At 40.3% G+C, this 72,089-nt stretch overlaps 1 protein-coding gene across 1 annotated transcript; it reads right to left on the bottom strand.

The window, feature by feature from the left end:
• Window positions 1-20,765: 20,765 nt before the first annotated feature.
• On the bottom strand, window positions 20,766-70,619 carry TBX20 (T-box transcription factor 20). The gene is made up of 8 exons (XM_038391417.2): window positions 70,201-70,619; window positions 66,300-66,534; window positions 63,623-63,787; window positions 56,747-56,855; window positions 51,966-52,124; window positions 46,532-46,608; window positions 32,444-32,556; window positions 20,766-26,611 (listed from the first exon to the last, which is right to left on the bottom strand). Exons 1-8 carry the CDS (start codon window positions 70,325-70,327, stop codon window positions 26,271-26,273), a joined length of 1,326 nt encoding a protein of 441 aa, XP_038247345.1. The 5' UTR covers window positions 70,328-70,619; the 3' UTR covers window positions 20,766-26,270.
• Window positions 70,620-72,089: the final 1,470 nt, after the last annotated feature.

Here is a 72,089-nt window from a genome sequence, read left to right as displayed (position 1 = left end):
GTTGTGAAGTGAAAGAGTGAAGAAGGCCAAACATTTTAACCATCTGAAAAGTCTAATAATCTCAAAATTCACTGCTTGGAGTGACTACATAAATGGGAATGAGTAAATAGTCAGGCCCATGTATCTCCTCAGTATTACTAATATGTGAGTTGTAAAAGGGGTACCTCAAAAATTACAAATCAATGGGGGGAAAGAATTTTTAAACAAACCTTTAAGCAGATTGTTAAAGCAGCATGATGTTCACCATTTTGTTATAATGAAGTCAAGGTGAGGGTTGTGGAGCGATTTAACATAACTTTAAAATCTAGGCAATGGAGATATTTCACATCGCACAACACCTTTCACTATGTTGATGTGCTACCTGAACTTATAAAGAGTTACCACCAGAGCTTTCAGAGAACTACATGTACCAGACCTGCAGATTTTAACCCCTCAAATTCTCTGAAGGTACGTGTGAGTCAGCGCAACGGTGCCCCTCCTGGCCAAACAGGGCTCCAACTCACTCAACTCAGCGAGGCTGCCAGTCCATACCTCATGTCCAGAGAAACACTGTTCTCAAGTCCATCAGGGGGTTAATAGGGGAACTCAGGCCTGCCCACTTCAGTTCAGGGCTCTCAAGCTAGACAAGGAGAGTCAGGGTTTGTCAACTCTGACAGTGCCCTGAGCTCCTTCCTACTTTCCCTCAGGCCTCTGCAGGCACTTCAGTCTGTTGGCCTGGGATATTACGCCTTGTTGTGACAGTTGTAAAAATACATGGGCAGGGGTAGCCGTAACGTTTTAAATTCCATCCTCAATCGTCAAAATGTCCATAAAAAGAGACAGTATTTAGTAGACCTGCCTTACACCAGTACTAATCTGTATTTTGCAGGCGGGCTCTTGGTCGTCATGTCCGACTCTAAACTTACAGACACAGAATTGTTAGATGGGGCGAGAAAGCTGCATGAGAAACTGGGATGGTCAGATCAAAAAAAAGATTATGCTCAGTGACATAGCCGTGTTTGAACAGCATTTACAAGTCAACATACAGGTGGTGCTTTATGTGAAAAATGGGGATCTTTTTTTTAAACAGGGGACCCAGTGTACCCCAAAACTTTTTTCACCCTGCTTACACAGTGAGCACTATTATGGGGTTCTGGATGTGAAAAAAAAATTGTTTGGTGTGAGAAATTGTTGTGAGTTTTGCCACACAGTGTACAGTGAGTTTGCCACAACCACTCATGCCGATATTGTTGCTGCTTCTGCTTGAGCACAATTGTGCAGACAGTATGGGGGTGCAGCTGAGATGTCCTAGCTGTGGGCTGTATTGCTGGTCCAAAAAGAGTGCTTTGTCAGACATGCAGATTTTTCATAAAAAAAAAAGTTGAATGTCTGTCTAAAACTTTATGTGCTAAGTAGCAGTTTTATGTGGACAAGGGACACAAATGCAAAAGGGAGCACTTTAAGCATGTCAGGGTGTGCTCACCGATGCTGTAGACAACCACCTGTGTTTTATGGACAACATTAGAAAGCTTGAATCATCAGAAAAGCATATTTTTTACAATTTTGAATGCATGCCAGAGGGCATGTATGTGCCAAATTACATTTTTTGCTATGTCCCTAAAGCCAGAAAAATCCTGGGAATTTAAGGATGAAAAGTGTCTTTCTACCATTAAGATCTTTATTGCCAAAAAGTTCCAGGACTACACATTCATAGCAATTCCACAGTTACTGAAGGAAAAGATGTGCATAGAACTGATAACTCAGGGTAGTAAACTAATGTATGTGGAAGTTAGGGTCCTGGGCATTCGTTTTATAGACTCTTTAAATTTCTTGTCTTCGAAGCTTAACAAGCTCCCACAGGCAATGGGTTTAAAGGTCATAAAGGGTATTTATTTACCACATTTTTTAACACTTTAGGAAAATAAAATTATGTGGGGCCTATGCGAGGGGTGGAGCACTATGGAGTTGACAGTATAATGCCTAGTGAGAAAGTAGAATTTCTAGACTGGTATTGGGATACCCATATAAGACGTTTGACTTGCAGAAAGAGCTCATGTATTATCGTCAGCAGGATGTCAAAATTTTGAGACAGGCCTGTATCCTGTACAGAGAAGAGATCCTGCAAATGACAGAGAATTGGAGATATTGTAGAGAAAGGTCCTAATAAATTCATAGAGGTAAAATTGCGTATAGCTCCTTTCCAGTACATAACACTAGCATGTCTGCATGGCTATGTACAGGTTTATGTTTTTACAGTCTAACACCGTAGCTCTTCTCCCTCCAGACAATTATCAGAGGCAGAAGAAGAGATGTTTGACCCTGGCCATTCAGTGACTATTGGATACGGCTCACAAAGAAAACATACAGATATGGCATGCATTACAGAAGGGTGGGGAATTACAGGTAGGACCCTACTTTCTAGACTATTCTGCTGTCGTTGACTGGGAACACATGGCCTTTGAGTTTAACCAGTGTTTTTTCCACAGCTGTGTCACCTGTTATCATGAAAAAGCACAGAACCCTATGACAGGGACAACTTTCAGGTTTCTTTATTATAAGACACAACTCAAGACTGATTATCTGTAAAGACATGGGTATGTCTAGGAGCATGAGTGGGAGGTGATGATAGAAACAGCTAGGGAGCTTGCAGTTTTCTTAAGCAAAGCCCAATTGCCCCAACCTCTGGTGCATAGGGACGCTCTTTTTGAGGGGAAGACTAATACTATCTGCCTGTATTACAAACCTAACCCTGGTGAAGAAATCCACTATTATGATTTTACCAACCTGTACCCTTTTGTAAACAAAGCCAGAGAATACTTGGACACCCCAATATCATTCCTGACAACTTTGGCCTCCTCGCAAATTATATTGGAATTGCAAAAGTTAAAGTGTACCCACCACGAGGCCTCTTTTCCCCATTGTTACCTGTCACAGTGGGCGGCAAACTTATGTTTCCACTATGCCAAACCTGTGCAGAAACTGAGCAGCAGAAGACATGCACTCATACTGATGAGAAGAGATCTATCCTGGGGACTTAGTGCAGAGTGGAATTGAATGTGGCATGGGGTTGCAAAAATCTATGAAATCTGGCATTTTGAAGAAAAATCTTAAACTTTTTCCTGAGTACATAAAATTATATCTCCATGAGAAACAAAGGGCTTCAGAGTATCCCAGCTAGTGCATGGATGAAGAAAAACAAACTAAAAATGTTAATGGATTTCTACCAGAAAGAAGGCATGCATTTACGCCAACATGAGATCACGTTGAACTCTGCAAAGCGCCAAATTGCTAAATTCTCTGTGGGGTAACTCGGTGGTCTTACTTACCGCTAAAATTCAGCCAAAGAACAAACCTACCCAATACTAGCATCATGCCAGCCCCTTACAAATGGTTTCAGTACCTATTTCCCCCCAATTATGAGGTTTCATCTTACAAGCCTTACATCTTATCGATGATGAAACAGCTTGTGTATCTTGGAAGCACTCAAAATATGACACGGTAGATGACAATACCAACATCTTCATAGCCTGTTTACCCACATTTATGCCTGCTTAGAACTATATAACACGCTAGACAGGTTGCCAGAGCAGTGCCTGTACCAGAATCATAGGACTGGAAGGGACCTTGAGAGGTCTTCCAGTCTAGTCCCACTGCAGTCGAGGCAGGAATAAGTATTCCATCCCTGACAGATATTTGTCTAACCTACTCTTAACAATCTCCAGTGATGGAGATTCCACAACCTCCCTAGGAAATTTATTCCACTGCTTAACCTCCCTGACAGTTAAGAAGTGTTTCCTAATGTCCAACCTAAACGTCTCTTGTTGCAATTTAAGCCAATTGCTTCTTGTCCTAGCCTCAGAGGTTAAGGAGAATAATTTACCTCTCTCCTCCTTATAACAACTTTTTATGTACTTGAAAACTGTTATCATATCCCCTCTCAGTCTTCTCTTTTCCAGATTAAACAAACCCAATTTTTTCAATCTTCCCTCAGAGGACATATTTTCTAGACCTTTAATCATTTTGGTTGCTCTTTTCTGGACTTTCCTCAATTTGTCCACCCCTTTCCTGAAATATGCTGCCCAGAACTGGACACAATACTCCAGGCCTAATCAGTTCAGAGTAGAGCAGCAGCATTACTTCTTGTGTCTTGCTTACAACACTCCTGCTAATGCAGCCAAGAATGTTTGCTTTTTTTGAAAGAGTGTTACACTGTTGAGTCATATTTAGCTTGTGATCCACTACAACCCACAGATCCTTTTCTGCAGTACTCCTTCCTTGGCAATCATTTCCCATTTTGTATGTGTGCAACTGATTGTTCCTTCCTAAGTGGAGTACTTTGCATTTGTTCTTATTGAATTTTATCCTATTTACTTCAGACCATTTCTCCAGTTTGTCCAGATCATTCTGAATTTTAATTCTGTTCTCCAAAGCACTTGAAACCCTTCCCAGCTTGGTATCATCCACAAACTTTATAAGTCTACTCTCTATGCCATTATCTAACTCATTTATGAAGATATTGAACAGAACCAGACTCAGCATTGATCTCTGTGAGATCCCATTCAACATGCCCTTCCAACTTGACTGTGAACCACTGATAACTGCTCTCTGGGAATAGTTTTCCAGCCAGTTATGCACTCACCTTATAGTAGCTTCATCTAGGTTGTATTTCTTTAGTTTGTTTATGAGAAACTCATGCAAGACAGTATCAAAAATCTTACTAAAATCAAGATAAACCACATCTACCACTTCCCTCTATTCACAAGGCTTATTACCCCATCAAAGAAAACTATTTGGTTGGTTTGACATGATTTGATCTTGAGAAATCCATGCTGACTTGTTATTTATCACCTTATTATCTCCTAGGTGTCTGCAAATTGATTGTTTAATTATCTGATCCATTATCTTTCCGGATACTGAAGTTAAACTGACTGGTCTGTAATACCCTTGGTTGTTCTTATTCCCCTTTTTATAGATTGGCACTATATTTGCCCTTTTCCAGTCCTCTGGAATCTCACTGTTTTCCAGGACTTTTCAAAGATAATCACTAATGGCTCAGCTATCTCCACAGTCAAGCTCCTTGAGTATTCAAGGATGTATTTCATCAGGCCCTGAGGACTTCAAAACATCAAACTTGACTAAGTAATTTTTAACTTGTTCTTTCCCTATTTTAGCCTCTGATCCTACCTCCTTTTCACTGGCATTCATTAAGTTAGGTGTCCAATTGCTACTAAACTTTTTAGTGAAAACTGAAACAAAAAAGTCATTTAGCATTTCTGCCATTTCCACATTTTCTATTAGAGCTTCCCCCCTCTTCCCCGCCCCCGAGAGTAACAGCCCTACCCTGTCTTTGGTCTTCTTCTTGTTTCTAATGTATTTGTAGAACGTTTTCTGGTTACCCTTTATGTCTCTAGCTAGTTTAATCTCATTTTGTGCCTTGGCCTTTCTAATTCTGTTCCTATATACTTGTGTTATTTGTTTATGTTCATCCTTGGTAATTTGTCCTAGTTTCCACTTTTTGTAGGATTCTTTTTTGAATTTCAGATATTGAAGATCTCATTGGTAAGCCAGCATGAGCTCTTGCCATACTTCCTATCTTTCCTACGCAGTGGGATAGTTTGCTCTTGTGCCCTTAATAATGTCTCTTTGAAAAAACTACCAACACTCTTGAACTGTTTTTTCCCTTAGACTTGCTTCCTAAGGGATCTTAGCTATCATCTCCCTGAGTTTGCTAAAATCTGCCTTCTTGAAATCCATTTTCTTTATTGTGCTGTTTTCCCTCCTACCATTCCTTAGAATCGTGAACTCTATCATGACACAGGTTAGGTGCTATATGTGAAAAGGCAGAGTGACTAGAACTCCCCCTTTGGAGATTATTTAAGGGAACCTCACAAGTCAGATCCCACCATTTCAACACATTAGAGTTTGTGTCAACCGGTTCAAAAACATACGGGTACAGGCTGTCAGGAGGAAAGGCCTGCGTGAAAGTCAAAGGGATTACCTTGAACATAGCAAACGGTGAAAAGATCAACTTTGACAGTTTGAAAGATCTAGTCCTGGACTATAATGTAGACCCCAGGAGAGAACTAAAAAAAAAAAAAAGTTAGAGGTGCAGCAGCCCTATATTGTAAGGAACAAAAATAAGTGACAAATTGCGACAAAGACCCTTAAGAAAACACAGAAAGTAGTTAACCACAAGAGGATCACCAGAGAAGGCTTTAAAATCCTTTAAAATCCTACAGCTTTTAAAAATGGATACGTGGTGAAAACAACCATTTTTCAGTAATTCTTGCAGGGCCTAGCACCTGTGGGAAAAGTTACTTTATAAAAAATGTGTTGGATAATGCGGAGTGACCATTGACAGTTGGGCCTAAGAATAGTGTGTTGTGTTGCAGTTGCGGGCAACCTTTGTATAAAGAATTGCTTTGTAAATTTCATCCTTTCATCAGTTTTGTGGATGGGTAGCCTGATGCTTTTAACAATAATGGTTTGTTTTCTATCAATAAAGTAAATATGATTATTGCAGACGATTTGATGAACTCTGCTTGTGAAAGTGATGTAGAGGAGAATCAAGTATGTGCGTCACAGGAACCTGAAAATTATGTATCTAGTTCAGAACTTATTTTGTCTGGGGAAAAAGTCATACAGTTAACCTAAACACAAAGTGCCTGGTTCTGTTCACAAAACTCCAGGGAAAAATTACAAATCGCTACACTTGCTCAGCAAATGTACCCAAACAAGGCATAATTCTTCCTGGAAGCTTTTGAGGATCCTACCAAAAGATCTTATAGGTACATAGTGGTGGATTTATATGCTACTACACCAGAGGCTTATAGATTAAGAACTGGTCTTTCTCCTACAGACTGGCCAGCCATTCTTTTCAAAGTATAAACAACAGCTGAATATAAAAAGAGATGAATTATCAGCAGCTCCTTTTTAATATCCAACCAAAAATATCTCTAGCTGTGTGAAGAGAAATCTGGTCCTTTTAAAATTACTTAGCAAATCACCCCCACAGCAAAGGAAGGCTAAACTGTGTTTGGGCCTCTGACGATTTAGTAGCAGCCATCTCAGAAATAACACTCAATACCTTAAAAGGATACATACTTTTGACACAGAATCAAGTGTGTGTGTGCTGAAAAATATGAAAATTTATAAGAACTCTGTGTAATAGAAGGATCTCACTTAAAAGAAAGAAGCATCTGATGAAGCAGACTAGGGGGTTTATCGCACCACTGTTAAGGTTTGCTATCCCCCTGATAAAGGGGCTTTTAACTAATCAATAATGAGGCATGCCTTAAAAATGTACTTGGCATCCAGCAGGTTGGAGCAGTTAAGGGCTTCTCCTCCAACAGAGGAAAACATCAGAATGACTGCAACTCACTGGACACTGAAATGAAGTCTATGCTTCAAAGGACTGATTTAGCTGAATATGAAAAGGCTAAACTTTACTCCCCCATGCTTCAGAGATAACTAATGCACATGAGACAGGGTGATGTGAATAAAGCAAAGATAATTCTGTTTCTACCGGAACATGAATAGAGCATGACTACAAAACTCCCAGAAACACCAAAGAACGCTGCCTCTGTTGCTCAGGAGACGTCGATACCATGACTAGGCGTTACAAAAATAAGTTAGTATTGCTAAATAAACTGGGCCAGGATAAAAATACCTCTTCATGGAAAGATAAAGGGGCTTTTGTGTACAAAGGCTTGGTGGTTAATGGTTCTAACATGCTCGACTTAGAGTTGTCAGTATCATCCAGACACACATTGTTCCCATTAGATGTGCACCTAAAGAATGGGACGTGTTTCTGAACGCCACGGTGGAGCTGAACATACCATCTTCATTATGGGCAACACAGCCAACAGAAATATTTTGGAACCCCTGAAGGCCTTGACTGCCGACACGAGGGCTGATCAGAAACAACGCTACCATCCCACTTTTTGCCTCCGAAAAAAGCAAAGATTGGCTAAAAGACCCAATGGCTCAGTGCTTAATGTTATTCATGCTTTAAAAAAGTAATTCTAAAAATGGTAATGCTTTGCTTTAAATAAAACACTTCTATACTTTTCAAAAAACATTAACTATCTATGTGAACTGTCTCTGAATTGGTCATTGTAAAAATTTCAAACAAAAAACTCCCATCAAACATCTATTGTCTTTAGAGCCCTCACTTGGGGGGCTTTATTGAAAAACACGGTTATGAAAGCCATTGCAAGATATATATGTCTGAGCTTGTTGAAACACATTTTGAGCATGCCTAGACACACTAGGGATTTTACATTGTTTATTTTTGTTACAAAATTCATCATCATCTGGTCATTTTGCATTGTCATTGTGACCCGTGGTGCCTGGGGCAGCCCTCACTCGAAATGCCACGGTCAGGACAGGCTGCAAAAGGGAGAACAGATACTCCCAAGACTGGTGGGTAACACTGAAGTTAGACTCCCCAACCAGTCATCAATTGTGCTTCTGATTCCCCACACTGATTATCAAGAAGCAAGAAAAGGAATCACACAGCCCACTTATTGCATTCCAGTTCTTTGGCTCCCATTTAGCACCCAGTACAGTGAGAAGTTACTTTAAAACTCTGCTCACATATACAAAATGTTCGTCTGACCCCAAAGGGTCAGCCACGTCACCAGGTCAGTATAGGGTTGGATCTTACCCAAAATACCATGCTGCCAGTCAATCCTTTACAGTCTAAAACTAAAGGTTTATTATAAAGAAAAAAGAACAAAGAAGAGAGATGTTAAATGGTAAAACAGTCACATACATACAAAGACTTTAAAGTCCATATATCAGGTTCCTAGCAGTATTGGTGAGTTTGCTGGCTTGAAAGTCCCTCTGGAATAAATCCACAGCTTGGATGGGTCATTCAGTCATTTGTTCAGAGCTTCAAGTTTGAAGCAAAGTTCCTCCAGAAGCAGGATTGAAGACAAAATGGAGAAGATACAGATGCATTTTATAGTATTTTGCCATGAAGCCTGTGTTTCCTTTATTTCAAACAAAATCTGGTTTGGAGGTCTTAGAGTTCTGTCCATAGACATGTCCCTGCACGCCTTGCTGAGTCATAAGGTGTATCTGCCTTCTCTCAATGGATTCATTGTATAGTTGATGGTCCTTAATGGGCCATCAAGTAGGCTAGGAAGAGCTGATGCCAAAACTGTCTGGGGGTGTCCCCCAGAAGCATAGCCCAAGTTTGAAATACTGACATACATACATAGCTATAACTCATAATACTAAGATGATACAAACACATGAATGAGATTATCATATCTGGCAAATTATAACATTTTTGCAGATACCTTACATGCCATATGTGGCATAACTCATTGCAATTTTATAATATTAATAGTCATAATATCCTCAAGTATCCCCCAGATTCCAAAACAGCATCACAGTCATTACAATACAATTTTAAAATCTGGTCAAAAGATACATCTTTGCTACAGTGATGTAAGAAAAACATGCTGTGATAGCCACAGGCGACAGAACAGGGGTCTTTTAATTGTCTAGTGCAGGGGTGGGCCACAACTGGATATGGAAATTGTATGGTGGACCATGACTGCTCACGAAACTGGGGGATCTGGCTGGGGATGAGGGTTTGGGGATGCAGGAGGGTGGGACCGAGTGGTTCAGAGGGAGGGAGCGGGATCAGGGCTGGGGCAGGGGGTTGGGGTGCAGGAGGGGTTCAGGGGTGCAGGCTCTGGACGGCACTTACCTCAAACAGCTCCAAGAAGCAGCGGCATGTCCCCGCTTCTACGCAGGGGCGTAGCCAGGCGGCTCGACACGTCACCCTGTCCACAGCCACCCCTGCAGCTCTCATGGGCCATGGTTCCCAGCCAATAGGTGCTGCAGGGGCAGTGTGTGGAGCCCCTTGGCTGCCCCTATGTGTAGGACCCAGAGGGAGGACATGCCACTGCTTCTGGGTGCCATGTGGAACAGGGAAAGCCCACCACCACACTCCCCGTCTGGAGTGCCAGAGCAGGGCAAGCCCCGGACCCCGCTTCCCATTAGGAGCTCAAGGGCCGGATTAAAACATCTGGAGGGCCGGATTTGTTTAAAAGTTTCATAATGCTTCTAGGAAAGAACACACTGTTTGGGGGGTGTCTGTATGAGTCAAAAAACTCTCTGCAGTTGCAATCCAACAGATACACGGCATACTTGTGTTCACCTGGTTGGTTGTGTGGATGCATCTTGACCACCAAACTGAGGCACATCTGAGGCAGCCTGCCTCCTGGAAGCCAGTCGCAAACGAACACATCTAAGATATTCTCTTTTGTGTAAGGGCCCACTGATAAGACATGCAATAGCTGTGCTATGTCCATATTCACATGTATGAAAACAGAACATTTCTTCTCCAATTTATCTTTGATATTGTCAAAACCGCCATACATAATCATATTGATGGTGAGTGCCAAAGCCTTCGCAAAATGTATTTCTGCTCTCAGGTTCCCGGTTTTAATCAGAGACCAGTGATCGGTGCATTCCTGGTCAGGAGATAGGTCAAAGGCCAACAAGATGTAACCTTGTGGAAGTCCTCCCAGTTGATTAACAGAGAACAGTCTTTCATGTGTTTACCAGCTGTCTGTACTAGACTCAGGTACTCTTTCACGCAGTTCCTGGCCTCAAATTTTGGATGCAGAGGCTCGGCTGGTATCTGTTATCATAGAATCATAGACGACTAGGGTTGGAAGAGACCTCAGGAGATCAACACCTCAGGTTACTCAAAGCAGGACCAACCCATCCACATACAAGGCCACAAAATTACTATTGTAACGTTTAAAGTGAAAAGGGTTTTTAGTGTGATTTCCACTAAAGGTATCATTGTCCACAAATTCTAGGACAAGCATTTTGCAGCTGTTCAACTTACTAGACTATGCTAATCATTTCACCCGTAGCAACTTTTTTCTCCCTTTTTCTTTCTCAGCTAAAACTTTTTCAATCCTGTAAATCCTGTCTTGCTGGGGGTTAACCTTCTGTAATTCTTCAGGGTAAAAAATGCAGTAACTGTCTCACCTCTGTAATATTTTAATTGGTATACATGTCTCTGGCCCTTGGTTAAGGTTTCATCCACTATGAATAGCTCATCAGTAAACATTTGTTCATAACCTTTTCCAAAAGCTCCTTTGGTTTTACATAGTCTTGCATAGTCACCTTTTCGAAAAGGGGCAACAACTGTGTTTATTTTAAAACTGTCTCCATGAACCATTTTCCATACATTCAGAGAATCTGAGGGGTTAACATCAGCGGGTCTGGTATGTATAGTTCTGTGAAAACTCTGTTTGTACTTCAGGTAACATGTCGATGTAGTGACAGATGTTGTGGATGTAAAATGTCTCCACAACCTAGATTTTAAAGTTCTTTTAAATTGCTCCACAACTCCTGCTTTGACTTCATTAGTAGTAACAAAATGGTGACAGCATGCCGCTTTAACAATCTGCTTAAAGGTTTGTTTAAAAATTCTTTTCCCCCCAATTGGTTTGGAATTTTTGAGGCATGTGACTTTCACTGAAAATAGCTTTAGGGGCATTGGATACTTCACCGCCTGTCTTGGTATTTTAAGCCTAAGGCCCAGTCATATTTAGAAACAATATCTATCACTGTTTAGATATACTTAAAACCACTGTCGTGTTTGGAGAACTGGTGCATATCCACCAAATCTGCCTGCCATTCTTCATTCATATCTGAAACAAGTATTGTTTCTTTTAAATAGTATCCGAACTGGCTTGTGTCAAGTGTAAGCATCCTGGTCGGAAAGCCAGGCTGTTACCAGTCTTCTATTCAAAGTATTACTATGCTTTTTGGCTTCTTGAAAAAGAAGGTTTGCTCCTCCGAAGCGCCCAACTTCCCAGAGGTGTAATATATTTTCTTTAACAGAGCCGTCTGTGTAGACGTCTTTGTAGTTGTAATGTCTTTTACTAACACAAGTATGGAGGGCCACATTCACATTGACAAATTTAAACAACATTTATTAATCACCTCATTTAACATACCCTTCTACAGTCGTCTATGCTGGAAAATCGATGCTGTGACCCAGGGGTGCTGGAACAATTTGTATAGTGGGGATGCTTAGAGTCATTGAACCAAATTGTAAATCCTGTATATGATGAAAACCACTTCAAGACGGGGGGTGCAGCAGCACCCCCAGCACACCTAGTTCCAGCAGCTATGCTGTAACCCCTACCATTTGGTGGTCCCAGCTGATTCATTCTGCCAGTTTGTTCTTATCTGGAATTTTCCTCTTGAGATCTGTGTCTCAGGCATGAGCAAAAACAGCTGATTCATGATAGATTTACCTCCCACAGGGCTACCAGTGTGTAAGTTCTCAAAGGCCTCTAGAAAGGCATCATCGAGCTGTTGAGAGATTTTCAGAAAAGAAACAGCTCATCATCTCAAAGTCAACTAATAGAGCTAAAAGAATCAGCATGGATACTTGATTTTCTTTCATAACTAGAAGGAGGAGATTAACTAACAAATCCAGCGCAGTCTCCATTCTACAAATGGATTTTCCAGTATGAAGTCTAGAGGCCTCAGGTACTGCCAGAGTTGCATTGAAATGATCTTCTCTATAACCTTCCTCTAAAAGAAATGTTACAGACTGGGTAATATTATCAATGTCAAGAGAGAGCTTAGCGAGCCAGTATCTAATAACTGCTTCATTGAGAGATGAAAAGCAGCACTAGCAAACTCCTCCATCCTGTTACAGACTCATTGTACCCTCACTGCATTGACATAGACCAGCTTGCATATTATAGCCTACAGTTCTCCAAGGATCTCTAGAGCCTCATTGAGCAACACTGACTATCACTTCATGATTCACTTCAGTAGGGGTAGATCAGGAAATTAGACAGTAAAAGCCATTGAGAAATTAATTTCCTATTTTTAGATAGAATGTTGTCATTGTTTATTATTATTAATAAAATTATTGAATTAATGCTGTAGAATCTAATATTTCAATACATATCTGATGTGGTCTTTTATTGATATTTTAGCATTCCATTTTTGTATTGCTCAGCATTCTTAACATATAGTATTAAAATGTGTTCACTGTATGCACATTAGTTTAGAAACTCAGTATGCCACTATCCAGAGCATTTATCTCCTCCATAACTGTATGCTTCCAGTGGAGCTATTTACACGCTGATCTATGTACCCAATGTAAATTAGAGTGATCCTATTCTCATTGTTTTTGACTCATCTCTGTTCAGAAGTATATCCTGTCTCATTGAAAATGGTGATCAATGATCAATATTTTATTTAATTCTTGGCTTCTCTACTGAGACTGAAAACAAAGGTACCAACTGCAATAGTGTATTGTATGGATATCTACTTACTAAGGACTTGATCCAACAAGATACTAAGCACTTATGCATATACTTAATTTTAAACAAGTAAGCAGCACCACGACTTCAGTGTAGCAACTCATGCTTAAAGTTGACCATGTTCTTCACTGGCTCAGGGACAGAGTGCTTAGTAATAGCACTGACCCTGATTTAGCAAATCACTGAAGCAGATACTTAAGTCTATCTATATTCAGGAAAGCCCTCAAGCACATGATTAAAGTTAAGTATGTGCTCTCAGGCTTTACTGAAAGTGGGGCCTAAGAATTGGAGACCACTGAATATCTGATAGCTGTTAATTAGATGTTTTATTACTAATGATCCATGCAGGATTAAAAAATGCAACAAATGTGAAAGATGCTGCATGCCGTTACCAACTCTCTAAGCTATCTTGTCTTCTGAAAAGCAACCAAAAGTGTATTTGAATTACCTCATGCAACTGATGTAGTGGATTGCATGCTATTCTTCTCATTTAAATTTATGGACAAAAATCTTTGTTAAGGTAGATTTCAGGTTGCCTGGTAGTACCTCATGTCCTTCCAGAATGCTGAGTTCAGCTACACTCAAGCCTCTGAAAACTAGAAATGGAAGAGTTTAGGTACACACCATCCCAAACTGCAACCTTAACTCTGTCCTTTTATGTGATGCCCCACCATTCCAACATGACACATATCAGCATTCTGTCTTTAAAGCTGCTCCAGAATACTCTGGGAACAGAGCTGAGCTCTGTAGAACTAACACCTTCTCTTTCATAAGGTAAAACTGGTGTAAGTGAGGTGTAGCAAACAGCAGCTACCTACCTACACCTGGCCTACACTCAAACACTGACTCTACACAAACCACCCCAGACTTGCTAAAAGTTATCTTCACCTTTGCCCTGAGGATTCCTGCTGAGACATTGTTTTCACTGACCCCTTACTAAGCCCTGGAGACTACTGCCCTGGATGCCATGAAAGTCCTGACAATCCCCATGGTAAGAAGACCCCTGTGCACAGCTATGGACAAAACCAATATAACACAGTGCTAAAATGAGTCAGACTGGATCCCTCTGGCACATGCACATGCACCCACCTCTCCTCATATCACAGTAATAGTTCTGCCAACCTGCTCCAACTAATCCTGCCACCATTCAATACAGTTACACCTAACAGAGAACGCAGCTGGAGTACATGTAGATAAGTGCTGGGATCCAGATCTGTGGAGCACAACATAAACGATGGCATGTCCTCTTAGTTGCTGTTCGTGTACTCATGCCACCATTCTTATTGAACCATTCCCAGGACTATTGTCAGCTCCAGGGGGCAGCGGTAAGGCTGTGTTGTGCGGGTGACCCTTAACTTTATATTGCCTGGTTTTCAGAAGTTTACATTTGTGTTACTATAACTTTTCATTTCCTGGTTTTTAAAGAGGAGTGCAGCTGAATTCAATGTTCTAGAAGGACATGAGGCATGATTAGGTAATCTGAACTCTAAGGATTTTTTTATCCATAAATATGGACTTATGAACAGTGATACATATTGAAACATTAAGAAAAGAACTGTGCTATTCAAGCCAAGTTTAAAAAATGATAAGTTATACATATGTATTAGGCAGTAATAAAGTAATTATAGATCCTTCCTAAGGATCTGTGCTACTTGAGTCAAAGTTCTCCCCGCAAAAAAAATTTAAAGCCCCTTTCCCACAGGTTCGTAGCACCATGCCTTGTAGTGGTTCTGAGCTATTTGCTCATGGAAGGAATTGAATTCACAGACAATGAAGAGGGCTGAGATTCAGTGACTACAGCTATGACTGACATTAAATATGCTTCTACATGATTTTCCCCATCCCAACCAACCATAATGGACTCTCTGGTGCATCAGTTTAGCTCATTTTTAATCTAATGCCTGGGGGAAAACCAACAGATGCTGTAGAGCACATGGTTCAGATGGAGATGCCCCTTAGGGATGAATTTATTAAGGGGGGAATGCTACATCCGAATAAAGAGGATGGGGGAAAAGTTGGTAAAATACAGGTAGGAACTAGTGAGAAACAGTTAAACCAAACAGAGTCCTATTTAAATATAACCCATGAAGGCAAGCAACTGCATATTGACAAAATGTACAAGTAACAAGTGCTTATGTTACAAATGCCAAAAGCTTAACTACTAGAAGAGTGAACTAGAGTGCCTGCCATTAAATGAGGATATTGGTATGCATCATGGAAACTTGGTAAAATGAGTATAATCAATGGGACATGGTAATAGTAGGGTTTAAAATATATAGGAATGACAAAGTAGGTTGTGCTGGTGGAGAAGTGGCATTATATGTTGAAGAAAGCACAGAGTCAAATAAGATGAAACACGCTTACATGAAACACGCTACCATTGAATCTTTATGAAATTCCATGCTTGAATAAAAAGAGTATAGCATCAGGAATATACTATCAACCTCCTGACCAGGATGGTGACAGTGATGGGTAAATGTCACATTGACTGGGTAAATGTCATCTCAGGGTGTGATGCAGAGAAGAAATTTCTAGACACCATAAATGACTGCTTCTTGGAGCACCTTGTCCTGGAACCCAAAAGGGGAAAGGCAATTCTTGATCTATCTCTAAGTGGAGCACAGGACCTGGTCCAAGAGGTGAATATAGCTGAACTGCTTGGTAATAACAGCCATAATATATCTAAATTTAACATCCTTGTAGAGGGGATGATGCCCAAACCCCACTCTGGTAACATTTAAATTTAAAAAGGGGAACTACATGAGAATGACCGTGCTTGTTATGAGCATGGTGTCTATTTCAAAACACTGTGATAGAGGCTCAGACTAAATGTATACCCCAAATCAGAAGAGACAGTGAGAGGACCAAAAGAATGCCACCATGGCTAAACAGTAGAGTACCAGAGACCATTACAGGCAAAAAAAGATACGCTTTACAATTTGGAAGTTAAATCCTAGTGAGGATAATAGAAAGGTGCACAAACTCAGGAAGGTTAAGTATAAGGTAGGCCAAGAAATAATTTTAGAAGCAACTTGTTAAAGATAAAAGAAATCTTACTGTTAGCATTTGTAAGTATACCAAAAGCAGGAAACCTGCCAAACAGGAAACTGGGCCAATAGACAACTAAGGTGTTAAAGGAGCACTCAAGACAGAGAAGGCCATTGCAAAGAAGCTAAATGAATTCTTTGCATTGGTCTTCAATGCAGAAGGTGTGGGGGAGATACCTGCGTCAGAGCTATTCTTTTTGGATGACAGATCTGAAGTACTGTCCCACATTGATGTGTCAACAGAAGAGGTTTTAGAACAAAGTGAAAATTAAACAGTAATAAGTCACCAGAACCAAATGGTATTCATCCAAGAGTTCTGAAGGAACTTCAATATGAACTTGCAGAACTACTAACAGTAATATGTAACCTATTTCTGAAACAAGCCTCTGCACCAACTTGTAATGCTGATTTTTAAAAACAGCCCCAGAGACAATCTTGGCAATTACAGGCAGGTGAGCCTAACTTCAGTACTGAGAGCATTAGTTTAAACTATAGTAAAGAATAGAATTATCCGACACACAGATTAACATTTGTTGCAGAAGAGTCAACACAGCTTTTGTCAAGGGAAGTCATGCCTCACCAGACTATTAGAATTCTCTGAGGAAGTGAACAAGCATGTGGATAAGGGTGATCCAGTTGAGCTAGTGTACTTGGATTTTCAGAAATCCTTTGACAAGATCCCTCAAAGGCTCTGAAATCTTGGGATAAAAAGGAAGGTTCTTTTGTGGATTAGGAAAGGTTTAAAAATAGGAAACAAAGGGTAGGAATAAGTGGTCTGGTTTTCACAGTGGAGAGTAGTAAACCTCAGGCTCCCCCAAGGATCTGTACTGGGACCTGTGCTGTTCAACATATTCATAAATAATCTGGATATGGGGAGTGAACAGTGAAGTGGCAAAGTTTGCAGATATCTTCCTTTTTGTACAGCCTCACATTTAACTAGTTACACTGATACAGTCACCACTGTCACAAAGTTGCAAAAAATCTTTTACGAAGTATGTCATGTCAGGTATCAATGGAAAACTTAGATTGTTAAGTATGATAATCCTGTTTATATGCATGTACCATTTTTGTATCTCAAGTTATGAATATTTGTTATGTATTTGTATCTAAAACATGTGTTGTATTCCTGTGTGACACCCCCCAGACAGATCTGCATCAACCCTAGCCAGCCTGCTTGATGGCCCATTAAGGACAATCAGCTATTCTAGGGAGCCTCCTGAAAACTCCTCAAGAAGCATGTACTCAATGAATGTCTCATAACTCAACAAGATATGTGATAAGGACATATGATCTAAGATTCCATCTTTCACCAGTGACTTTCCATGCTCATGTGATCCTGGATCCCATATTGGCCAGTAACTTTCCATTGCACTTGCGCTGAGCTATAAATTGCAAGCTGTGACATCACTGTTTTTGTCTTCATCCCTGCTTTTTTCATCTCTGGACTCTGATTTTCTAAGGAAGCTTTGAACAAAGGACTGAATGACCCCCAATCTGCTTGGGTGATTTATTACAAGCTAGCAGACTTAACATCACTGCTATTATCCTGACTGCAAACTCTGAAATCAATTGTAATGTGTAGGACTCTTAACCATTTAATAACTCTCTTTTCTTTTTAAATTAATAAACCTTTTGTTTTTAGTTACTAAAGGAATTGGCAACAGCATGATATTTGGTAAGACCTAAAGTATACATATTGACTGGGGGAGTGGCTGATCCTCTGGGATTAGAAGACCCTTATATATGATGAAGCTGGTTTTCAGTAACTTCTCATCATAAAGTCCAGATGTCTGGGAGGTGATAGGAGATGGATTGCTTAAGGAGATTGTATTTTTAGCTTCTTGTTAATCAGTGTAGTGATACAGGAGCTCACTTTTGTTACTGGCTTGGTGAACTCACCAATTCTGGGGTGTACCTACCCTGGTTTTTATCAGCTTGTCCTGAATTTGGCACTCTCAACTGTGACCCACTCCAGGCATGGTCTACAATTACTATCTTGAATGTTTTTGTACTCTAAAGCTGACTGCAACAAATTATAGGGGCATCTCACCAAATTGGAAGACTGGGCAACAAAATGGCAGGTGAAAATCAACTTTGATAGTGCAAAGTAATGCACATTGGAAAAAATAATCTCACCTACACCTATATAATGATAGATTCTTAATTAACTGTTATCACTCAAGAAAGATTTGGAGTCACTGTGGATAGTTCTCTGAAAACTTCAATTCAATGCACAGCAGCAGTCAAAAAGGCAAACAGAAGATTAAGAACTATTAGGAAAGGGATGGAAAATATATTATATAAATCCATGATGTGTCCACACCTCGAATACTACATGCAGTTCTTGTTGCCCCATCTCAAAAAGGATATAGTAGAACTGGAAAAGTTTTAGAGAAGGGCAATAAAGATGATCAAGGATATGGAATGGCTTCCATATGAAGAGAGACTAAAAAGATGAGGATTGTTCTGTTTAAAACAGATGACTAAGGGGGATATGATAAAGGTCTATAAAATCATGACTAGTGTGAAAAAAAGTGTTACTTACCCTTTCCCAGAATACAAAAACAAGGGGTCACCCAATTAAATTAATAGGCAACAGATTTAATACAAGAAGAAATATTTTTTCATACAACATACAATTAAACTGTGGAACTCATTTTTGTTTTTGCCTTCTTCTGCAGCGTGGGGCACGGGTCACTTGCTGGAGGATTCTCTGCAACTTGAAGTCTTTAAACCATGATTTGAGGACTTCTGTAACAAAGCCCGAACTTATGTCTGAGCTATTGGAGTTGGTGGGTGGGATTCCATGGCCTGCGTTGTGCAGGAGGTCAGACTAGACAATCATAATGGTCCCTCCTGACCTTAAAGTCTATGATGTGATGTTATGATGGCCAAAAATGCAACCAAGTTCAAAAATACACTTGGTAAGTTCATGGAAGATAGCCATTGATGGATCTCTTAGCAAAGACGGTCAGGGTTGTAACCCTATGCTTGGGGCAACCTTAAACCTCTGACTGCCAGATGTGGAAGACCGGAGTGGATCACTCTAACTGTCCTGTTCTGTACATGCCTCCTGAAGCTCTGGTATTAGCCACTGTTAGAGACAGGATACCAGGCTAGATAGACAACAGGTCTGACCCAATAAGGGAGTTCTTTGCCAGCCTGGAATAGTAAGCTTGATCTGCAATAACTTTTCCAGTATTGCTTTCCCCAAGGGCCAGCGGGTGCTGTGCACTAGCTGAGAAATCACAAGTGGCTGATATCAGTTTGGGGAGGATCAGAACCATAGCCTGAGCCACGGATGTGTGCACAAAGACATTAGAAGGATTAGAGGACTGTCACAAGGCTTTCAAAGGGGTTTTTAAATCTAGGGAACCCCTTGCTAAAACAACCCCAAATATCAGCTACTAACCCTATCCTGGGCCCTTATGAGGCACAGCAATTTTTGAGACAGTCTAAGCAAGCGGGTGGATTTCAGACGCTATAGCAACATTTCTATTAAACAGTAGTCAAGTCTCAACTACATTAACTATAGCAGAGTTACCACTCTCCTATGATGACTGTGGCTTCAACAGGAAGTTAGGCATGGCTGCTGACATGTGAATTTTGCATGCCATCACAGAAGTGCATCAGTGATTAACTGGAGAACACCAGAAGAAGGAAGCTTTGTATAAATAAGGATTATATCAAAACACCCAATATTTTAATGAAAGAAAATGGATATCCACACATTTGCACTTATGTACAATTTTGTGATATATATATATATAATTTTAAGCTGTTTACAAACAACATTTAATGCTTCAAATATTACATAATATTGATATTATATTTCTAGCAGAAATAAATATATTGCACTTAAAAAGAAACTTTTTTCATTAGATGTTGCTTTATAGTTTGTTATGTTCATAACTTTTTTCCATAAAAAGATTTCCCCTCCATCACCCCCACCCTACCCCCCCTCCCCAAACACACACTTTCATTACATGGTGAATGTGCTCACTCAAGGCATTATAAACAACAAATTAAACACAGCAAACAGCAGGACTGTGGTACATTCTGTTAAAGGGGCTACACATCCAGTTTTTACCTTCCCTGTTTTTAAAAAGAAATCTTTCCTCATTTCTGAAGGTAGAAGAAGAAAATAAAAGACTATTTAAAATGTGCCAGAGGTAAAATACAGCAAACTGTATTTCTTGTCCATATACTATGATAAGAAGTTACTTCAAAGAGTGTTCATTTAGATCACTGCTCAATTTATTTCAAAAGGGAAAATAATGTAATAAAAACTTGTATGCAGTGTTGTTGTAGCCATGTCTCTAATATCCTGGGACTGACAAGGTAGGTGAGAATATCTTTTATTGGACCAACCTCTGTTGGTGAGAAAGACACGCTTTCGAGCTTACACAGAGCTCTTCTTCAGATCTGGGAAACATATTCAGAAAGTCACAGCTAAATAAAAGGTGGAACAGATTGTTTAGCAAAAATAGTTAATAGGCCACTTCACCTTGAATGGTCCCTTGAAATGCATTAACTATTTTTGCTAAACCATCTGTTTCATCTTGTATTTAGCTGTGACGCTCGTTTCCCAGACTTGAAGAAGAGCTCCGTGTAAGCTCAAAAGATTGTCTCTCTCAGTTTACAGACCAGAAACCATATTCAATGACAGTTTACCAGAGTCCAAAATGGCACCTCACTGCAGGAAAGAAGTTGTAAGTAGCGAAACCACATTTTCTGCTGCAGAAAGGGACAATAAGGAGTGGTAAGAATTAGGCCTCACCAAATGAACATACGTTTCAATGAGTAAAATTCACCCTGTGCAGAGAACCAACAGAAAGGCTCTTGCCACAGAGCCTCTTCAAATAATGAGACATAAGTGATGCTTAGGCCTCAATGCTGGCTCTCTACAAAGGGGTGAATTTTACCCAATTGGTGTAAGCTTTCAGTTTAGGACACTTCCCAAAAGATTTTAAAAACAAACTTTTTTTGTTAATACTTCTGATCTCCCACAATACACACAAAGATCTCATGGGATCTAAACAAGTCATCAAATCACCTTTTTGTTTTTAAAAACAAGCTGATTTTTAAATGTCTAATATTTGCTAAATCTTGGGAGGTTGTTCCCACCCCACCCCATGCTCCATTGCAGTACATGAAAAGTTAGTGCCCAAATTAATGGTCACACTTTTAGAAGCACTTGGCACCTACTGTTACTCTCAAGGCCTTAAGGGTGTGTTTTTTCTAGGAAATTTTGTAGACTTTTCAGCACTGGTGCCGTTCCACTGGTGCCACCAAAGATGTAAGAGCTAGTGCAAACTATGCACAGGTCATGATGCCAAAGACAACCTGCAGTCTGTCTCCACTAGACCTCACCCACAGGTGGGACTGCACCTGTGCTGAAAAATGGCTGCAACATTTCCCAGTGTAGAGAAGACCTAATATTTTCCTTGGACCTAGCAAGGGCCATTTTTATCTGAAATGAAAGCACTCTCTCCTTAGTTTTGTAACTTAACCCATTTGGTCTATACTGTTTAATCAATTCATATGTTCTGTAGGTCCACTATAATCAATGGTTCTGAATTTGTGCCCATGACTGTCCTGCAGAAGAGGCAACAAACCAATTAGGGCACTTCTGAAAACTGAACAGCCAAATTTAAGATGTGTTTTATGTCTTACTTCTTTCAGTGTTCCAGAAATAAAAAGGAAATTGGATAAAGGCATCTAAGTCATTTGCCTTAGTCTGTGATTCCTTTGATTGGTACAAGATGTGAATATCTCTGTGTAACAGAGTAATGAAAAAAACCATCCAAATCTATTCATAACACTGAGCCAGGCAATACAACAATGGACTGAAGATAATTTTACCATTCTGTTTGAAAAGCAAATTTGGGCATGTTCAGCCTTTCTTAAAAGAGAAGAGCACCCATTTTCGGCTTAGCCAAGAAAGCTCGGAAAAATGAGGAGTGTTTCATATCAGGCATAAAATGTGAAATACATAGAAATATAACAGTTTAAATTATATTTGGCATTGCTAAGCCATCTACCAGTGGCAGACATTTTTCCCTCAAAGTGAAGTGATTGGGATTTTAGCAATTCAGGAGCCCCTGGAAGAGATTATTGAGCCAGCATCAAAGCAGTACAGGGATTCTTTTTTTAAGCAATCATAAAAAAATTCAGTGTTTAAGCAGTTAAAATCTGAATTACATTTCTAAATTTATCTACTTATAAAAATCAGTATAAAGCAGCCTGAAAATTGGTTACTAGTCTCCTCTGACGAGTTTCTACATTGGCATTGTCACTAATGTCACTGTCAGCTAGCTGGACACCATTAGTGAAATTGGAAAAGCTTGTTCCCATTAAAGTCATTACAGTTTTGCTACTGACTTTAGTGGGGCAATGATTTACAGAACAGTGAGAATTTACACTCAGATGCCTTCTGCTGGAAGGCAAGGAGGGGAGCAAAATCACAATAATATAGGTCAGAAATTCCCCACAGCTATGCCAATACTGGGGTGGGGTGCTCCTATTCAGTAACATTGCTCTCCTCTGCCACCAACTGAAACTCTTCCACAAGATCCATGAGATTGGAGACCCCTTGATTAATGCTGCTGGGAGCTCACACTACATTAGAACGGTTTGTTTTCTCAGCCTGCATTGGTGGGCAATCCAATGGGTGCACTGGTTCAAAAGAAATTGTGCTGCTGTGGGGAGGAACTAGTCAGACAGCACAACAGAGGGGTCGACTACTCAGAGACCCTAAGGAGAGTGGAATAAGCCTGTGGTTCCTCAGTCACTAAGGTTCCCTTCCTGACTGATAGGATGGCAACCCCCCCTCCGTCCCATGGGGAATAGTCCATGAGTTTGAGAGAACATCCCACTCCCATGCATGTTCTCTACATGAGGAGCGGGCTAGTGCCATATTTTTCATATACATTTCACATTTTATTCCTAGTGAAGAAGCATTTGCCTTTCTTTGGATATTTTAGCATTCTTTTGTTACTATACTTGTACCCTAGGAAGAAACAGAGCTTTCTTTGTAACATTTTCATACTCTGTTAGCATCACAGCAGAAATTTTATGTGGAGAATATTGACGCTATTAGGATGGACTCATGAAAATGGCTAAAGAGGTCAACGAATTTATTGCTTAAACTTTGCTTTATAGAGGAACAGCAGGTCAACACGAGAAGATCGGTCTCAGATTATAAAGGTTCCATCAGCCTACCTGTTTCAAATTTATTTTGAGTCAGCTGAAACAGAGAGCCACTGTACTTGCTTGAGCATTTTCTAGCATGTGCACACACAAAAGAGTTTTAAAGCAACTGGGCTGAATTCTTCACACAGTAACACTGCATGCAACACCAGATAAGTTATTGAAGTTGCACAGGATGTATACAAGTGCAAAATCTGTGGGACAAATTGTGAAGTTAACTATCATAGGATTAGCACCTTGTTAAAAAATGAATGACGCATTTATGCTATGTAAGCCAAACAATTAAAGGGGAGGGAAAACTGTCAACTGTCCCACCAAATCTGCACTGAAAATATTTTTTTTAAATGTGGCATTAGCTATATAATTGAGGGGTTAACTGTAACTTTTGCAGCACAAGTGTCTGTTCACCAATATTCTCAGATTTCCCCAAAAGTAGGGTTCTTCATATCAAAACAGGGCATGATTAGCCAAAAGTGGGTCTTCAGTACAAATACCTTGCAGCTAAATCTGACTGCCAAGTGCAAACTCCAGGATGTAGGTACATCAGGCCAAAATCAACATCTATTTACAGCCCATGCAAGCAGACAGAAGGCTTGGTCCAGTATTTGTGACATTCCCCAGAGAGCCTCAGAGTCCAGAAATCATGAATGGATTACCATGTTCACCCACTCAAAAACAAAAACAAAAAAAACAGACAAAAAAAACCACTCAGTTGCCTCGAATAATTTTACATCAGTCTTTGCAGCATTCCCTATGCAAACTTAGGTGAAGGCAAAATAATACTACAATTACTGAGGTAATGGTACTTATTTGTTCAAGGGGAAAATTGGCAAGATTTTAAAGGTAACCAACTGTTTTTGATTTATCAATATAGTTCTCATCTGTGAGACAAATATCCTCCTTTGTTTTACTCAGCTGCAATGGAACGTAACATAAGAATTAGGCAAAGTGCGAGATGGTATTACAGCATTTTGTGGCAGGACAGCAAAAGGCAAGTCAGTGGGCTACAGCCAAAAGACTCTCATATGACATGCCTTTCACTTCACCCAGATGGATGGCACATGGCATAAAATGCTGTGGTCTGTATTACATGTTGTAACACACATTGGTCAGGTATAGAACAGAATAATGCAATGAAGACTAGCCTTCCACTCGAAGCCTTATTTCTGATCAGCCCCTACAGCCCCTTGTAAGTTCTCTTTATAGAACTCATGACTAGGGTGTAAGAACTGGGGTCAATAAGCATATGGTATTTCTTACCTATATACAGAAACTATACATTAGCTGAGCTGATTGGACCCTGCTCTTTCATCTGAAAGTTGTTTATTCTTCACAGATGTTGAACTTCATCCTGTACAGAGTGCCAGCACAAGGCACCTACACCTCTTAAGACTTCAGCGGTGCACAGGCCTTAAGTTGACTCTCTGCACAGGACCAAATCTGACCCATTATGCTAATTACATTATTATATTACAGACAAAAAATAACGAGAAAGTCTGGATTGCAGCCAGAATGAGACCCATTGTTTACACAACCATGTTTAATTAGAAACCCAACTCAAGATGAAATATGAGTAAAATATTGTGGGCCAAATTACATGCCGATTTATACCCCAGGCCATTCCACTGATCAAACTGGGACATACATAAGCACAGAATTTGGCTCTGGTCTGCCTGGGAGGACAACATAGCTGGCAACATTACCCATCACCATGAAAATCAGAGGAGATGCTAGTAAATTTTTATGTGCTGGTCATATACCAGGATCCACTGACATTTTCAAGTTGGATGGGCAGACCTTTATAGTAGAAGAATTTGGCTCTGTTCCTTTATCTCATACAAGCGCACATCTGGAGAGAGGGGTCCTTTAGTATCAGTGTCAGATAAATGATTCGGGGGAAGATTTGAGATCTTTCATTTTCAGATTAAAAGTAACAGATCCTTCGGAATAAATATTTCCTTCCATCACTCCTGACAGATGCTTAAATTGCCCCCTTCTGGGATATGTGAGGAGCTCATTTTTAGACAAAGCACAGATTATAACATTTTTATATTAAAACAGTCTTTTTTCTGAACTGATAACTTTGTGAACTCAAAGAAAATAAAGAATTCAAGACTTGTGTTGTGATCATATTTTCTTGCTATTTCCCCATTGGAACTAATAAACTGTTATCAAAGATAAGCCAGTCTTTAAAAAAAGGACAGTCTCCCCCCCCCCCCTTCTGCCAGCAAACTAACGCTGAGATAGCCTAAACATGCTCAAAGCTATAGCAATAAATCTTTCCATATTGGCTCTCATTATTCAAAAGGAAAGATAGAGTCAAGTAAGAGTATTGCCTCTTTCAGGATTCTTTTAGCATGTGGGGGAAAAAACTACTGTATACACAATCAATTTGTACATTGCTGCGTAAACGCACCTTCTTACTCCGCTAGGCATAATGCGCCTTTGGATCAATCTGCACTTGGCTAAAAGTCCTGTGAACTTTGTGATCCATTTGGCTGTAGCACACAGATCCTTTTGCAACTCCAAGCTTCTCTCTCTCTTGCTGTGACTCCTCGATGGAGGAATCTGTATCCATAATGCATTATGTTAGCTGGTCTGTTATGAGTTCAGCTCTTTCTCCATACGTCTTTTGGGAAGGTCCCCTGTATTTTCATACCAAATTTGCACATTTAAAAAATTGATTTCTCTTGTCTTATGTCAGTCATACAAATGGTGTCATCACTGCAGAGGAATGACGCAGTCCTTGAATAGCTGCATAAGGCCCCTGCTGAAAGTAATGGTGGTATCTGGGCATGTGGAATGATGGGAATGTTGGGCCACTACCTTGCATTGAGCTGGCTATGGCAGAAGGTGTAAGAGGCATTCCCAGGCGGCTGTATGGAGGCAGAGATCCTTGGATTGGATGAGGGATGGGTGTAGCTATGGATGCAGTGCTGGTACCAATGGCAGTCAAGGACTGTGGGTGCTGAAATCCAGGAAAACTGGTTGAAGAGGAAACCCAGGAGCTGAGGGATAAGTTATCAGATGTTGTAAAAGCTGATCCTGAAAAGAAAATAAATGGCTGAAGCCTAAGGTAGTTAAAATAGCAAAACAATATAAAAGGAAAGGGAATCTTTTACAGCAAAGTTGATATGGAAGACATTCCACAGATTGACTGTGCACTTCATCGCCAGAGGATGTTGTGAAGGCCAAGACAATCATTGGGTTAAAAAAAGAATTAGATAAGTTCATGGAGGAAGCAGGGGTGCTGGAACAATTTTTATAGTGGGGATGCTGAGAACCATTGAACCAAACTGTAAACCCTGCATATGATTGAAACCACTTCATGCCAGAGGGTGCGGCAGCACCCGCAGCAACTCTAGCACAGGCATGTATGGAGGATAGGTCCATCAACGGCTATTAGCCAAAATGGGTAGGGATGCAACCCTACGATCTGGGTGTCCCTCAGGCTCTGACTGCCAGATGTTCAGACTGTACAACAGGGGATGGATCTCTTGATAATTGTCCTGTTCTGTTCATTCTCTCTGAAGCACCTGGCATTGGCCACTGTCAGAAGACAAGATATTAGACTGGATGGACCACTGATCTGACTCAGTATGGCCATTCTTATGTTAAGAGGGGATGCCATTGGAAATTAAATCCTCTAAAAGAATTCCCTAATGTTTTAGGTTATTATTCTAGGGTTGCTTCTTTTTATACTTAGACCTTAGATGAAGTTTCATTTTAAGAAACTGGTTGAAGTTTTTTGGAGAACAAAATCTGCATTGCTCATTTATTTTACACAGCACCTCAAGGAATACACCACTTTAAAATAGAATTTTATACTGCAGTTTGTCAGTCTATAGATGGATATAAAAATGCTATCCACTGTTAATATTGCTGCCAAAAACTGAAACATCTGGCTTGCATAGGTAAATTCTCATTTCAGTGCAACACTGTGCTAAGATTTCAGCTGGTCACCAGGGCTGGTTAAAATTTTCCAAAATTTGAGTTTGATAAAAATGTCATCAAAAATTGATTTTAAAAAGGATTTTTTTCAGTGAAAGTTTGTCAAAATTGACATTTTTTATTTGGAGTGAGGGAAGAAAATAAAACATTTGCAAAAAGATCCTATTTTTTAATCAGTTTTCAGCGAGCTGTAGTGGTCAGATAGTAACCGTAAGTGGTAGGATTGACAGACTTGCCTGGTTACTGAAATCTCTCAAAATATATTGGAATATTGGATGCAGTTCTATTAAACATATGCTCTAAAGAGGAATTTTCTAAGCTAATAAGGGTTTATTATTTGTTAACTTCCAAAAATTGCTGTTTTCTGAAACCTCACACCGTAGAGCATTTCTTTGCTATGTCTTTCCTTTGAGGATCTCAGAATTAGAAAAAAAAGTAAGACTTGTTTAAATTGCAAATTAAAAAAATGTTTTAATTATCCCACTTGACAGCAATCTTTTTGGCATGCCTGTGGATAATTTGCTTTGATAACTACACTAAAGCCATGTCTACACTACAGGCACTACAGCAGCAGCGCTACAATGCCCTAGGTATGCCTCTAACAATGTCATGTAGACAAGGACTACAACTACAGAAGAGGTTTTTCACTTTTGAAAGTCAATCACTCTCAAAGTCTGGTGCAAATGGTGCACTCAGTCACTGTTATTCATACACATCTGATTGTTACCTGTCTGGGTTTTTGAGCTGCGTAAATACTGCAAAAATTATTAATTGTTATTATTATTTCTCTGTTCGTGTCCTTTTTGTGTTTGCTTTTCTGTCCAAACCCCATCCCATTAAAATCAATGGTGAAACTCACATTGGCCAGAATTTCACCCTAAATCGATATTTTAGGAAATAAGTTCACTGGCTAGAATGTTTGGCAATACACAATCTTAAGCCAATATTGCAGAATATTCATGGGGAAAGAATTTTAAATTTATAATAGATAGCATTTGCATCAGAAATGTGACTGGAAGAGATATGCTTAGCCAGTCATGAAAAAGAAATATGAAAACACCTATATAACAAAGAAAAACACTTTGAATGTCAAATACTGACCATTCATAACAAACAGCTCATGAGCAACATGTAGGCAAACAATTGTTTGCAGAAGAATTTCAAATACATTTGGTGACACTCTGCACCCCATATTCACCACTGCCATATAATTATGATATATTTCGTACAAAGTATGCCTTGTGAGGCATCATTCTAAAAGTCTTGTTCTGATAAACATTTAATACCTTGTTGGATGGTATGTGCTATCATTGTATGTGAAGTTAAGAAGTTTGGCTGTGTATATGCTACAGAAACATGCTGAGAGTTAAGAATACCCACAATCAGTCTTTCAGGTACAATAAAAAGGCCAAACAATGTTGATGGCTTATGAGGAAATGCACACAAGCATTACCCCAGGAACTGTGTACAATAGAAACCTCTCCAAGATAGCATTGCACAATGGGAACTGTTTGACCCAGGTAACAGTAAAAGAGCTTTCCAGCAAGTTGGAAGAAGATATAAGGGGGAAGTGACATCATGACTGAACCTCACTCCACACACAAGAGAACACCTGAGGAAAAAAAGACTGAACAGGGCAGGGGCAGGGAGATTTCTAGCTTATATATGGAAACTTGGTGGACTGCTCGTATCATCAGTCAGGGTGAGACATTGCTAATTCAAACCCTATCTAATATATTAGGCTCAATGTGTATTTTTGTTTATTTGCTAGGTAACCTGCTTTGATCTGTTAACTGTTACTTCTAATCCCTTAATATCTATTTTTCTTTAGTTAATAAACTTGTTTTACATTTTATCTTAACCAGTGAGCTATTGGGTGAAGTGTTTGGGAATCCTAGTTCTAAACAAAGGCTGTTGCAGATCTTCCCCACATTGAGGAGGAAGTGAATTAATTAATGAGTTTGCACCATACAGATCCCTGTTCAGTGCAAGATGGCATAATTCTGGGTTTATACTCCAGTAGGGGTGCAAGGCTGGAGAGCTGGGAAGTTGGCTGGGGGGTCTCCTGTTTCTCCAGGAGTGGCTTAGGTAAAACACTCAGGTAAGTCAGTTAGGTGTGTGGCGCCCCCTGCTGTCGTGTTGGGTGATAACAGGGCTTGGAGAGACTGGCAGAATCACCAGCAAAGCAGTGTGTGAGAGGCCAGCCCAGCTGAATTGTTAGGGGGCACAGCAGTTCCAACAGCTCCCAGACTGCACACTGGAGGGGGGGGGCGGTCACAACCTGTCACACACTTTAAAAAACAAAAACAGTCTGATCATGGACAAATCCTCAAAGCAGAAAAAACAGCAAAATTCATTGGATATGTTATTCATGATAAATGCTTCCCCTGCATAACTAGACAGGAAAAGTGATTCAGTAAGAATGAATTGCTCTAGAATAAAAGTTATGTCAAATCCATAGCAGAGATGGACTTGAAATAAATCTGAACATCCCTGAACATGGGGGAAGTTTGGATCTAGAGCAAAACTGTAAAGATGCTTCTCTCTACAATAGACCAAAACAAAAATCTTCTATAAACCCTGAATCTGAATATCTCTGAGTTGTGGGGAAGTTTGTGTCCAAATCTGGATTAAAATCTGAATTTTACACTTGGCCCTATCTCTAGTATCAACCCTGAGCTGTGTCATGTATGAGTTTGTGTGTGTACGCATACAAGTACACATACAGTATATTTTTAACTGTAGAGGGTTATGTTTTATGTAAGGAGATTTTATATATATATATATATACACATACATACATACATACATACACACACACACCCACACACCTCCTATTTGTTAATAGCTTTGGTAACCAGACTTCATGTTATAGTGAACATTCAATAACACTCAGGTTATCTTGAACTTGGTATTTTGTGTTCCAGAAACAGTGCCAGCTTCTCTGGGATTCTCAGAAACACCAGCATGAGCTGCTGGCCTTTGTGATCACATTTTAGATTTGATTATTGTACTTTGAGACTCCCCAAGACTGCCTAAACAGAATGCTCAAACCAATAAGGGGTGGGGGAGGACCCTTGCAAACCTTTGCCTGTTGCAAGAATTAAACCCCAAACAAACTTCTGGAGATCCTGAAATAGGTTATCATTTCTCCTTTCTTCTCTCCCAATTTTTTCTTCATTTTTACATGCCTCTGTACTTCTAGGGGCTAGTGAGACCAGAACAAAGAGTGCCAAAATACTTTGAAAATGAATGCACTGAATGGGTTTTGAAGTAAATTATGAGTATTGCAAACTCTTCCCTTTCTTTTTTCAGAGTAGCAGCCGTGTTAGTCTGTATTCGCAAAAAGAAAAGGAGTACTTGTGGCACCTTAGAGACTAACAAATTTATTAGAGCATAAGCTTTCGTGAGCTACAGCTCACTTCACTTATGCTCTAATAAATTTGTTAGTCTCTAAGGTGCCACAAGTACTCCTTTTCTTCTTCCCTTTCTATATGTCATGGAAAAAATCGAGCCCCTTACAATGAGCGCGCTTGATGGGGAAGTGGGTGCCTCTTCCCATCTGTACAGAAGCAGAGAAGGATTACAACCGGTGCTCCAGTGAGGCCCAAATATAATACCTGCTGGGGACATTGTCTGCTGGTTCCAGGTATGGTCAGGACCCACAGACCTCTTGCCATATGCTGAGGCCAGCAGCACTTGCTCACCTGCCAAGTCTCATTCAACTCCCTTATTATGCATCCATTTTAAGACAGTTTTTAAAGAGGTTATCAAAAGATTTTGCTGAGAATTTCAGAGAGATATTTACATTTCCCCTCATACTTTTTGGGAGTCTCTCTCAGTAAGACTGTCACAGATTGCTAGTTCTATGCTTTTGGAGGGCGACGGGGCGGGGAGGTATGTTACTCATTTGGAGAAGCAGTAAGTTGTACACCACCATGTATTGTGGGGGGTGGGGAGAAAATAACAGTGTCACCAAGGATATACTCAACTGGTGTAAACTGGCTGACTCCACTGAAGGATTTCAAACATACCAGCTGAGGATCTGGCCCAGTAACTCCAGAAATTAAGGCATTGTTCTTAGGGACAGATATGAATGAGTAAGTGCAAATGTACACCTTTGCTGAAGAGAAACTCATGGTTCAAAGCGAGCACAGTTTTCCCCTATATCCAAAGAGCTTATGAACAGGAACAATCTCCTGTCTTAGTAATGCTGCATGAAGTCAGAGGATAAGACAAGGGCCCTGCCAGTCTACAGGCAGACAGAACTGTTTTACCTCAAGTGGTTATTGCAGATGAAGCAGGTCATGAAGTCTCCAGGCAGGGAACAACACATTAAGGTCAGGAAGCTATAGCCATAGCAGTAAAGGTCTATTTTGACTAGCATAGTGACTGCCGATGTAGCTTGTGCAGCAAGCATCTATTTGGAAGGCAATTCAGGGTAGCAATTGGTTTTGCAATTGGTAAAACAAAACTAAGTCATTTGGGGGTGAAATGACAGGAAGGACTGGGGCTTTAGTCACCCAGGTCGTTACAAGTTTAAAGCTAATTCTCCAGCCTGCCATGTCCCTTGGCACTGCTCAGGCAATGCAGCATAGCCATATTCCGGCTGGAGATGGCCAGCAGAGTTCTTCTCGTGTAAAGGAATGTTCTGCGGCATCAAGCTGATGAAGGCAGCATAACTCTCTTCTGCATCAACCACCTCTCCACACACCACCAGTATACAAAGCATGCCAAAAATGTGGTGGGGGCTAAACTCCACCTGTATAAGATCAGTTAGGGGCCTTACCTTGGTGGCATAAGTTAAAGCAACTCTGCAGAGCTGTGCAGCACTGGACGTGTCCCCCTTCTGCCCAGCACTGCGGAGAGTTGAGATGCAGTGGAGAATTTAGTCCTTAATGTGTTCTTGTCAATGTATTTTCCTACCTCTGCTTTGTGTTGCCTGGCTCTCATCTCCCAGAACATCATCTTCTCCTCCATAGGTTCTGATGGGGGAGCGTGCATAGGAATGCTTTTGAATAAGGCTCTCCACACTCTCTCTATGGAAGAAAGCAATATTGTACGTCAGTAGCATCCTAAGCACTACCACCTCTGTTTAGCGTATAAACCCCATAACCCATTCTATGCTGTGACTAAGCCAGATGTGTCTGACGCATATGGCTGACATCAGCTCTGACACTATAGCAGAATGAATAATTAAATTAGGGGGGAAATGATTAACAGATTGTCTCTGTTCATGAAGTACATACCAACAGATCATATTTTCTCAAATTCTCAAAATCATTAAAACAAGATGTTTCATGCATTTCAGTTACTCTGTGGCTTGTGTTAAAAATCCCAAATTCAATCAATATTGTTTACTCATTTTTGGCCACGTCTTACATTGTGTTGTGTCTGGTCCTGAAATGAATGAGAGCAAATTTACCACCAAGTTTCTCATGTGGGTTTTCACAGACAGTCAATATAAAACCAGCCTCAGCAAGTATTTGAAGATGCAAGCTTAAAATTCATGTTCTGTGAACATTTGTGCTGGTAAAACTAGGTCTGGGTCAGGAGTGATGGTCACAATCCAATTCCCAATGAACAAATGTCCACTTCACAGATACTACCATCACAGCTGGCACTCTCCCATTCTTGCAGAGACTGTCAGCAAGATCAGGGCATGGCCATGGACACAGTTCACCTGCAAGGACAGTCCCTCAGTCAGGATGTAGGCATATTAAGAATACAATATAGGAAATCTGCTGTGCTCCCTCTCGTGAGGTATCTATTCTATGGACTAGCAGAGGTCTGATAGGCCTAGATCTCTCAGCCTGGCACCTTGAACAGGCACTGAATTCACACAAACGGTTTTTAAATAGAAGAAAGTCATAACTACATGACGAGTAAGCCAATTTATGAAGAGGACCAAATATACCAAATCCCTGGTATATTTCCATTTAAATCAATGGCATTACACCAAGAATGAATCTAATACATTTCCAGTGTGGCTTTATATTCCTGCTCTCATCCAGTCTATGAAGGATTGGGGCCTATCTTACAGCACTTTCCTCCTACCAAACCAGGTTTTGATCTTGCTGAGCCAGCTCACTCCCTGGGATAATTCTGGCCGAGCTCTCTCACAGAATCCAGGCAAGCATTTTCCAGCAGAGAGGGATGTTTTTAGTTTAAGGCTTCTTAACAAAAAGAAATCCAAACCTCACAAACTCCTTCCTCAAAGCCGGCGCAGGCCAAGTAGTCCCTTCCCCAGCTCTGCCCCTCACACAAGTAACTTCAGCAACCCAAAATTTCCTGGCTCTTGCCTCAGAAACAAAGGACTTCACACAATCTCCTTTCTGTCCATTTTGATTTCTGGAGCAATTCCTCTCTGCAGTAGCTCCGGTAACAGGTCATTGGGAGCACAGCCCCTGGCCCCTCAACTTTCTGGTGGGTGTTGCAGCATCCCCTCTCCATTTCCTGTTGACCTCTTATATACGGATCAGCCATTAAGGTCCTGCTCTTTTCTCAGGTGCAGAGGGCAGAGCTAATTAGCTAGCCAGCCAGCTGCAGGTATCTGACCCCAGAGACATGGTGTCCCTTATACCTTCACATAGGTAATACATCGGTTTGGTGCAGGTTTCTTTCGGCCTTACCATCTGATAATGTTGCTACATGTATTTTATTATGGCAATTCAGCTGTTGCAAAAATTCCAAGGAAAAATATTTTCCAAACAGCACAATAAATCATTGTGGCACATGTTTTCCTTTCCTACAAAAAGGCTATTATAGTCATTTTGTCCTTGGTCTATCACTGGTATCATTACTTATGCTAGTCTCCTGGAAAAAAAATAAAAAGGGGATCTTATCTAAGTGATTTACTTGTGTCAGGATTGGAAGTGGACTGAAAGCAATGGCAGTTCCTATGTAGAGGATGATATAATTGAATTATTGCCTTTTAAGTGATTGAAAACAGTGGGCATATCAGGGCTATCTCCAAGAAGATTTTACAAAGAAAAAGACAGACGGCATTGTTTATGTTATGTATTTAATGCCTCTTAGGTCTTTTCTTTTTCAAACAGACTGGGAAATGTTGCTTACCAAGAAATTAATAAATAAACATGGAGAATAGGAGACCATCATAGAATAATGAATTGGGATTGCCTTGGCAAAGTGGGGTAGATGCCAGGCGGTAAGCACTTTCACATTTGAAGGCCAGATATACAGCAACTAACCATAAAAGCTCTGAAAAAAATAAATCACTTTCAGGTGATATGTCTGTATTGACTTTATTAGTAGTAAATGTCTGCTTGTAATGATATACTCTGATGTACGGTATGTAATAATGTTGTGAAACGGCAGAAACAATGCAGGCTCCAGTTCTAGTTCAATGGGCCAAATTCATCTGTAACCTTATGAGGTTCAATGGAGGTACATTACAGATAAATTTGGCCCAATAAATTTACCTTTGAATTGCCCTATGGGAATTTAAAACTAAATCAAATACCCACAATTATTGCAGACTAAATTCTTTCCAGATGGGTCACTTTGCTAGACAGAGAACTGCATTATCTTATGTGGTTGTCTTTTTTAAAGGGAAAAGAGGTATGACTTTTACGTGAACCCTGAACGTGAAAAGTTTGGAAGTGGGGCACAGTATGTTTGGATTTTTTATGAATTATTATTACTATTATTTTGCAGATATTGTGCCAAAAATCATCAGATTCATTGTGAAAAGAAAAAGTATTTTAAAAACAGGAAAAAATTAAGAATGAGGAAATTAAGATTAGGAAAAGCAGCTCATGACACAAAAGTGTTAGTTCTGAGCTATAACCATGGGCCAGGTTTACACAATTTTTTTTGCCAGGACTGAAATGTCACTTAGGGCTGTGATTTTTTTACAACATTTTTATACCAGCAAAAACCATAGTGTAGATACTGTTATACTAGCAAAAAAGTTATTTTGCTGGTATAGCTTATTTCATTGGGGAAATGGAATGAGTTGTATGGACAAAAGAACCCTTTTGCTGGTGTAAGCTGCATCTGCATTAAGACGATTTGCTGTTAGAGCTGTAACAGCAAACCCTCTCTAGTACAGACAAGCAGGGCCAGCTCTAGGATTTTTGCCACCCCAAGCAAAAAATTTGCCGTCCCAAGCTCCAAGGGCGCAACTACCCAAGCCAAAAAAAAAAAAAGTGTGGCCGGAATGCTGCCCCTGGAATTGTGCTGCCCCAAGCACATGCTTGCTTTGCTGGTTCCTAGAGCCGGTTCTGCAGACGGTTCTCAGCACCTGAAGTTTAACATTCAAAATTTTACATAAAATAAATCTCATCTGACTGCATCGCCTGTTTATGGTTTTATTACAAAACAACTAATGATTTTTAAATTTAAAGGTCTAGATTTTGATTCACACGCCGTGTCTGTGTGGTGGAGTAAAAGAGTAAGCCCTCCCACCGGAGAACCCCTACACAGATTACCTGAAATTTTGGATTATACAAAAATGCACTATCTAGGATACCTGTAGCATGACAATCTGTATACGGAGATTGGGGGTGGGGGAGAGAAATACTCAAAAAACCCACCCCAAACATAGAAATGAACTTAATGGGAACAATACTCATTTATTTAAAACTTATAGTTTTATATTTGTGTGTGCAAAAGGTCTTAAGCAAATGAAAGGAATTAATAACTAGGCTGATCATGTCACAACATTGCTTAAAAGATATATGCAGATAATTTTATAAATCACTGAAAGATAAATCAATATTTGCGATATTATGATTCGGTTCAATAAAAATACTTAATAAATGAAAACTGGAGTCTGAAAATCAGATTGTTGGTGTTTTCAGAAGCATCCCTTGAAAATGTTCAGACTTAATCTATAATCAGCTGAACATCTTGTGAAAAATGAAGTAATTTCAGTTTAATCCAAGAAAAGCTTTTGGTCTTCAGTTTGCAGATAGTTTTGGCCTAATGCTTAACTCAACTGATTTTTACTTTACGCAATTACTTAGATTTCTAGGGCGCCTTCTATTTATCAGTAAAGTTAGGGTAACTGAATATTGAGGGGGTTGGAGCTGTCAGAGAAGTGGAGGTGAAGATGTTATTTTACGGCCAATTTATTTTGCATGCTCTCCCAACATTTTGTCACCCTTCAAGCTCCCCTTTTAAACTTAGTTAATATGAATGAAATCCGCACATTAGTACTAAAAAATATGACGATCAAATTCTGCTAAGTATACAACTGTACAATAACAGCATGGAATGGGCTAGAGACTAGGAAGAGGTCAGAGAAGATAGGAGCTGGAGCTGTCTGAACAGGGGAGTAACTGTGTACCAGATGTCAAGGAGGAAACTGAGTTGCTGCTGGCCAGCATGGAATAGGAGGACATATGATGGCAGTGGTGGAAGAGGCAGGATGAACAGGATAAATGGTAATGTGGAAGGGAATTTACGAGGATCTCAAAGAACTGTAGAGTGACAGAAGCATGTGGTGAGACAAGACTGGTCAATCAACCTTCATTTATATTGAATAAAGTCCCTCTCTTCTCCACATCAGAAAGAAGCCATAGTGGTTTTGAACCATGAATCCAATAATGTGGACAGGACGTAATATTTCAATGATGCATGGGTGACTGCAGCATTCATTGCATGCTGCATATCAAGGGTAGTGACACCTAGTGATGGATCATGGAAAATATTTTTTCTCTCAGAGGAGCATCAGAGCTTCCACACCTTGGTTGCAACATCAAGCCACCAATTCTAGTGATGTATTGACCTATTGGATGTCTCAGTCTTACCTCCTATGGTAACTCATTCCAAAGCTGAGGTCTCTTGACTGACAATGCTTTACCTCCAGTTTTCACTAGGACAATCTTAGGCCTGGTTAGCGGCACTGTCCTGGAACAGCAGAGCTGTCTCAGAGGACCATGAATTGACAGGCAGTCTCTGATGTAGCTGGGACCTGATCCACTAACAGATTCAGACCAAGGCCTTAAACGCCACTGGCCGTGACCTGAGAGTCAGTAAAAAATACAAGGTTTCAGAGTAGCAGCCGTGTTAGTCTGTATTCACAAAAAGAAAAGGACGACTTGTGGTACCTTATGCTCAAATAAATTCGTTAGTCTCTAAGGTGCCACAAGTCCTCCTTTTTTTAAAAAAATACAAAGCACTCTTAAGTGTTTTTTGCAACTGAGGAGCAGGGCAATTTCTTGCATAAGCTGGAACATCTGTTTCCTTCCATTATCAAACCCAAGTAAATTATAGAAATTCACTCTGGAGATGATAAAGGCAAGGATCACTATGGCCAGATCCTCAATCAAGATGAAAGGGGCTATGCTTCCTTGTAGGCAAAAGAAGGCATTCCTTTGAAGACTTTTCATCAAATCTCTCATTTGCTGTTTGTGGTGCTCTCACTACAGCCCACAGTATAGCGTGTTCTGATCACCTGGGCTTTGATGTTGCAATGTATTATGCATGGGCACATACAATTCCCACGGAATCACCATCAAGTCAATGGGGCCTATCTGTGTACAATACAGTGTATGGTCAGGACCATGGACTTCAAGTCCACACTATTCTTGCATATACTTGAAGTTGTGTCTTTTTCTGCAGTTGGTATCAGTGCTAGACAGCGAGTGTACATGGGATGGGAACAAGATTTCTACCTTCTTCCTTTGGATGGAGCAGGCTTTCAACAACATTTTTAGTCTTAGCCCAAGGCAACAGACAAAGCTAATACATAACTGGACCACCCTGGCAGTGGCAGGTGCAGGTAAGCACCCATCTTAGACACATACAAAAATCAGAGATTCCTACATACTGCTCATCCAACCTTTCCACTATGGGCCTGGTCTGATGTCTATTGAAGACAAAGTGCAGAGAGAAATTCCACTATTCACCATCTTTTGCTTCAGAGAAGAACCCTCTGCATCTGTAGTTCCTTGAGGAGATGCTGTCAGGAATACCTAAAATAGCTACAGACATTATGAGCCATGCTGACCAACCTGTCCATGCTTTCTCCATTTTTCAGGAGCTCCCTCACTATCAATCTGGGTGATAAGCAAAACAATAAGGATCCATCCTAATTCACGCCCCACGTCTTTTGTTGCTTTCCTTTTTTAAGAAAATGCAATGTACAATGGATTAATAGGAGGAAAATAATAAAGCTGACAACTCTGTTTTGCTTGGCCATTCAATGCAACACAAAGAAAAATACCGAACAGGATACAGAGTGTATGAATTATCAGTTTACAGCTTGAATAACTTCTTTAGCTCTGGATTTCAAAGGTTTCCCTTTTTTGTAGCTGCCGGTTAGTACATTTGGAAGAGAGCCCAGATAACAGAAGACATCAGAAGTGAGGTGATGTGAAGACAGACAGAATAAATGGGTTCAGAAGACAAAAAAAAAAAGTTGCTGGAAGTCTCACTATAGTAGAACTTTTTTTTTTTAAAGTAAAAGATGACTAATTTGTCCAAGAGTCAAGTGGTAAAAAGGAGTCCTTTTAAAAAAAAAGCAGGGGAGGAACAAGTGCTCTTTTACTGAAGGGGGAACAGAATGAAGTGAATAACAAACATTTATCTGCAACCCTGTTCAGGAATCGTCCAGCCACAATGCTTACTGTATACACACAACACACGATTAAAAACATATATAGCACTTCCAACAAATTATGCTGATATACTGATATTGCATGTTGGCTTTATGAACATAATCCAGCTCTTAGTTACACTCATCAGGCCAAATCCTCATCTGGTTAAAATTGACATAGTTTGGCAGAGCTAGGCCAGTCGACACCAGCTGAGGTCTTTGGCCCATCAAATTAAATGGTGTTGAATGGGTTAAAGTGAAAATAAAGTCTGGCCCAAAGTGTGCTAGGGAGCCAAAATTAGCCACAGAAAATCAAAACTAACATGCTAGAACTCGATAAATACAACACACAAAAAGCAAAGAGTCACAGCTTTTAAAAGAAGACAAATCAAAATAAAATATTTGCTGGTATTTGGAAAAACCTGCATCTGGAAAACAGTAGGGTACAGGCAAAGTTTATCTCAGAAATGACACTTCCTGAGATGATGGCATATCACAACACACATACCAGCCACTAATTTTAACTTTGGAAGAGCTGTGATAAGCCTTGTACTTTGCCTTAAGGTAAAGTAGCAAGATTTAGACCACTATATGGAAAAAAATAGTGGAAAGTATGGAATTAAAGCATGAGGATATTAAATATCCCTTCCCCCTTCCACCTCATATACACCCCCGCCCCAAAAAAGGGAAAAGGGCGATATGCAGCAAATCAGAAAAGTAAAATGTTTACTTTATATTCCTCTCCCCTGATTTGCCAAATCGCAAACTCATGTGAAAGTTCACTAGAGATATTTAAGTGATTTGTTTCTTAAACTAATGATGTATGGGATTACACTCGTCTCTAGTATTACTCCATTGGGTCAGATTTAACCCTGGGGGTGCAGAGAGTTGTTTTTTTTTTTTTGAAGGTCAGGGAAGTGGGATGAGAGCAGTGTCCTGGAGGTGACTGATGCTCACTCTCATGCAAGATAAGAGAAATCCACATGGAGAATCTCCTTAGCAGTGGAAATGACACGCTTGATTCTAAATGACTTTGCCCCTTGTGTAGTCATTCACACCAGTGCACAGTGAGTGGAAAAGTGAGCAAGAGGATACCAAATCAGCATGTTAGTGTTTTGTACCCACTTTGCACTAGTGTAATTGACTACACATGGGGCAGGGCAACAGCAAATCAGGCCCATCAGGAGACTAATCTGGGTTCCAAGTGTTTAAAATATTGGGAAGCGGACAGATTCCAAGGTTTCAGCTGGGCTATTGCTGAGCTGGAAAGAAGGAAAGGTTGGCTCCTGGCCACCAGGAGGCAGGGTTGGGTAGGAAAGCTCGTAAGAAACCGGACTGGGGGCTCCCCTTGTCCAGCCCCCAACCTGTGATTCTGATAGGACTTATCTCTTACCAATGCTGGTTTCTGACAACTTCTCCAGAGGAGAAACAAGCAGGGGAGGTAGGTCTTTGATCCATATTGGAGAAGAATTAGCACAGAGTTGTAAATTGCTTTTGGAAATGGGGGGTGGGACCAGCACAGGTGCCAACTTTCCAAAGTGCCAGAGGGTGCATGACTCCCAGCCCCAGGCCCCGTCCCCACTCCACCCCTTCCCCCAAGGCCCCACTCCCACGCGCCTCTTCCCACCCCTGCTCCACCCCCATCCTGCCTGTTCCTGCCCAGTTTCGCCCCCTCCTCCCAGCGACCATGTCCTTGCTCCTCCCCATGTCCCCGTAGAGCCTCCTGCATGCCACAAAACAGCTGATCACAGCGGGCGGGAGGCGTGGGGAGGGAGAGGGAGGCTCTGATCCGTGAGGCCTGCGGGCAGGTGGGAGGCGCTGGGTGGGAGCTAATAATGGGGCTGCAGTGGCTGCTCAGCACCCACCATTTTCTCCCCATGGGTGCTCCAGCCCCAGAGCACCGTCGGAGTTGGTGCCTATGGGGGCCATTGGCACTATCAATCAGCATATGCCTCTCTGCCAGTTTAGAGGGCATGCATGCTTTCTGGCCCCTGGAGGGGGCTAAAAGGGGATAGGAAGAGGTCTCTTTTGATAGATGTTAGGTAAAAGGAAGGGGTCCTGCATTGGCTTGGAAAGCAAAAGAGGTACCGACCCCAGTCAAGTTTACCACTGATATCACCTAACTAAGCACATGGTGTGACTGCAATGTAGATGGGACTAAGCCCATATTTGAGTGTTCAAGCACATTTCACATTCAGTTTATGCCTTTATACAATATACTTCTGTATTTTAGGCAGAGACTGCCTAATGTAGGAAAATGTTGACCCTGATTACCAAGAAAACCAATATGAAATGCTGAGTTGGGGCTTCCCCGCGCATCTACTTTTCACTCTCTCTCTCTCTCTCTCTCTCTCTCTCTCTCTCGCTCTGATGCTAAGTATTGTTTTGGTGTTCAGGCCACACTTCTGGATTAAGAGCCATCTCCTCTTGATGCATCTCTCTGACTTCAGTGAGTGTTTATTAGAGATATGCAAGAGAGGTACGCTCAATTATCTTTAATACAGTCACCAGTCCATTTCTGAGCTTTCCTCACATGCATTAAAACAAAAAAAAATTCAGAATAAAAGTATGATCCATCGATTGCACTCTGAACATTAGTTTATGGTTCAGTAGTTCTGTTGACTCCCATACTTTAAACTGATTGAATTTCTTGCTGGCCGGTGTGCATGATATTATTCCCTAGGCTAATTCTTCACTACAAGCCCAAAGGAGGCATTCAGATGCACAGCAAAAAGTGAACCTATTGGCCTTGTGATTTGACATTTTTTATAGCCTTTGGGCTCTTGTTCAGCAGAAGTATAAAGAGGCTCACTTCATACATGTTGCCAGTGACGTTTGCTTATTCTCAAGCTATTTTATAGCCTTTTTAACAATAGTTATTTAAAAAAAAAATTAGCATTCACCAGAGGTGAAAGTAAGAGGGTTTGGTATGGTCCGGCGTACCGGTAAGAAAGCTGGTATACAGCCTACCGGACTGGGAGGCCCGCTGATGCGGGGGGTGGGGGAGAGGCAGGGCTAAAGGGTCTGGCAATTTAAAAGGCCCCAGGGCTCCCAGCAGCAGCCAGAGCCCCTGGCCCTTTAAATCACCACAGGAGCCCCGGGGCTCCCGGCCACCGCCTCTACCAAGGGGCTTCAGGGGCGATTTAAAGGGCCCAGGGCTCTGACGGTGATTTAAAGGGCCTGAAGTTCCCAGCCACTGCTACTGCTACTGCACCAGCGGCTGGCACCCTGGGCTCTTTAAATCGCCTCCAGAGCCCCAGGCGGCCTGAGCCAGGCAGCGCTGCAGGGCTGGCTGGGGGAGTCTGGCCCCAGCCCCACCCCTTCCGCACCTTCCGGGGGCCCAGAGCCTCCCCTGCCTCCTCCCCCCACATTGCCCAGGACCCCAGCCACCCGTTAAGTTACTTTGACCCCTGGCATTCACCAACCGTGACCACACCACAGTGTCTGATATACTGTGGGTGACACCATGGTACATCATATACCACAGTGTGATAATTGTTGTTAAATTTAACTTTTTAAAGGTACCTGCTGAAGGAACCGACCTACAACAGAGCAAGTATTGAAGACAAAAAAATAAATAAAAAGGGCCAGTATCAGTGGGTGAGTCAGTGATTTTTCTAAGACACAGTGCCTCTGGATAAATTCTGCGCAGAGTGAGCGTAGATAGATTGCCACAAAAAGTAATTTGTGGAAAGAGAATAGAGTCTCTTTATTCACTTCTAATGATTACAAAGGAATCTCATATCCCAAATGTGTAAATTTGAAATATACCCCAGCCACCGAACATTTTTACTCGATAAAAGTTATGAATGGAAAGCTATCAGGAAAAAAAGACTATGCTCAGGTATTTGAATAGAAATGAGAGCAAGTATATTAACTCCAATAGTTACAGGTGCTCAAAGTCTATACCATTTTGCACACTCCATTGTCCTTATTTATATTGTTATAACTTCAATATGTACAATGCAAACAGATTCAATCCTAAAGGCATTTTCAGTTTGGATTTCCTACATAGTGATCGTAAATCTGGAACAGGAAACTTCAAATCGTTAAAGTCACATATTTATAAAATCATATTCAATTAGGTTAGAAAAGTGCAATTTCTGTCATCATGTCATAAAAAGATGTGTTTTTCTCTCAGATCTACTATAAAGAAAAGCTCCCTATATTGTTACAGATAGGGGCTGTTTTCAATCAGTAACAAGGAGCAATCCAATTACTAGATGGTTTAGTGCAGTAACTGACTCCAGACTAATTTAATTTCTTTAGGTCTCTAAAGATCAATTGATCTGATTTGTTTCCCTCCCCACAGGCTGTTTAGGAAAAAGCAGACTTAAATACCTGGAAATGAAATCCAAAGCTTTGTCCACTTTCACACTACTTAGGTCATCCTGAAAACTTGCAGCTGATGATAAATGAGTGGTCTTTTGGCCCTTACATCGTGGGATGCTTCACAGATTGGAGATCACTAAGATCACTGTGCACATTTCAATTTATTCATGCATACACTGTATGCATATCTGCTTTGGGAAGCCCATGCATTGACTGGAAAATCTACTTGCAACATCTAATCAAATTTTCAACTATAAAGAGATGTGTGAATGTGTATTTACCTTGCATATTCTTCTCCAGGACATAGAAATAGAATAACAATATTGTTTATTTCAAGTGGTGGCCGTGTTGAAGCTATTTATTATTATAGCAAGAAAAACTCAAATTGCATCATTCAATCTATTGCCTAAAATATTGTAATGCATGACTTTTAATGGGTGTCAAATATGAAAAAAATTTATACTGCCTTATTCTTCATTGCATGGGATCACTAGATCTTATTTTTCCTATTTCTTTTTCTTTCTGTCTGTCTTATTTAGCTGTCATTTTAGGCCCAGGGTAGTCAATAGGTGGACCAGAGGCCAAATCCGGACCACCAGGTGCTTTTGAACAGACCCAAAAAATTTTTTATTTACTTAGTATTTTATAATTATTATTTTCCCTGGAGTCTGGACACTGACTATACCTTGACCAAGAAAGTTGGACCTTGACAAAAAATAGACTACCCCGCCTTAGATGGTGCTATCATTGGCTATTATAAAAACATATTATACTATGATTGCAGATGTGCAGCTTACAGAAGTAACACTTATAGACATTACATTTCCTATTGTAACATGCTTGGGTATTTTAATGTCTACGAACAGAAAAAACCTTTTACAGTTCTGATCCATTAGAATAAGGATAGGAAATAAATAAAAAACTTCAACCAGTCTCTTATCAGCACACTTGTGTGTTACACTTTTACTACCTTGCTACTTGATGTGTTGTGCAACAGGGTAATTTTTAAAATGCCATAGGCCACTAATAAGATGGACACTTTCCCATTTAATTGAAAAATACATGTGAGCCAGCCATGGACTAAAGGAAAATCAGGAATCTCCTGTGGCTTCATGATTTTCACATTCCATTTCTTGTATTACACTTGGTATTATACTTGGATACCTTATCTTTGATGGCAGCATTCATGCCTGACCAGGATAGGCTGTTTCAGGCTCTGTTCTCACACTTCTCAATAATCAAAATGGCACCGTGGATTATGCTTGACTTCCCTGACTACATGCCATGTGCTGTTATTTTAGGATGTCCTTTGTAAAAACTCCCTTCACAGCCAGCAATTTCATCTCTATAGTCCCAATCCGTTTATATGCCTGGAGGTGCCTAAGCATTTTCTGTTGGCTGCCTAGTCAGAATTACTCTCTCATGCTCTTGTTGGGCCTTTTGGGTTCCCTGTTTGAGATGATCACATTTAGTGTTGGAAAGGGATCATGTGGTAGTCCTCTGCTCTTCCTACTATCACTTGTCAAACAAATCTGGTCACTGCAATTTGTTTACCCTAGTCTGCTGTCATTATGCCATGGCATGCTTTTTTAATTAGATGAACTTCAGGTGTTCACTGCTTACTAAGACTTTCATTTGGAAAGCAGTTTTCACTTGCCCTGCAAATATTTCCTGGGTTATGCAAACACCATTTATCACAGTAACTGTTCTTTGCCCTAATTTTCCATTATACCACTCATAATTCAGCCTCTAATTCATCCGTCTAACTGTTTAAAGTCACATGACTTACATTACATACCTATGTAATAAAGCTAATAGTCAATGATCTTGCCTGACAGCCAGTTTCTTACACAAAAAATGTGCCTTTCCTCAAGTAATATTCTTGCTGGGATCAAAGCATTCCTGACATTTTGTAATGATTTCATATAGCACTTTGCAATCCCCTTCAGGGTCACACAGGAATGAACTATAGATCAATGTTTCTCCATTTTTTTTATGCCAGGTTGCTGCCTTCCTAAACTGCATCAGGGAGATCTTAGGGACCGACGCCGGTCCATGTACCAGTCGTAGGGAAACACTGCTGTAGATCATCAGTGCTTCTGGGCCAGCCACACATAGAGTGTAGACTCTAGAGGATTTTATTCTCTCAGTCTTTTCCCAGTATCACTTGCTTCTAGGAAATTTTGAAAGTGCTGTAACCACCTCCTTCAGTTCTCTGTAAGATCCTCTTCCAGACTGAAGGAGTCTGGTGGCTTAATTTGATCCATTTTTGCCAAAATTTTAGTTTACATATGGCTCTGTCTAGTAAAGGCATGACCTAAAGAAACACTGATAAGAAACTGAACTTTATTTCCTAGTCCTTTGCACCCAACATGGGTCTGTGTTAATGCCCTCGTCACATGACAAGGCTAAGTATCCACTGACTACAGAGGCAACTCATAGACACAAACTTCATAGCAGTCTCCAGACACATTCTCCCCCAGAATGAAGCTTGCAGTACAATCTAAAATTAAACAAAAGTAGTATCTCTTCCATCAAAATGAGGGTTATGGATTTGTACTGACAGCAGCACTTGCTGACTTCCATAACTGGGACTTCTAAAACGGGTCACATAAAAGCTACACCAAGTGCTAGGAGCCAAAGGGGCAGAAATGTTAATGCAATTTTAACAGTATATTTTGGAAAGCACACATTTTCTTTTTCCTTTTGGGGAACAGTAGACAATACAAGAGCTTTTTTTTTTTTTACAGTACCATAGATCACATTTCCCAGCGGCCCAGCTCATCACCTTCAATAGGACTGAATGGCAAGATAAGAAGGATGCTTTGCATTCTGCAGTTTAAGAAAAAGGAAAGCCATAAAAGTGACCCCTTTAAGAAACAGTATCAGAGAGAGGAATAGATCAGGCTCAGCTGGAGCAGCTGTCAAGGCTCAAAATAGCTCTGTCTTCATAAGTTTTATATGCATTTTTAAAGGAGGTGGAGGAGACTTACTATATGCAACAAGATAACGTTAAAATGCACAGCTCCTCAGGAGTTGAAAGGATGCTTTTTCCTACAAACTCTCTCTTCTCTTTATCTTATCTGCATGGAAAGTAAACAGAAAGTCCCCATTACCTCTCGATATCAGTGAGTCTGGAAGAGTCCCGGAATCCTTTAGCAAAAGGATTGCTGTCAATTTTCAGCTTGGTTATCTGGAAACACAGAAAAGAGCAACACAACATGATTGTGGCACCAAGGTATTGCGGTGTACAAAGTTTTTACCAGTCCATCCTCATGACCTCACAGTTACGTGTATCCACATTCCCATTTCTTTTATGACTACTCTCTGGGTGGGATCAAGCAAATATGGGGGCTTCTGTGAAGCCACTGAATTGGCACCACCAGAGTCAAAGCTCAAGATTCAAAGTTTGAGTCTCCTCTCATACCACGATAAATCGCTCCACTGAAGTCAATGGAATTACACTGGTGTAAAACTGATGTAAGTGAGAGGATAAATCAGGCTTCCTTTCTGGCATCTGTTCCAAAGTCCAGTGTCATGATAGTTGACAAGGCAGGGCTAGGTCATGGGTCCAAAAGGGTTGTGTGTATTGATGGAGGGAGATAGGGGAATAGTAGATTTAAACAGAAGCAGGGGGAGCCTGTGAGGTGCCCCATATGTGGCTATGGTAAAGAGGGAAATATTTTGATTCAACAGGAGTCTCAAGCTATTGTCTCCGAAACAATCTCCATCAGCCCAAAGCAGGTCATACATGCAGCACTGAAACAAGAGCAGTAAATACTACATTGGCATTGCAACTTACTTTGGAGGGGGAAGGACCCACAACCTGCTGGCCCTGCTGATTTTAAAGCATTGTCTCAAGCAGCCCCGATAATTTTGACTTTAATATAACTGGTCCAAGCCGAGCCTAATAAACCACACACAGAGACACTGGCACTGTTTTGTACAGAGGTGGCGGCAAACGTCACAGTTAAAACCAGATTTGGTAAGACTGAGTTAAAAGAGTGACCCTACTAAAACAATTACAGTCTTACGAGATTGGATATCTTACAACCAAAAACTTTCTCCCCTGCTTCAAATTCAGCTATTGGCTTAAACAGCAACAGCCTCTCATTTTCAAAAGAGATGTGCAAGAAAGCTTCCTTTGAGAACTCCAAGCCTTCCTGGCCTGATCCTCAGAGCTGCTGAATGTCTTCCACACGTCTCAGGATCGGGCCCTTTATATGTATAGAACATAAATACCCTTATGGACTTTATAGGCATTATTAGAGAAGACAGAGAAACCAGAAAATGCAAAGAACAGAACATAATAGACAGGAGCTTTGTTCCAGAAGCAACTGTGGGGAAAAAAGGTAGAATTTGTGTTTGTTGCCATTTAATGTGATTAAAACTTATCTAGGAGCTCTTTAAATATGTATTGATCTTAAAGCAAAATTATGTTATGCAAGCAGATGCGGGTGCCATTTTCTGCCAATAATTTGCTCCATCCAAATCCATTTATATAGTTGTGTAAAATATGGGTGTAAGAGTGTGGTAAGGGGTAGGAACAGAATAAGAAGAGACGCTCTTTGGCCAAGATATCCCTGGCTCTTCAAGACTTTAAAGGAAAAACTGCAGTCATTCTGAGAAACCAATAGAGTTGCTTTGGCTTACACCAGGGATGGATTTGCCTTCATGTGTTTTATTTGAGTTATATTGTCCAGTAAATTTTGTCCCCTGCTGTCATACTGTCTGTTGAGTCATTGTAAAGAATTCTTTGTGTATCCATCTACCCAAAATTGTCATTGATGGTTTCAATTGGTTTTGTGATAAAATTGATCAAATCTGTACTTTTGCTTTCAATAGGCAGATTCTGTGCTTAAAATTTCGAAGGATGCAACAAAAATCAGATTATATTTTGCCCTGATGGAATTAGAAGGCTACTGGAAGCAAGGGTTTGAAGCCTGATCATCTCTCACAAAGCTGTGAGTGCCATCAGGTCCAGTTGAAGCCAATGAGAGTCCAGGGCACTCAGAATCTCCTATGTTAACAGAGATTAGCACTACTCAAGAATCATCACCAATTTCATCCTGGGCTCCCCGTAAAAGGCCTGTAGTATATTGGTCACCACGTTGCTTAAAAAATGGGCCTTGAAGGTTCAGAAATTAAAACAAGCAATTCCAACTCCCTGTTGTTCACATGCTTTCATAGAGCAAGGATATATTAGTGCTGGGTGACTCATCTGAAACCAGAGAAGATTACAGCCAAATCTGACTCTCCATTCTGAGAGACCACTCTTCCGGGCAGGAAGTCAGAGGAGTGGGAGGCAAGGCTTATGAAAACTAGGGGAAGCAAAGGAGGACTGATGGGTTTTTTTCAAGTTGCTATCTACATTATACAAATGCAAGGTATGGTCTAGTGATCTGACTGCAACAAGTCTGGGAACTAGGAACTACAAATATATAGGCAGCCTCGTCTAGTAGATAATGCACCGGACTGCAGTCAGGAGACCTGGGGTGAAATCCTGGCTCCATTGATGGCAACAGCAAAATTCCCATTGACTTCAGTGTGGTCTGGATTTCAACCTCTGTCACTGACCTGCTGTGTGACCTTGAGCAAGTGACTTCAACTCTCTGTGCTGTTGTTTCCTCTCTTACTCCTTGCCTTGTCTATTTAGAGTTCAAGCTTTTGGGGGCAGGGACTGACTCTTATTATGCAGGTTTATGAGGACAAGGAGTTATAGTGTGTTAGTATGGGTTATTCAAGCACAATGGGGCCCCAATCTCAGTTGGGGCTATTAGGCATTCCCATAATGCAAATAAATGATAATCACTAGCGCTGGTTGGGAATGTTCTGATGAAACTTTTTTTTTCCTTTGGAAAATGCTGATTTTTCAAAACCGAAACGGTGCATAGAAAAGGGTTGATCTCGACAAATCTCCCAATTCAAAACAGTTTTGCAATAAAGTTCAAATTTGTCAAAATGTCCCGTTTTGACATTTCTGATATGAAAAGTTTAATAATTTGATTCAAAGCAACTTTTTGTTTTGAAATTTTAGGGGGAGGTTATATTTTTTTAAAAAAGGTCAAAATCAGAACAAAATGTTTCAATTAATCCAAACCAGGCTCATGAAAAATTTTGAGATTTAGATTTTTCAGCCCGATTTGGGACAGGACTCCTCCCGAAACCACTAGTTCTGACACTGACACATTGTGTAGGCTTGGGCAAATCACGTCAACCATAGGAACAGCTTCCTCAGGATCGCAGTGGATTCTCCATCACTGACAATTTTTAAATCAAGATTGGATGTTTTTCTAAAAGATCCGCTCAAGTAATTATTTGGGGGAATTTTTCTATGGCCTGTGTTCTACAGAAGGGCAGCTTGATGATCACAGTGGTCCCTTCTGGCTTTGGAATCTATGAATCCAGGAATCTTGAGGGAAACCTACTTAAATCTATTTTTGTGCTAATCAGATTGCCATTTGTCTAATACTAATGACTTGGTATGACAACCCCCGAGTGAAACTTGTCCTATCCGATAAAGTGAGCTGTTGCTCACGAAAGCTTATGCTCAAATAAATTTGTTAGTCTCTAAGATGCCACAAGTACTCCTTTTTTTTTGCGAATACAGACTAACACGGCTTCTACTCTGAAACCATTCCACATGGGACTCACAACCATTTCTGATCTCACATAGAAATAACATTTATCCTCAGAGACTGTCTCACAAACAATCAGAAGCACATCTGCTAGAAAGCATTTAAAAATGAAATTTGACCTACAATTCAACTCTGTAGCAGTTTTTTGACTGTTAAACAAATGTATGCCCTTTAAATCTTAAAATATGAGATAGTTTGTTGAAAGTGTAATGTATTTAGCTTTTATCTAATAACCTGCAGAAATGTAATCAACCCCCCTTAAAACAGCAAGGAAAGAAATGGCAGAAATGAAAAAATGTTCCATTTTCATTTGTCATAAATAGAATGACAGCATCAATCTCTAGGGGTTCCAGAGATGTTCCATTGAGAAATTTTGCAGTATTCATTGTATGTACTTAGGGAAGTTTTGTTTAGAAATGGCCATGATCTAAATGTCAGCGATAAGCACCAATCTATTGTACAGCAGTAAAGTTTTAAATTGGATTTTTTGGCTGATTTCTACAGAAAGTCAATTGAACGCCCTTTTCTAAACAAATTTCTTGCTGGTGTACTATCAAGATTACTGCATGACTAATTTTCTTTTGCATTCAGTTATAAATGTGAGTTTAAATGGAAACATTTTGAGCTCTGGGGCAGATATCAAGCTAGTGCATATCATAACTGTAAGATCAAGTCACATCCTTAGAGAAAGAATTTTTAAAATAGTAGGTTAGACTACATGAGCTAGTGATCCCTTCTGGCCTTACACTCTATGAATATGATCTAAAGAGGTGCCTACGGTACAATACAATATTTATTTACATTGCTTATTCTCTACAACACACAGTAGCTTCATTCCATTTACCGCAACTGGAAGTTTTGTTTTCTGTTAGAAAATGCTGTACATTTTAGACAGAGTACTCTGAGTCTGTGATCATACAATCCAAACATCTGGGAAGGTATTTGGCACATTACTAATCTAAAAGTTTTTAACGTAGGAAAAAAAGTAGCTACTCCTTCAAGTGTGTTAGCTATTCTCTTTTAGGATGTGATCCAATGCCCAGAAAAGTCAACAGGAGTCTTTCTATTGACTTCAATATTAAAGGCCTTACCCAATTCCCACTGAAGTGTTTTCATCCAATTGTTTACAAACTTCCTAAGTTTACTTATTACATCCAATGTTAAAAGCAGGCTCCATTGTTATGATCCTAGTCCATTTTGTGAATGTTATTCATTGGCATACCAGTTTGATATTCAAATGTATAACTGGTATAATCTAGCCAGTGTGAGAAAGGCATATTTCTGGGTTGTTTCCCTTACATTTTACCCTTGTAGCTTAATTAGTCAATTTTTAAAGTCCAGTCAGTCAATATATCCAAGCCAGGGTATAGCTCAGCCAAAAGCTCTCTGACATAGAATCATTGGAAGTTGGAACAGCCCCAAGGTGAACTGAAAGGGTTAATTTGAAAATTAATAAACAATAATGGGCCACAGCTTTATACACATAGAAATAAAGATAACTAATAGGCTTGTTTCTGTAACCTTTACTCGTGAATAATTCTTATTGTTCTATGAGTAGCCGTTGTTCTATTAATCCATTGACCTTATTAACAGGGGCGCTGGAACAGTTTGTATAGTTGGGGTGCTGAGAACCATTGAACCAAACTGTAAACCCTGGATTTAATGGTAACCACGTCAAGCTGGGCTGCACCCCTAGTTCCAGCACCTATGGTTATTAGAAGTACACATGTATATAAGAATTACTCTTGAATGGAAAGCGAGTAGGATCAGGCCCAAAGAGAGGAAAAAAGTCCTTGCGAGCTCTCTAACATCAGAGAGACGTCTATGCTGAATTAAAAGGGGGAATTTATTGACACAGAGAACTTTAGACAAGTTAATGAGAGTTCTAAAAATGATCTAGCATCACACTCACCAATTGATTCTGGTAGGCAGTGACTGCTGTAAAAACTGTCTCTGGAAAGATAAACGTCCTGAACTCTTCAGATTTCAGATTTAGCAAGGAGGCAGTGTGATCTTTCTTCTTAATTATGTGCACCCTGGGCTGGTACTTGTGCATGGAGTTCAAAATGATCTGAAGCAAAGAGTTACAAAAGGTTGTCCTGAGTTTAAGATTAAGACAACTTGAACAGAACATGACTGTAAAAAGCCAGTGCACATTAAAGTTACAGGGCTATACCATGGCAGCAGAAATGTAGATATGTAGGAGCTGATTGTCAGAGGTGCTGAGCACTCCCACCTCCTTTGACTTCAATGGGTGCTCACTTCTGATAACCAGGCCATTAAGGCATAAATTTCAGAAAATGGCCTCCTTTTATGTCTGTGCAAGACTCCTGAGCACACTCTCTCCAAGAATTAACACTTGTTCATCCAGGAGCTAGGTTTGACATGTGCACATTCTATCACTTATGTGCAAGGGTGTTTGAAGTTATTAACTGCCAGGGCAAGTTTGAGTGCTTGAAAAGTGTGCACACAGGAGTGGGCAACTGCAAAGTTGTGAACACACACAAAATGATGCCAGCTTGTGGCCCCTTTGGAAAAATAAATCAGGTCCTTATGTTGCAAACCTGGCTTTTAAAGCAGCTTATCCTATATACTCAAATCTGACTGCTAAACTAATAGAAATGAAAAAGCAGAGGAGAACCATGAGTAACGCATCAAAGGGAATATTTGTTGCTAATTTTGCCGTTTTTCTTCATTAATATTTGCTTGTGGGAAAAAAATCCATTCTTGTCTAATCCTCCAATTAACTGACTTTAGTGCCCACTGAAACCATAGGAAAGACACCCATTCACTTCAGTTGGCATCGGACTGAGTTCTATTTTCCCAGCTCTAATCACAATACTAGAATATAAAAATGAAACGTAGAGTTAGGTTTGCACCATTTTTCATTCTAGATATAATCACAGTTTTGAGACTAAACTGGCAGTGGGATTGGGTAGTTCTGTTTTACAGGGCTGCAAGGAGCTCACAGGAAATTCAGTACATCATCTGGAATAGCTGATCTACATTCAAAGAAAAGTGTTAAACTGAAAGTCACCAGGAGAAACACAGTCTTTCTTGATAACTCAGTAAATAATACAGGTTACCTATTGCATTACAGCTGTGCTCTTGCATCAGCTTTGTTACATCAGTCGATTCCTACTGTACCTTTTTCTTCTCCCGTTGGGCCAAGTACTGCTCTGACTTGTATTCTGATTTCAGTGGGGTTGCACATGTGCAATGGAGAGCAGAATTTAGTGCATTACAATCATCATGAGAATGAGACATCGTTTTAGTGCTTTGTGTGGTAAGCAAACGTTTACCATTTCAGTATTCTTCCTGACTCTGGCTTGCACTCTATTTTCAAAGTAGCTTAAGTGATTTAGGCACCCATTGTCCATTGAAGAAAATTAGTGTCTAACTCCCATAGGCTACTTTGAAAATCCCAGCTGAAATGATTACTCATAAGCCACGGTGATACCCTGTGTGTGCATTTTCTGGGAACACGCGTGCAATCAAGTTTCTCTAGCACAAATGCCATGCAAGAGTTATGCTCAGAGCTGATCTAATCAGGGAATGGAAACAATACCATGTGATATATGTAACCAATCATAGCAAGGCATAAGTAGCAAGCCATAAAGAATATGAAATTTGTGAAAAATTTTACCAGCTTTTTAAAATAAATTTGAGAAAAATCATTCACAAATGTTCTATAAATAGAAAGAAAGACAAAAGTGTTCAACATATTATTTCTATAATTACTCTTAGCTCTAAGATGTAAACCAGAGACACATACAAATGCAGAGTTTTACTGTGTGTTTCCTTGCAACAAACTTTATGTCATGCACACAATGATAAGACTACTGCCCAGTGCATAGACTGAATACAAATAGTGTCATCACTGTTGTGTTATGTATACTAAGGATACAAGTCCAGAAATCTCAGAATAAGAGAAGAAAAACAAATGCTAAGCTTAAATTAAAAAAGAACATTTCTTCACTTCAGGTGGATTTTGTTGCAGAAAAAGAACCCTTCTATAAATACTTTACATCCTGTAACAACAATCAGAAGTGTCTTTCAGAGGATGGAAAGAACAAGTGACCATAAAAAACAGGGGTTAGCATAGTTTCAACTTTTGTATCTGAAAACCTAAAATATTAAGGCATTTTAAGGCCATTAAGACTCCCTCATGAGCCAATATGGCTTGTCAAATGCAATGAACATTTTAATAGGTCAAATAAGAGAACCAGTCAGAGAAAAGGAGCTTTTTAAATTCAAAGGTGCCATTTCAGATGGCCTAAAAATCAAACCTACTTAACTCAAAAATATCATTGCCATAAGTCAAAGAACCATCTGTTTCAAAGGCTTCATAGAATGAATTTGTTTCATAGGTCTATACAGTATCTGGTGATGATATTTACATATTGACAACTACTCTAACATAAAAGGACACAAAAATTAAATGGAGAGTGTTCTAAAATAAATACATAGGCCAATATGTTCTTCTCACAGCGTTTGGACCTGGTACTACAGTCCTTGTGTGGCATTGGATATAAACAGGAGTATTGCATGCAACAGGGGTGCATTGTCAGGTCCTTTGTCTTTGGTGAGATCTTCCTTTATGGGAATGCCATCATCTTGTGGTACATTGGTGCCCAGCAGATTTAGGATCAGACTCTAGTGGCTCCCTGCACAGATGAGCAAGAAAAGAGGAAAGTTCTCTGCCTTGTTTCTCTGATTCCCCACCTGTGCAGGGGATAGTCATGATCCAAGTGGTTGTATTCCTTGATGCAAGATTTGAGGGAGTCATAGTACTAGCCATGTTACTACATGCTGCAAAAAGGGTACCCATGGGTGAGGGTACGGACAGGCCCTTCCATCCTGCTACATGCTTTAGTTAACCAAATGAGGGGGAGAACATAGACTGTACCTCCAAAAAGGAGGTGGAGGTGCTGTCTCCAGCACCACCAGAGGCATTCTCGCTGCCTGACTCTCGTCAGGTAGAGTGGTTGCAGCCACTTCCACTAAGACTATGTATACACCACGGACCTTACAGCAGCACAGCTGTGCCACTGTAAGATGTCCTGTGTAGCTGTTCTATGCCACCGGGAGAGAGTCTCCTGGTGGCATAATTAAAGCACCCTCAACAAGCAGCAGTAGTGAAACTTATGTCAGTCAGTGGTGTGGGGTTTTTCTCCCACACACCTGACCGACAAAAGTTTTACCAACAAAAGTGGTAGTGGAGACAAAGCCAAATTCAGGGCACATCCACGTCCCTCCCAAACATGTTGCTGTTGCTTTGAAAGTCACAATCTGGCCCTTAATAATTTCACAAGGAGATGACATCAATAGCACTCGTAGTTATTCTATCGGACTATTTGCTATGTCAGTGTGTGTTCTTTGTGCAGGATTGTCCCCTTGTGTGGTATTCACAGAAGTGGGTTTCACTATAAAGTTTGCAGCATTAGCTCAGGAAAGTGATTTTTTTAAAATGAACTGCCTTGCATTTACAAAAAATATATTTGTTACAGCATGTAGATTGTCAGATTTTATTTACAGATATAAAAATGTAAGATTTTTATATCTGTAATAAAATCTGACATGTATATATGTATATAAAATCTGTATATAAAATCTGATCGTTTAAGAAAATAAATGCTTCACTCCTACAATGAATTCCACACAAGGGCATCCCTTTACCCACCTGGAGCCTCCCTGATGTCAGTGGTCTATGCATGCACAACATTCAGCCACACAGATCTCATTGCAGGATCAAGACCCTAGGGCATGATCCTACGCTCATTGAAACAACACAAAAACAAAAAACCGGTTTTGCTTCTAGAGATCTCTTATGGAACAAGAGCAAAAAACAAAAACAAAAACATGTTAGCCAGAAAAGTGGTGGGGGGGAGGATTTAAGAAAAATATACCTACAGCTCTTTCGAAAAGAATAGTGTGTTGGCATCTGTTCTTTTCTTTTTTTGCTTTCAGGAGGTATTTCCCATGAAAATGCTTTGGCTCAACCCTGCTGTCCTTAAAACTCTCATTCATATTGGAAATATTCCTACTGGACAATTCAGACAGCAACCTGCTTTATCAAACACTCTGAAAAAGCAGTAAATAACCCACTGTAGGAGGAGGAGGTCTCCAAAGTCCGATATCCCCATGCCTCAGTTTCCTTAGTCCATATCTCACATGCCTCCTCCCTCCATATTTTATCTTTCAAAACCAGCTTTCCATTCCTGGGGTCTCACTTATTAACACTGATTTACATAGTCTAAATCTTACACAGGAAACCCTCCCATCCTGAGCCTACTCTTCAGGCTTGGCTTCCCTCAGGACTTCTTCCCACCAAGTTAGACAATTCACAAGGTCGTAATGCCACACATTTCCCACCAAAGGTAAATGTGACTCTGATGAAAGGTGTTGAATTGACAAGCCAGGGAGTCTGAAGTCATCTGATCATCTCCAGCAGAGGGCAAACCAATGAGTACAAACTTTCCCACAAGCCTCTGCCATTGCACTGCCACTGACAATGAAGGGACCACCTGTAAGGGTGGAAGGGTAGGTCAGTCTCAAAGCCCATTTGAACTTTTGCCAATGGGATCAGAGTGCCAAGAAGTGTGCCAATTAATGTCATACCATAACAGACTCATAGCTAATTTGTGCTGTCTTTTTTTTTTTTTACTCCTTACCACAGAGTAGGTTACTCACATGCCCATGTTGATCCAGTTCATTGTTAGTCAGTTTCACTTTTTCAAAGGACACCATCTGCTTTAATAATTGTTCCCCTGTAAATGGAGAATCAGGGTGCACATACAACCTAAAAAAACAAACAAACACAGAAGTCTTACAGTCAGATTTGTGTAAATGGTACTGACTTTATAAACATGTATCCACACAAAATTAAAATAAGTCTTATGCCTTCATGATATCCAGTGGCCTCACCAAGAGATATTTTCTCAAATCTTAGGACCACACTGATCTACCAAGCAAAGCAAGAAATATAGGATTCCCTTAAGCTGCATCCATGAAATACCATAACGACTAATGAAAAATTATAGAAGACATGACTGAGTTCTTCACCCACTGGAATATAATGAAGAACCCATCTTTTTAAAGACTTTCTCATTCACTAAGCATATTATTCTTTTATAAGCATAACTAATTTTATCTAAGCAGCAGATAAAAATAATCTAAAATAGAGACATTATTTCACTGTTATGTCTTTTTTCCAAAAGAAAAAATGATCATGTCTTCCAGCAGCTGTACTAATAAGTGCTTAAAATAACAATGACTCCAGCTCAAAGAAAAAGGCATACTGCAGTTAGAGAACTAGTCAGGGAACCCAGGTAAGTTGTATTTTTTCTTATTATTAACATTATGCTTGGTAATTATTTTCACCTGCACTGGGTCACTTTAGTTGTGATAACATTAATAAGAAGATAAAGGCTGCCGTAAGATACAGTGGTTTGACATGAAAAAAAAATCATTGCCTCTATGTAGTTAACAAGCTGCTACTTGGTAAAGCTGGCAGGATGCAAGGAAGGACAGAGGATATGTGAGAGGCTTATGTTGTGACCAGAACAATTAGAAGTGCTGGGCTCTTTAGCATATATAACTTGTATGTAACTGAAAATGATTTAACGCTATTATTTGTTTGTGACTTTTAATTAAAGGAAGTTGTCCCAGATCCTCAGCTGGTATAAACTGGAGTTATTCCATTTAAGTCAATGTTGATTAACACCATCTGAGGATCTGGCCCATTCTCTTCAACTGACTTATTTGGCCCAATCTTGGAATCCTCCCATTACGTCTGTGGGCCAGGTCTGAGACCCATGATAGAAATTACAAGTTATCTCTTTCAATGCACGATTGCGTCTCTAGATGCTTCTTTGCCCCAAAAAGAGTGCTAGTTGTATACCATTGAGCGGAAAGGCCCTGGTATCTGAAAGAGGTTGTGGGATGGCAAAAACAGTGCACCATATTCAGTCTTGTTGACTCTCATGGTTTTATCATGAGACTTGTGATAAATGGTGTTTATCTTAAAGCCCCAGCTCTTGGAGTCATGTTATTTCATGAGAACCTCAGCTTTCATTTAAAAAAAAAGGTCTTTAGCCCTCATGGTTGTGGAGAAGAGATAAAAAATGTTAACCCTACTGGCTCAAAAGCCAGAAGGTAAATAAAAAAGAACCCACCAACCTCATGATTTGTAAGCCAGTCTTGTGATTTTTGGGAGCTTGACTCATGATTCTGAATGGTTGGGTTTGGCAATACTGCACACCATTTTCACAGAGAATCAATCTTACCAAGATATGACTAACTAGGATCAAAGAGCCAAACTGTTTCAGACGTATGTTTGGAGAGTGAGTAGAGACCATTCTGTGTTTATCTGCTGGGCACAGTTACCTTAAACCAAACGCACGCAGTTAACTCTTGCCACAGCTATGGGGGCTATACATTGGTTGAATACTAACAGTCACCCTGATGGGAAAGTCACGGAGGGAGGGTATTAAAGTGCACTGTTGGCCATGAGGATTTTTCTTCAGAGATTTTGCCTCTGGCACCATAGATCTCAGACACTTTTTTGGATTTTAACTCACTGGTTAGTCCCAAGTAATTTTCTCTTTATACATTTGCGTGTGCCTTCCATCGTACAGAAATATATGGCCCCACATGTTTGAACTGTACCAATCTACAGACTTCTCCTATAACCAGATCTGGTAAACCAAACGCAGGATGATTCAAAATTAGATATAGTGGGCGGCTGGTGCACAGAGAACTGATGAACAAATAGATTAAATAAATAAACACAGGCATTCCATTGGAATACACTGTACTCCCAGTGAAGTTAGTGAGCACTTTGTTATGAGACGTTCAGTTCCATTTACAAAGATTTTAGGAGCCACATTTTGATATAAATTTATGATTTATTGTAAGTTATTTTACATTACCTGCAACAGTAGTCAAGGTTTAAGCTGATTACTTTAGGTTCCTTCTAGTGTATTCATTACGTTTTCCTTTTGTTCAGTTTGTTAATATTGGGCCTGATCCTGGAACCCTGCAGGCATGTGACTTTTAACTGACTTAATTTGTACTTTGTACAGACAGAAAGTTGGCAGAATTGGGCTCAAATTGCAAGTTTGAAAATGTAATAAAAAAAGTTTCTTTGTTACTGTCTGTTACAAATGCATAAATATTACACATTCAATCCCCAGACCATTATGGGTCTGTTAGGCTAGCCAAGTCAATGAAGCAAAAACATTTCTCAATGCAAAAAGGGAGAGGAAAGAGGGAGGGTACAGTATAAAGGTACATGCAGGAATTTTTAAGACTGGTATTTCTTTCCAACATTCTCTGTAGCTTGTAAGACAGACAGAAAGAAAAAAATCTATCCCTAGAAGCACTTTAAAAGCTTTACAAGGATTTTCTGAAAATTGTTTTTATTCAAGTCACATAAACTTAATTTAAATGTTGACAGCAGGAAGAAAAGGATATAATTGTTATTTGTAGTGAAGATCCATGAAGGGATAATCTTCCCAGTGGCATCATATAGTACTTATTAATTTCAAGTACCATTGTTGTTCTAGTGTCGAAAGTTATTTTTATAGTAAAATAAAGAAAAGCCTTAAGGCCCTAATCCTGAAGCAATTTACACATCTGCATAACTGTTCTCCCATGAATAATCTCATTGATGTCACTGAGACTATTCAAGTTGGTAGAGTTATGCATGTACGTATATCTTTGAGGGATCAGCATCTTAATGCCATAGATTCTGTCTGATCCTGCAAACACTTAAGCACATGGAGTAGCCCCAATTATATGTCTCATGTTACTAAAGTTAAAGCCCAGGTGTGTTTACAGGCTTAGGATCTTAGAAATCATTTAGGTGAAAATGTAACCACTGACTCCTGATATTGGGAGCAGAACTGAACTCAAATTTAAGTCAATAGGAGTTTTACCTTTAATTTCAATTTGAGCAGGATCAGGCCCTGAAACTTTATTAGGTGTAAATACAGTATTAAAAACTTGGTTTTAAAAATAATTTTATATCATGTGCACCCAGCACAAAAATATAAAAAAGAAAGGGTCATTTGTTTACCTGTGTTGTCAGCAGCCGAGATTTATGACAAAACTACCCAAGTTGTGAGAATTCCCACTACACATCTACAAAATGTTGTGTACAGTTGATATACAATTATCATAAAATCCTGCAAGACCCCACAGCATCTCAGAAAGGGATTCAGCAGTTTTTAGCTCATAACACTGCAATCAGATTATTCAGATTTAAGAGAGCAAAGAGAAGGGTGCAAGAAATCAAAAAAGACACAGATAGGTAAATACCATTTTAAAAAAATAACAGTTATCAATTACTTACTTGCAGCAATACATTTAAACAGATCTTATTTGATAAAATGTTAGCATTGACACTCCAAAACCAGCAACAGATCAGTGTAACACAAATTCACCAGAGCTCCCCAAATCCTGCCATATTTTACAGATATTCTTCCACAAGGAAATATTATATTTTTCAAAAAGAAATAAAACTGTGAGTAAGCAGCAAATTATTATGTTAACAGAAGGGATAAAAGAACAACCTATAGCCTGGTTTATGATCAATATTGTTTTGGTTAAACATGATGAAAATGAAGCAGGGACTGTCATTTGCCATATGTTTGTACAGATACTGTTTCTGACTGGGACATCTAAGTACTGCCACAATACAAACTTTAAACAATACTACTAATAAAATCATATAGAGCTTGCCCGTGGTCCCGTCAAAGTCAGTACAAGTCAGTACAAGCTCAGTCGGTGTGAGATCAGCCTCTTCATGTCCACATAATATATTACTTTGAATTTTTTTATTGAGATAATCTATATTAGCTAGCTACAAAACCAACATATGGATTATTAGCATATCTAAAGGGATCCAAAATACACTGGATGCAAGAAACCAAGAATCCTGCCCTAAGGCCATTTGTGTACTTTCCTGAATTATTATTATTGATGTTATTTTGACTGTAAACGCTTTGGGGCAGGAAACATCTTTTTTGGTCTGTATTTGTACACACCTAGCAAAATGGGATCCTGATCCAATTGGAGCCCTTATGTGCTACCACATACAAATTAATGAATAAAAAAGAAAAAGAAAAAGAAAACTGATAACTTGCTGAATCTGATGTACCTTTGTCATCCGATCATAGACATTTTTTCACTGATACAAAACCTGAACTGCCTACCAGAGATCAGCAGTCTGTGAGACGTCATGTGTTCTGTAGGACTGCTTGCATTTGGCCCCATATTTGCATACAAGAAAATGCTTCCATTTTTTCCTACCTATTTTAGGTATTTCTAATGTGCCTGTCTTTATAGCGTCCAAGGCCCTGGCTCTGCATTTAGAACTCTGCAGGTGGGCCCCAGTGCACAAGCAGAGCCCCATTGAATTCAAAGAGGTTCCTTGTGGACACAGGAGTCCACCCATTTGGTTCTCAATGCCGGATTGGGACTGTGACCCTAAACACCCCTGTATTCAGACTCTACACATGGCTGCAATGATGTTTGTACAAAATATGCATTGTAAGGTATCATTTCAAAACTAATAACACACTGGTCATTAATGTCATTGTAAAATGCATGGGTTAACCTTACATGTGAAGTTATGTATTCTTCTCTGTATAGTGTTACTGGAGCATGTTTAAGACAAAGACAGAGTAGCCTAAGTAAAGGTGATAAACAGGTATGTCCTAGAAGGAACATTGGTTTACCTCAATTTACATACTAACCATAAACAAAGCTATCAAGCTAAACCAGTGGGATTGTCTTGAGCCTGAACTCGAGAGACAGAGAACTGACATGACTCCTGCCCCTCAGGCAGACACAGGAGACTGAATCCCCAGAAGGCCTTCCTGACTTTGAGAACAAAGACAATTCTTTGGGAATGTAAGGGTCAGAGAGGGACTCCATCTTTATCTTTCACCTAAAAAGACAAGAGAAACCAGCACCTCATATTTCTGAGAAAGGTCCTGACAGAGAGACAGTCGGCCGTGCAGGACAACAAATAATTGGTGAGAGAAACCATCTTAAACAAAGACTGTACCTTGCTAGATTAAGTTTTAGACTTTTTGATGCATTTTCACTTTTATTTGCTTGTACCATCTCTACCTTTATTTCTTTTATTTGGCATCACTTAACCTATGTCAAGTTGTTAATAAACTTGTTTTATTTTAATCTAAACTAACCCAGTACTGTGTTTGAAGTGAAGTAGTTGCTTACTCCAGTTAATGTGGCAAGGTGCTGGGTATGGACTCTTTAAGGGAGCAAACAAACCTTATTATGTCTCTGAGTGGTCCAGGAGAGGGCTGGACATTTCAGGGCAGATGGTTTGGGGGAAATTCGGGACTGGGGATATGTTGGGGTCTCTTGGCTTAGAGATAACCCAGACTGGTGGAGATCAGAGTGTGGCTGTGGTGTAACAATCAGGCTGCTGGAGTCAGAGTTGCTGAACCAGGGCTTACCACACAGATATTCATTGCATGCTCATATGCTGGCTGAGAACATCCAGACAGGAAGCTACAGCAGCAGCTCATTTTAAGACACGCAGGGTTACAGGACAAGCAATGACACAACCTCTCACTGGCCTGGGCTGCAGCCCAAAACGCGACAGAAGCCTAACGCTCCAATTCAGAAAAATCACCAAGGCATCTGCTTAAGTCTTAGTTAAGTAGGTGGGACTTGAGTATGTCCTTAACTCCAACCCTGTTCAGCACAGATGTAAGGACATGCTTTCATGTTCTGATAAATTGAGACCTACGTGCTGAAGCTTAGCTAGCTCTGTACCGAAGCTGAGGCAACCTGCCTGCCCACATGTTCCGCAACGAGTTCACAACCATGTTGTACCAATTGCTGTGAGGCAATTGTTTTAGAAGTGAACTGTCTGTTTTGGTCATTGTGAAAAAGGGGTTAACTTGTTTAACTTTATTTATTATCCCAAAGTTTCAGAAATCCTACATTTCCCGAAAAAATGACCCATGTGTATGTGTGTGTTTATATTTGATACATACACATTAGGTGACATAAGAGATGAGTATAGTATAGTAGTAAACTCATTAATTGGAAAACATTGGTCAGTGGTTAGCAAATAATCTAGAAATTCTACTTTAAATGGTATCAAAGCTGTAATTTAATATTTCTACTGGCATTGAGCTGAAGGCACCTGGATTGCTTTATAAAGGAGGCCCAAAGGAAAAAAAAGTCATAACAAGAGGAAAATAAATGTCTTTTCTAAAGTTTCCTTCTCTTTTGATTGTCAGAACCATTTTCTGTAACTGATCCTCAGGCCAAATCCTGCTTGCCTTTGGAAACTCTAGCATAAGTCAAATATTTGGCTCATGTATGGATACAGGACTTGACAGTGCACCACTGAAATTAATGGGAGCGTTGCCATCAGCTCCAGTGGACACAGACTAAGGCTCTTAGAGCACTGTTTGCAAACAGCTTTGAATGATTATTCAAAGGTACTTTTTCAGCATTTTCTAAAAAAAAAGAGAGAGAGAGAGAGAGAGAGAGAGATCAACTGTGAAATGAACAAACCTTGCAGGAAGCGGAGGGTCAGCTTTTCCAGCTACCAACCAGGAAGATCTGTGGTAAGCGTATCTATATCTCTTATTGTCCACTGGAACTATATCCATTAGCACTATGTATCTGGCCTCAGGATCCACTCCTGAAAAGGAAACCCTAATAGTAGGAAACATCCTCCTGAAATAGAAGGAAATTAGAAAATAAACATACGAAAAAGCAGCAGAAAAAGGAGCTTTTGAAATGTTACTCCAAATTTAAAAAAAAAAAAATTACATTCAAGTCACCAGGAAGAAAGAAAAATTTCAAAATATTTATATTTCAGTTTGATGGGCTTTTAAACCATCTGTACCCCTATAAAATACACATAGAACGGATACCCTGAAATTAGAGTAATTTTTTGAAATAGGAGGAAATATAAATTTTTATATGATATATACTTTCTGCCTAGGAGTTAAAGTATAATTATTCGAATTTCAGAGTATCATTCCTATAGACACAGTGTGATTTTTTCAAAAATATACATATATATATTGAGCTGAGAAAATACTGCAAAAACTATTTTCATTAGTATTTCTGCAAATGTTGAACTTATTTGCTTTTACTCTGTTAACGTTTTCCAGAAGTATTCTAGCAAATGCGCTTTATTTACAAGAACTTTGGTGAAAAATTAATGTTAAGACTAAACGCTCCAATATTTACCAAAAATGGCATTTTAAATTGCTTAAGTAATAAAAACGTGCACTTCCAATTGCAAATGTTACACCTGACGTTACAACACAAAACATGCATTGCTATTTGATACTTACAAAAATCATATTATCAGGGAATTAAACTACTACCAAGTGACTTACACAGCTACCAAACATAACAGAAATTGTGAATTTTCAAAACTGTTTTTGACTGACCTAAAACCCAACATATTTTTACTGGAGAAATTTATGAGTAACTTAAAATAAGTATGGGGGAGTTGCACATGAGTTGTAAACCTAAAAAGGAGACATTTGTCAAATTTATATTATGATTTATTTCTCCAGGCTCTCTCTGTGTGTGCACAAATACACAGCTACAAAGTTATAACACAAAGTAAAAATTTTAAAAACTATGTAACATAACATCACAAAACTATATAAAAACTATATAAAAACTATATAAATTCACAAAGATCACCTGTCTAATGTTGCTCTGGTTTACAACTAATAAAGGGCCCAATTCTGCTTCCACTGAAGTCTATGGTCATTATGGCTTATCTCTTGTTATTTCAGAATCTTTTGCACTAGATCCTGCCCAATTGTCAACAAAGGGTTTGAACTTACCCACTGAATCATTGGGAAGTCATGCAATTAATTTCAATGGGATCAGGATCAGCACAACCATAGAACAGACTCTGCGATCTGCATAGTCTACACTCTACAGGCACTTTCCCAAGCAGAGAGATGTCCCCTAAATCAGTAGGGCCCCAAATCCAAAACCCAGTGAAATCACTGGAAGCCTTTGATGGGGCTGGAGGAGGTTACTTCTTAAATTATAAAGGAAAGGAGACAGAGCAAAGTGAAAAGCATCTATCAAAAATCTGCAAAAGGGACATTGGAACCTCAGGCTTTTAAGGTCTCCACAAATGCATCTGAAGTTCTTTCCTGCATTTACAAATTGCCTATTACGATCTAATTCATTGTACCTCTCTCAGTGCTTTTGAGCCTGTCTATCTGGGCCAATGTTTGGGAGCAACCTCTACTCACAGGATCAGAACCAACAAGCGCTCAATGCTAATGGCATGGGAAGCATGCCTCTCCAAAGTGAAAGGCGGGACTCTCCTGTACAAGAGCTAAGAGGATCAGTGGGTGGGGGGAAACTGAACGATGCACCCTTCCCAACAGCTACCCCGCTTCCCAGGAGCACTAGGTACGATACCTCCAGCACAATCTGGTAACACCTGCAGGTAATGGGCTGTTGATCGGTCAGCGGATTGCACCAGGAGCTTTCCTCTCCAGGAAGCTCCATGGTGTCTGTGTGACAAAAAACCAGCTGGCCCTCTCCCTCTGAGCATGAGGCATAGTGTTGGCATAGGGCCTGCAGGGGGCGCTGAGGGACTCTCTCGTAAACCCACGGCAAAGCATTTTAAAATAAATGGGATTTTTGCTAAACACATACTTGTTTCTTTTGGGAGTTGGGGGTCAAACTTGTCAGTCGAAAAACAAATGTCGAATAGTATTTTTGACCACGTCGCGGGTTGGGAGCGGGAAATGCGTGCAATAGTTTAGCACTGGGTGCAGACGGTGCAAACTGGGAGGATGACGCTGGGGGGGGGGAGGGGGGGAAGCATTGCTCAGAGGCCCCGGGGAGCGACCCATCCCGCGGGCTGGGCACCTCCCTTCCCAGCTGAGACGCACCCGGGGCAAGAATAAGCTTGTGCTTTGCAAGCAGAGTCTCCCCCGCCCCGCCTTAGCACCGGGCGCTGCCTGCTGGCCCCAGCGAGTCCCAGGGCCCTTGGGCTCCTGCGGGCTGCTCCCCTCCATCACTCCCCTCCATCCTACAGCAGCTGGCCGCATTTTTTTTTTTTTTTTTTGTAATTCCCTGGGGTTTTCTTTACAAGCCCCTTGGGAACAGGCCGGCCGCACAGAAAACGGGGCGAATAAACCAGCCCCCCTCCTGCATCCCCCCCCCCCCGCCCCATGCTGCTCTCCAGCCTTACCTGCCAGACTTGGTGATGATCATCTCGGTGCCCAGCTCGTGGAACTTGTCCCACAGCTCTTTGGTCTCCAGGCTGCAGGAGATCTTAGCCATCTCCTCACTGGGGATGATGGGGGTGGTGGGGATGAGGGGCTCGGTGCAGAGGGCGGAAGGGCTGGCGCTGAACTCCCCGTGGGGATCCAGGCTGGACAAGTCACTCAGGGGCTGAGCGCAGGAGGATTTCTCAACAAATTGTTCTGAAAGAGGAGAGAGAGAGAGAGAGAGAGAGAGAGAGAGCGGGAAATGACAATGAGGAGAAAGGATCATTGCTCTGAAATATAAGGCATTTAGGTTCTCAGCCGTGTAGACAAGGACTCCATCAGGAGCCAGTAGAGCAATGGGCTCCTGTCTAAATCTAAACGACTGTACATGGCCAAGTCTTTCCAAAGTCACTAAAGATTTTTGGGAGTGTAACTTGAGACGTCTTAAAATGGGCCTGATTCTCGGAGTCCCTCTTAAAGGGACTGCTATCCTGGTGTCACAGGGACACTGAATCCCTTAAACTAGCTTGGGGGGAGGGAATCATGGTCCCTGGGAATATTACCTACTGGAGAGACAGAACATGAACTGCTTTCTGCTGTAGTATTTCCAATGGAGGAAACAAATGCAGCCCTTTCAGGATCATGGACATGCTCGCCTCTCTAATGACGGGAGGTCGCAAAAATAGGAAGCTGGGAAATTTCTCCCTTAAAGGGACTCAGGACCGGAGGAGAGAAACCCCCGGCTTTCCCTACATCTGAATCTCAAGAATGTCGATCATTTATATACAGTGACGTTTCCCCCACCTCCCCGAGCCCAGAAAGCATTTCCAGAACTGAGTGTTCAGAGAAGAACATAAGAAGGGCCACGCTGGGTCAGACCAAAGGTCCATCTAGCCCAGTATCCTGTCTTGGTGCCTGGTGCTTCCGAAGGAATCAACAGAACCGGATTAGGTTAAAAGTTTCAGAAGAAAATAATCAACAGGGGAAGTGACTTGACTGTATATTTGCACTGGTTTTCTACCCTCGTGTGACCAGAGATCCTTGCGCGGAGGGCACTTCAAACACACAGGAAAGCTGATTGTCCAATATCTCCTGCTAATAGGGGATTTCAGTGGAAAGGTCACTTTGCCACTGACCACAAGATGACTAATTCTCATTAAAACAGGAGCATTCGGCTCCAGTTTTGATAAGGGCAGACTGCGCAAGTCAGTGTGATTGAATGCAGGAGGGTTTTCTAATTGTTCCCATTATCATAATCCTTAAAAAAGAAACTACTTGAGTGTGATGCAGAAGATATTTTGTGGGTAGAAAGTGTTTGTGGGCGGCGTAGATATAACTACAAAACAGAAGCCAACACAGTAAGAGGGGATTTTGAAGTCTTTGCTGAGACTCATTCTTGCTCTTTCCCCGCTCCCCTTTGTTATAATTACAGTTTTGCAGGTATCCTAACAAGGTGGACCAAACACTTCGCCTTAAATCATTTAAACGACTGAGCTTACAGTAAAGGAAAGAGAAGAAAAATACAGCTAACACATTCTGAAAGCAGTCAGTATAGTTATCAGAATACATGATTATTAAACAAACGATGCAAATGTGTTGTTTGGAAACTGGCGTCCTCAAAAGAGGTTTTAAAAATAATCTATATCTGGCGTTGGGATATTTTGCCCATCAGTAAATTATGGATAATACAGAGACCATGCTATTAATATTTTGTCTAGGATAAATGTATGTGCAAACATTTCAAACTATTATTTTCTTACTTCAAAAAACCTTACAAGTTTTGTAAAGTACATTTAATAGTTTAACTTAATTTTCATCTGAAACGAAGCCAATTCAAAGAGAGATTATTATTAGAATAATCTCTTCCATGTTATGTTAGAACTTTAACGAACTCCACTGTCCTGGTTTCATTTTATATGATCTTGGATCAAAAATACAGCAATATGCTTGTCATACTATTTGAATCTCCAGACTCAAGCGAATTTTACTTGAACAAATACGCTGTTAAAATCACAAGGCAGCGATTTCTCCCCCAAATCCTCAAAATACAAATATCGAATTAGGATATTTGGTGAACTAGATGACTTTTAATGTGTTTTGGAACATGAGAAGAAATCGAATATGACTTGAAGAAGTGTTTCCAGCAGACATAGACAAAAGCAGTGAATAATCCAAAAGGGAAGTTAAATACTGCATTCTGTGTCAAGCACACATTTTATAACGTATCCGGCCTACATCCTATCATAAACCAAAAATTAGAAAACAAAAAGAATACTTAAAACACAGGAAAGATTTGTAGATCAGCTAGCGTATAACTTTATTAGATGTAGCAGATATCAAGCGATCTGGCAATACTTAATCCCTCCAATTTTTGGTTTAATACTATTAATCTAGACCCTACCATTCTGGAGAAAGTCTTTTTTTTTCTTTTTTTTTTTCTCTTTTTTTGTAATTTTCTGCGAGTGTCTGGATATAGGCATAAAAAAACTCGACGTTCAACTCGGTCGTCTTGAATCAGATTCACTAAAGGGTTTCGCAAAAAAAGAAAAGGAGGACTTGTGGCACCTTAGAGACTAACAAATTTATTTGAGCATAAGCTTTCTTGAGCTACAGCTCACTTCATCGGATGCAACCTAAAGGGTTTAAATAATCGTAAGTGAACTCATTTGTTGAAACTCACAATGACTTACTATTCAGAATGATTATGTACTAAACGTAAATAAACTGATTTTTGCTTCTCACAAGGTGCATAGGCTAAGTAATCAAAGGATAACAAACAAAAACGTTCAAAACGGTTTACATAATTTCGTTAGCTCTTGTTAACCTGCAAACAATAGCGTAATAATTGTTTTCGGGTTTTGTTTGTTGTACTTTTTAAAGTACAGGTAATTTACATAACAATTTAAAGTAATGTCTCTTGCATCATTCACATGAGTGGAGAGAAACGTATCTGCCTTCTGCCTCACAGACTGATGTTTTCTATAAATGGTAAAGGTTGTAAAATAAACAGTGTAACTAAAAGTGGAGGAATTTAGAAAACGGTTACTGGTTAATGTTCTAAACTACCTCGACTGAAAATGACGGCAGTAATAAAAAAAAGATGGCTTTGTGATAAGGTTTTAGCTTCTGTAAGGAAAATAAATATTAGAATTTAAAACAGAAGATATAAATGTTATTCTGTGATTTGTGCCGCAGTCTAGCGAATTTCGCAATTAAACAGCAATTTAAAATTCTCTTGTTGGTGCTAGTTATGTATTAAAATTACTCATGTTCTCCCATTAAATGCAAGTACGCAAATGAAAATACGACTGTGTATATCATGCCATCTAACTTTATAATTTGCTAAAATTGGATCCCAGCTTGGCTAACTTGCCCTTTTATGTATAAGCTTTGCAACTATTACTCCCTCCAAATCTCAGTTTTCAGCGACATCTGTACTGGTTGCGTTGGGTTTTGGTGTTATTCTGAGGGAAAGCCTCACCTTAAAAAAGTAATCAATGCCACCAGGAACCACTTTAAAATATAGGAAAATGGACAGACAATATTCAAATGCGTTAGTATTTCTTTGACCAGACTAAAAAGAACACACAAAGAAAACCAGAACATGGACCAAACTCAGCCTGGATTCCTCACACATCTGCCGCGTAGAATTTAAACAATTTCCTTTACTTTCTTCGCTTCGCATCTGTTGGCTTCGCGACACTGTATCCTGACTTTCAAAGAATTAAGTGACCCTCAACGCCCCTCCCTCCCAACAGATATTTGGCTTCATTCCTCTCTAGCTACCTGCTTCCTGTAAAGGATCAGAGATCCATTCGGGCAGGACCGACCCAGGATCCGGTCCTGCGGCTGAGAAAGGAACGGCCCAGGAATACAACTTACCCAGAGGTTTGATGGTGCTCTCTGCACTTTCCTTTTCTTTCGAGCTTCCACTTGACATGAGAGCAGCAATGGAGAACGCGTTGGCTCTGGAGGAGAGCTGAGGTTTGGGGGATGCTGTGTACTCCATGATCACAGAGTAAATCCTACACACACCAAGCAAGAAGGTCTTAAATTGATCCCCAGCTTCCAGCCAATAACAAATAAAAATCCTACAAAACTAAGCAGCGGAGCCAACCAAGAGAACACGGAGCCGGCTACTCGGCCCGGGAACCAAACTTAGGAGAGCTTGCGGGGCCGGGGGAGGCAAGGAGACACTGCGGGGCTCACCACTTTATGTGTATGGAGAATAACTAGGATTTCACAACGCCCGCGGGGTCGGATCTAAGGCCCCGGACGGGATTAGGTTAAACTGTCACCATCCTCTCCCGGGCGCTGCGTTAGATGGCTCGCTGCGTGTGAGAGAAGCGAGTTGGCTCCGGCGGCGACTCTCTGCGGGTGGGAGCCGGAGCCCGGAGTGGCTCAGAGGGCAGAAGGGTGGACACTGCGATCAGTCGCACACTTTCCTCCGCCTTAATTTACTGGCCGCAGAGATCCTATCGGCTGCTGGCCAATCGGCTCCAGGCCACGTCAAGGGCTTTCTGATCCTCTCGATAGGACGTGGGAGGAGGGAGCGCTCAGCTCTTTAAACTCCCCTCCCTGCCTTCCTTATGTCTCTAGCCAAGAGGAAAGGAAGGAGCGGCGCAGGGCGAGCCGATAAACTGCAGCGGGTCACCCACACAAGCTATTCCGAGCAATCGCAGCTTGGAAGGACAACCGGGGAGGTTGGATTTTAGGGGACCGCCGCGCGTTCCAGCCCAGGCTTTGCCCATGGGCAGAGATGCATTTTCCACAGCTGGGATGGTCGCTCACTGTATGTTACAGACACCCCTGCCCCCGCCTATTTTGTAGTGGCCTCCTGGCCCAGTTTTACTTTCGCTACATTGCACTCTCCAGCCGAAAACGTAGGAAAGGCGTTCTTATACCCGGATGGGATTCATTCATTACCTGGGAACAGATTCCAGCCTGAAACTTGTCATGCCCAATTGCAATGCACTACACACTTTTCTGCACCAGATACAAATAGACAAGGAGCTTGGTTCTTTCAAAATGATAGATACAATACACAACCATTTCCAACAGCTGACAAATGCACCTACCTGAAAATTCGTTCATTCATTTGGAGAGGACCTAATCCCTAACAAACTTTTTTTTTTCATTTTGGAAATAAAGGTGATAAAAAATAAAGGTGGCTTTTCTAACTCAACATTTACTTTTCATAAGATTCTTATGTATAAGATTTGTTTTCATGCGGTGGTGTGATAGGAAGGTTAAATATATGTTTTACATGGCAGATCATAAGAAAACAAAAACGGATCTAGGCTAGTGTATATATATATACACAGTAGTGTGTGTGTGTGTGTGTGTGTGTATTTACTCGACTGAAAAGTTTCAAAAGAGCCTTTTTGATTTAGTGTGCATATACAATATTTTTTAAAAATTCCTAAATACCATGAAAAATGGTTCCCTAGATGTCTTGGTTTGTAATGTGGTGTAAATGGATATTTAAACAATAGAATAGTGTCTTCTATAAATACTACACGTTTCACAAATTAGTAAATTCTTTTGCTTTATTTTTTCCTAAAAACCGGAAGTCCTGGTAAGAAATTAAAAACTCGAAGAATTGATCAGATAATGTTAAAGAAATTTACAAAAGCAGAGAAAATCCGTGTTAAGCCTGACATCGATCCTGAGCTCTGTGGTATCTTTTCTCCAGCCACGGATGAAGAGTGAAGACAATCTTTACACTGGATTTCTTGAACTGCCACCACCCTTTAGCTCTTTGATTTTAT

The sequence above is a fragment of the Dermochelys coriacea genome, chromosome 2 (genome assembly GCF_009764565.3).
Source record: "Dermochelys coriacea isolate rDerCor1 chromosome 2, rDerCor1.pri.v4, whole genome shotgun sequence".
NCBI lineage: Eukaryota > Metazoa > Chordata > Testudines > Dermochelyidae > Dermochelys > Dermochelys coriacea.
Note: the sequence above shows the minus strand (reverse complement) of the source record. Positions and strands in the feature narration are given on the sequence as shown.

What these genes read in the sequence shown, in the direction of transcription:
- TBX20 (XM_038391417.2), bottom strand. Translation starts at nt 70,327, where the DNA reads ATGGAGTACACAGCATCCCCCAAACCTCAGCTCTCCTCCAGAGCCAAC. An exon ending in GACCCTCCGCTTCCTGCAAG is followed by an intron (nt 56,856 to 63,622) that starts GTTTGTTCATTT and finishes TTGTTTTTTTAG; the next exon opens with GTTGTATGTGCACCCTGATT. An exon ending in AGACTCACTGATATCGAGAG is followed by an intron (nt 32,557 to 46,531) that starts GTAATGGGGACT and finishes TTTCTTCCATAG; the next exon opens with AGAGAGTGTGGAGAGCCTTA.